Source organism: Erinaceus europaeus, chromosome X (genome assembly GCF_950295315.1).
Source record: "Erinaceus europaeus chromosome X, mEriEur2.1, whole genome shotgun sequence".
In the NCBI taxonomy this organism is placed as follows: Eukaryota; Metazoa; Chordata; class Mammalia; order Eulipotyphla; family Erinaceidae; genus Erinaceus; species Erinaceus europaeus.
In genome coordinates, this window is record NC_080185.1 from 61376489 (window position 1) to 61448577 (window position 72089).

The 72089-nt window shown below is 42.0% G+C and overlaps 1 long non-coding RNA gene across 2 annotated transcripts; it reads left to right on the plus strand.

Annotated features, from left to right (window-relative positions):
- The first annotated feature begins 1673 nt into the window (after positions 1-1673).
- LOC132535860 (uncharacterized) lies at positions 1674-49948 on the plus strand. Of its 2 annotated transcripts, none has more exons than XR_009547606.1 (6): positions 1674-1797; positions 1905-2038; positions 20634-20707; positions 22294-22443; positions 25417-25475; positions 49514-49948. It is a non-coding gene; the product is annotated as an uncharacterized LOC132535860 (long non-coding RNA). The 2 variants fall into 2 exon arrangements; XR_009547607.1 differs by lacking the exon at positions 49514-49948 and adding an exon at positions 26337-26417.
- The last annotated feature ends 22141 nt before the right edge of the window (positions 49949-72089 follow it).

Consider the following 72089-nt stretch of genomic DNA (forward strand, 5'->3'; position numbering starts at 1 on the left):
CTCCCTAATATGGGAAAGGGGTATAAATATTTATGTGATGACCTTAGACTTTCTCCTAGCTGTTTGAGCATTGAGTATTGTGATGCCTGGAGTTGTCCCAAACTGGAGTTTGGGACAATTAGCATACGAATGATGGCAGGCTGAGGCAGAGTACACTGAATAGGGAATGCATATAAGCAAGGACTTGCAACAGCTTGCTCTTTTGATTGGATTGCCTTTATCACAGCACTCTGCTGTTGGTTTGGTTCTGGAAAATTTATCTATTCACATAGTGGTCTTGGGTAGCTTGGTTGCAGACTTTGGACTTTTTCCTACTTTCTTTTTTTAAAGATATATTTATTTATTTATTTATTTATTCCTTTTTGTCGCCCTTATTATTTTATTGTTGTAGTTATTATTATTGTTGTCATCATTGTTGGATAGGACAGAGAGAAATGGTGAGAGGAGGGGAAGACAGAGAGGGGGAGAGAAAGATAGACACCTGCAGACCTGCTTCACCGCCAGTGAAGTGACTCCCCTGCAGGTGGGGAGCCGGGGGCTCGAACCGGGATCCTTATGCCAGTCCTTGCACTTTGCACTTTGCCTACTTTCTTAACTAAACTTCTTTCCTCACGTTTACAGTGATTTTTATGAATGAACCTCTCATTTGAGTTAACCCTCAATGGAGCCATTTGTTCACTATAATTGAGTATCATTTGTTGACCCCAACCAGAATTGGGTTTTTGGGATCTGTCTTCTTTGGGCCTTTCTGCTAAATTGCCAAGCTAATTTGGTCTAATTGACTCAACTCTTCAGTTGAATAAGACATGTACCTTTATTCTTCTGCTACTCAGCTCTTAAGTCTTTCAAAAAAATTAGTGACTTAGTAACGATTGACCAGATTATGGGACAAGAGGGGTACAATTCCATACAATTCCCACCACCTGAGTTCCTTATCCCATCCCTTCCACTGGAAGGTCCCCTATTATCTCTCTGTGATTATGGTCCACAGATATATTTTTTGTTTATTTATTTTTTTAAAATTTCTTTATTGGGGAATTAATATTTTACATTCGACAGTAAATACAATAGTTTGTACATGCATAACATTTCCCAGTTTTCCATATAACAGTACAACCCCCAAGAGGACCAGATATACTTATGAGGTGCAGAAGGTGGAAGGTCTAGCTTCTGTAACTGCTTCTCCATGATAAGGTGTATAGTTAACAGTATTTATATACTTTTCCCATACTTGGGAGCTACTTTCTGCTGTGATCTAGCTTTCTATTCCTATTCTCAATCTGTAACACTCTACCCAGACAATACTTTAAGCCCACTTCCATGTTAGTTGTCAGGTTTGGGCAAAAAATTAATAAAGTCATGGGCCTCTTGGAAAATACCTAAATTAAGCTTCCTAGCTTCTTCCAACATGAAGACCCCAAATCTTGTCTGCTATATCCTTACCTTTAAGTTCCTGATTATTAAACAATTTGCTCTTTTTAAAATTTTTTAAAGAATTTATTTATTTATTAATGAGAAAGATAGGACGAGAGAGAAAGAACCAGACATCACTCTGGTACGTGTGCTGCTGGGGATTGAACTTGGGACCTCATGCTTGAGAATCCAATGCTTTACCACTGCGCCACCTCCTGGACCACTAAACAATTTGTTCTTCTTTATATCTTAATGCTTTTCGGCTACCAAGTTGCAGATGCTACCATGATGCCAACCTGACTTCCCTGGGCAGGTGACCTCACCAATGTGTCCTGGAACTTCACCTCTCCAGGGCCCTACTCCACTAGGGAAAGACAGAAAGAGGTAGGGGGTATGGATCAACCTGTCTATACATTTGATTTTTAGTGAGTAGAGGGCTGGATAATTCTGTGTTAAGAAATACTAGTAATTCTTGGATTTTTGCCTCTCAGGGTTGTAGTGGATGTCTGCGATCATGGTGTGACATGATTGGATGCTGCATGATTTGAGGACCCTTTGTTGGATGCCTCCTTCAATTTTCAAATAAACTTACGAATATATGGAAATTTCCAAGAACATCAAGCTGGTAGGTAAACAGTACACCTTGCTGCCCTGGTGTGATCTACCTCTGAGTTCATCCAAGTATCAAAGACAAGCCTATCTTCTCAGTGTGGGGACCCGGACTAGGGTCTGTTCGCATCCATGGTGGGGAACAGTTCTATGAGCTTCTCAGTCACCCAACAAAGAAGTTCCCTTCTGTCTCCTGAATTTTGAACTGAAGCCACATCGGAGTGACATTTGCTTCCTTCCTAAAGATGTTTGTATTCTTATTAGAAGGAGCAATGGGACATGAATTGTCTGATTTGGCCCCAGTGATCAGCCAGACCCTATTGCTCTTGTGTCATTTGAAGTACAAGGTAGCCCAAACACCTGCCCTGTATCCTGTGCAGATTTTGTCTAGGTTAGCGGAAGAATGGAATTAAGTTTCCATTTCTTGCTTATCACCGTACCTCAGGATATGGGGCAAATTCCCTGTTAGAAAAAAAGAACTTGTGAGGCTGGAGAAGTGGTCCAGTGAGGGCCACAGAGAGAGTGAAATGACTTTCTTTTTATTGGGGGATTAATGGTTTATACTGCAATTGTTGAAACATTGGTATAGTTTCTCATCTCTGAAAGTTCTTTGCAGAACATTCTCACCCACAACTCAGGTCCTTCTATATCATCATGCAACAGGATGTTAAGGTTCTCTTCACATCTTCCCCTATCCCAGAGTCCTTTGCTTTGGTACAATACAACCAGTCCCAGTTTTACTCTGTGTTTTCTTTTTTTTAAATCTAATTAATGTATTCATTTCCCCTTTTATTGCCCTTGATTTTTATTGTTGTTGTTGTTGATGTCGTTGTTGTTAGATAGGACAGAGAGAAGTGGAAAGAGGAGGGGAAGACAGAGGGGGAGAGAAAGATACCTGCAGACCTGCTTTGCTGCCTGTGAAGCGACACCCCTGCAAGTGGGGAGCCAGGGGCTCGAACTGGGATCCTTATGCCAGTCCTTGCATTTCATGCCACGTGCACTTAACCTGCTGCGCTACCGCCTAACTCTCTTACTCTGTTTTCTTTATCTGTCCTTATTTCTTAATTTTGACCTATAAGTGAGATTATACTCTTTTTAGCTTATTTCACCTAATGTGATGTCTCCAAGGTATCTTTGGAACACAAGTACCCACAAATTAGGTCTTTTTCCACAACTGTGCACTGTCACCCAACACTTTATACATCCTTTCTCATTCCTTTTGTCCCCAGAGTCTTTTACTTTGGATTTTCCCTTTTTTGTCCTTGTTTCTTAAGCTCTGCCTATAAGTGAAATCATCTGATATTTGTCCTTTACTTTTTGACTTACATTACTTAACATGATGCCTTCAAGTTCTATCTAATATGAGGCAAAGAAGATGACTTTACTGTTTTTAACAACTGATTATTACTCCATTGTGTATATATATACCACTATTTTTTAAATCACTCATCTGTTGTAAGAGGGCATCTGGATTTCTTCCAAGTTTTGGCTATTATGAATTGTGCTACTATAAATGTAAGTATATAGAGATCTCTTCTGAAAGGTATTTTTGTTTCTTTTGGGTAAATCCCCAGGATAGAAATTGCTAGATCATAGGATAAGTTCATTTGTAGTGTTAGGTGAAATCTCCAGAAGAGTTGGACCATCTTACATTCCCAACAGCAGAGCAGACGTGTCCCCTTTTCTCTGCATCCTCTCCAACATTTATGGATGTACTGACTATCATGCCTGAGGCCTCTGAGTTCCACTTTAATCCCCCTATATCCCTATATGCCAGACCTCTGATCTCTTTCATTAAAATAATACATCTTAAAAAAATCTTTATCTGCAGGTGTCTATCTTTGTATACTCCTCTTTATCTTCCTCCTCCCCTCTCAATTTCTTTTTGTCTTAAAAATACAGAAAGAAAAGAAAAAATGACCACCAGGAGCAGTTTATTTGTAGTGTCAGCACTGAGCCCCAGCAACAGCCCTGGAGGATATATATATCTGGGGGGGGGGGGCTTGCAGCACTACTTCACCACTCGCAAAGCTTTCCCCTTGAAGGTGGGGGCAAGGCCTCAAACCCAGGCCCTTGTGCACTGTACCATGTGTAGTCAACCAGGTGCACCACAACCGGAACCCTAATACATCTTTTTTTTTAAAGTGGTTTAGCAGATAGGGTAATACTGCAGCTGATAGGGCTCCTGAGCACTTGCATGCTAGAGGCTCCTGGTTCAGTCCTCAACATCACATCCTAGAGTAATGTTCTGACTTCTCTCTCTCTCATAAAGTTATCTTAAATGAAATAAGTATATCTTTTTAAAAATACTTTATTTATTTTATTTTAATGAGGGAGATACAGAGAGAATGACAGAGAGAAACATCAGAGAACTGCTCAGCTTTGGCTTGTGGTGGTGCTGGAGATCGAAAATGGGAGCTTGGAGCCTTTGGTATGAAAGTCTTTTGCATAACCATTATGCTGTTACCACAACACCAAAATAAGTATATTTTTTACAGTGGTCCAATCATATTCCTCTGCTAGTGTGATTTAGGGGGATACTTAATAACCTCTTTGATGGTAAAGATGCTAGATGTGAAGTTGACCCATTGTGCCAACAGATCTAGGTACCACGCGGCATAAGTTGGCTAATCCTTGAAGGAGTGTGAAGCTCTTGCTCTCACTGACTTGCCTATTGTCAGCCATCAAGGTAAAAAAGTCATGCCTTATGTTCCATTATAAGCAGGTCCCACAATGTATTTTTAATCTTTCACACCTAACAGTTTTTTTTTTCTCCAGACAGAAGTGGAATTTATAGGCTAACCATTTTTAAGGATGTGTGCTGTGTGTTTTTCTTTCTTATAGAAACATTTATTTATTTATTTGTTTATTGATTGATTTTTTTATAGACACTTCTTTAGCATATGGGTGTCTACCTTGTGACAAAAAGTCTCAACTGCAGTTTGGATATCTTAGATCAGGAAGATGAGAAGAGAAGCCCAAACCTACTAGATAGATTTTTCTGTAAGTCTGGAAGAAAGGAGGTGGGGGAGATTCCCAGTGCATAGGGATGGAGACAGATTCTTTCTACATTGACCCAAAAACTGTCAGGATGATAGATAAAAAAGACCATTTTTTTTTTACATTTTTACACTTTGAGCTCCCTGGGTAAATAGTTATAGATGTTTATGAGCACAAATGATCAAAGCCACTTATGATCTTTTTATTATTTATTTTTATTATTATTTTAGTGCCACCAAGGTTATCGCTCGGGCACTAAGTGGGGACCAAGGGGGGATGGGGGCTCAAATCCTTGTCTTTGTGTATGGTAACGTGTATTCAACCAGGTATGCCACTGTCCAGCCCCTGCCAAGTAGGTTTTCTTCTTTATTTAAAAAATTTTTTTTTATATTTTATTTTCCCTTTTGTTGCCCTTGTTGTTTTTTAATTGTTGTAGTTATTATTGTTGTTGTTATTGATGTCGTGGTTGTTGGATAGGACAGAGAGAAATGGAGAGAGGAGGGGAAGACAGAGAGGGGGAGAGAAAGATAGACACTTGCAGATCTGCTTCACCGCTTGTGAAGCAACTCCTCTACAGGTGGGGAGCTGAGGGCTCGAACTGGGATCCTTAACGGCAGTCATTGCGCTTTGCGCTATGTGCGCTTAACCAGCTGCACCACCACCCGACTTCCATCTAGTAGGGTTTTTTAACTAGCATTTGTACTCATTAGCACCATCTTTTTATTTGATATATTTCCCTGATCACACTTTACTTTTTTTTTGTCAAATTTTATATTGCTTTGGAACTTCATTATATAAAGTTCTAGAGTATTTCACCAGATCCCAGTGGTGAAAATTTATTGTACCATTTTTTATACACTGAGTGTATTTGTTCAGGTTATGTGTATATTTTCAATGATTAGTTAAATTTGAAAGCCTTCTTTAGATACCAGGAAAAGTATAATATTTTATAGTAGCATAACTTTGTAAATACTATTAATAATTTATACCATTACTATAAGAAGCAAAGCTAGTATAATGAATCTGGTAAAGGGCTTAGGTTTGATTTCCAACCACGCATAGAGTGATTCTCTCTCTCCCTCTCTTGTTTTGCTTCCCCCCTCTTTATCATTAAATAAATAAGCCTTTACAAAAATAATACCTTACCAGTAGGTGTCAAATGATTTCTCACTGTGGTTTTTACTTGCATTTCTTTACTGACTAGTGATGTTGAACATCTTTTCATGTGTATATTGTTCAGTTGCGTATCTTCTTTGATGTAATATGTGTCTAAATCCTCTTCCCATTTGTGAATTGTCTGTATGTGTCTGTATGTGTGTGTTCTTGAGTTGTAGGAAATTTTTGTTTTTACATGCCTGGGCATTAATCTCTTATTGCATATACATTTTTTGTGTTATCTTTCCACTCTCTTGGTGCTGTACTTTGATTCACAGAAGGTTTTACTTTAAATTAGTTTGTCTATTTTTTTCTTTTCGTGTTATTGCCAAGAATTGATTTCCACATTCGATGTGCTGAAAATTTAATTCTTGGGTTTTATCTAAGAGTTTTATAGACTTGGCTCTTAATTAACTTTGTTTTAACATTTCTTTTATTTCTTTATCTCTATTGGATTGGGACAGCCAGCAATTGAGAGAGTAGGGGGAAATAGAGAGGGAAAGAGACACCTGCAGCACTGCTTCATTACTCACAAAGTTTTCCCCCTGCAGGTGGGGATTGGGGACTCAAACCTGGGTCCTTGTGCATTGTATGTAGCATGTTGCTTAACTATGTGCCCCTTGAATTAATTTTTATGTTGTATGAAGTAAGGACGTTTCTTCATTATCCTAACAGAATATATGGATATTCTGTTCACGGGGTACCATTTATTAAGAGATTGATCATTTTCCCATTGAAAGATAGCTGTGCTTCCTACTGTGCCACCAATGCTTCCTGCAATTCAGCCTTTAATGGCATTAGCGTTGACCATGCACATCAGTTGTCCTCACCCAGTGAGGTTTGCTTTATTTATTTATTAAAAATCGTTTTGTTTTCTTTTTTCTTTTCTTAATGTTTTTTAAAAATTTATTTATTTGTTCCCTTTTGTTGCCCTTGTTGTTTTATTGTTGTTGTTGTTGATGTCATTGTTGTTGGATAGGACAGAGGGAAATGCAGAGAGAAGGGGAAGACAAAGGGGGAAGAGAAAGACACCTGCAGACCTGCTTTACCTTTTGTGAAGCCACTGATTTGCAGGTGGGGAGCCGGAGGCTGGAACCGGGATCCTTATGTCAGTCCTTGAGCTTTGCGCCATGTGCGCTTAACCCGCTGCGCTACCGCCCAACTCCCTAAAAATTGTTTTATTTTCTTTTAGCTTTATTTTTATTTGATGGAAGAGAGAAATTGAGAGGGAGATGAGAAGTGGAGAGATCCATAGCACTGCTTCACTGCTACTAAAGCTTCCCTCTTTTTTAATTTTTTTTATATTTATTTATTTATTTTCCCTTTTATTGCCCTTGTTTTTATTGTAGTTATTATTGTTGTTGCTATTGATGTCATCGTTGTTAGGACAGAGAGAAATGGAGAGAGAAGGGGAAGAGAGAGTAGGGGAGAGAAAGATAGACACCTGCAGACCTGCTTTACCACTTGTGAAGTGACTTTCCTGCAGGTGGGGAGCCAGGGGCTCGAACCAGGGGCTTGAACTGGGATCCTTATGCTGGTCCTTGCACTTCACGCCACATGTGCTTAGCCCGCTGTGCTACTGCCTGACTCCCTAAAGCTTCCCTCTTGTAGGTGGGGACTGGGGGCTTGGACTTGGGTCCATATCTATGATAATACAATTCAATTAACCAGATGCATCACCACCTGGCCTTTTATTTATTCATTTTATTTATTTATTTATTTATTTATTTATTTATTATCAGAGCACTGCTCAGCTCTGATTTATGGTGGTCTAAACTTGGAACTTTGGTGAATCAGTATGAGAGTCTCTTTGCATAACCGTTATGTTATCTATCCTTACCTTCTCCTTCCCCTTCCCCTTTCCCTCCCCCTTCTTCTTTTGCAGTTTTCTTTCTTTTTAAAAATTATTATATTTATTTGTTTTCCTTTTTGTTGTCCTTGTTTTTTATTGTTGTTTTAGTTATTATTATTGTTATTGATGTCATTGTTGTTGGATAGGACAGAATGAAATAGAGATGAGAAGACAGAGAGGGGGCGAGAAAGGTAGACACCTGAAGACCTGCTTCACAGCCTGTGAAGCGACTCCTCTGTAGGTGGGGAGCCGGGGACTCGAACAGGGATCCTTAGGCCAGTCCTTGCACTTTGCTTAACCTGCTGTGCTACTGCCCAACTCCCTCCAGTTTTATTTCTAGGCTTGATATTGTAGTCCATGGTTTCACATGATGTTCTATATGCCAGTATCATACTACTTTGATTATTGTAGCTTTGTAGACAGTTTTGAAATAAGCAAGGGTGAGACCTCCCACTACGTTTTCTTTTTTGTTCAACTTTCCTTGAGATCTCATATACATTTTAGGATGAATGTGTCTATTTCTGAAGAAAATGTTATTGGGGTTTTGACAGTATTTCTAAATAATCTGTGCTTCTTCTAGCGTTTGCCTTTCTTCCGTAGCCAGTCAACAGCGTCAGGTTGAGCCTGATGTAAAGTTTCGATACCTCCTTTGAATCTGGAGAGGTGGCAGTCGTTGACTATGTGGGTCATAGTCTGTCTGTAGCTGCAGGGGCAGTTCGGGTCGTCTCTGGATCCTCAGCGATGGAACATAGCGGCGCACCGGCCATGGCCTGTTCAATAACGATTGAGGAGGGCCCAATCATAACGTGCTAGGTCAAATCTGGGTTGACGCTTGCAGGGGTCTGTGATGAGGTGTTTGTTCTTTACCTCAGCTGACTGCCAACTCTGTTTCCAAGAGTCTGGAACAGAGAAGTTCAGTGTAGGCGTAGGGGACCAGATTGGATGACGAGACGTCAAGCGTTGGACAGGGTGGGTGAAGATATCCGCGTATATTGGCAGGTCCGGTCGAGCGTAGACGTGGGAAATGAACTTAGATGATGCCGCATCCTGAGGAATATCTGGAGGGGCGATGTTGCTAAGAACTGGCAGCCATGGAAGCGGGGTGGAACGGATGGTTCCAGAAATTATCCTCATGGAGGAATATAATTTGGAATCGACCAAGTGGACATGGGGGCTACGGAACCATACTGGGGCACAGTATTCTGCAGTGGAATAGCATAATGCCAGAGATGGTGATCGTAGTGTGGAAGCGCTCGCGCCCCATGAGGAGCTGGCCAGTCTTGCAATGATGTTATTCCTTGCGCCCACCTTTGCTGCAGTTTTTATGAGATGTTCGTGAAATGACAGGGTGCGATTGAGAGTAACGCCAAGATAGACTGGCTGGGCTTCATGCCGGATTCTCTTATCGTCAAGCTGCACATTTAGCTCACGCGAGGCTGAGGCATGGTGTAGATGGAAAACAGATGATACCGTTTTTGCAGTGCTAGGGATTAGTCGCCAGATATCAGATATCAGAGACATGTAATCAGATATCAGAGACATGTCTTTCGTGAGTGTTTCCTCGAGGATGTCAAACTTGGATGCCTGAGTTGCACAGCAGATGTCATCTGTGTAGATGAACTTCCTTGAAGAAGTTTCTGGAAGGTCATTGATGTAAATATTAAATAGCGTAGGAGCCAGAACAGAGGCCTGGGGGAGGCCACTTGAGACAAGTCTCCATCTGCTAGACTTGTCACCCAGATGCACCCGGAATCTTCTGTTGGCCACCCATGGAGGCAGGCATCTTGAGATCTTGACTAGGAGACCACGGTGCCAGACCATGTCATAGGCTGCTGTGAGATCAACAAAGACAGCACCCGTCTTTAAATTCTTCTGGAATCCATTTTCAATGTAAGTTGAGAGGGCCAGGGCTTGTTCGCAGGTAGATCTTCCTGGGCGGAAACCAGCTTGGGCAGGTGATAGGAATTTCTCTGTAAGAGGAGAAATAGGTGACAGAAGCAGCCTCTCAAGGAGTTTGTAACACACAGAGAGGAGAGAAATTGGTCTATAGCTGGCGGCCAGTGTTGGGTCTTTCTTTGGTTTCAAAACTGCTATTATCTTCGCACGACGCCAAATTTTGGGCATAGATTCGGATTCCAAGATGTGGGACAGGAATGAAGTGAGCCACTTCTTTGCCGTGGGGCCCAAGTTAAGAATAAGTTCTGGGGTGATGTTATCATAGCCAGCAGCCGTTCCCAGTTTAACCCTCTTCAAAGTGTCTTCCAGTTCAGACAGTGTAAAGGGAGACAGTTTTGGAGATGGACAAGATAAACGGAAGTGGGATGACCACTTATGAGAAATTTCTCTTTTCCAGACTGGGTCGATCTTAGCTCGTCCAACTTGAGTTAGGTGACTGGCCACTGAGTTTGGAGATACGGGAGAATGTGTGCTGATTCTATATTTCACTTTGATCAGTATTTCCATTTAAAAAATATTTACTTTACTAATTCATGAACATAGTCTGTCTTTCCATTAATTTGTTTTTTTCTTTAATTTATTTTCAGCTCTGTTTTGTAACTGTAGTGTAGAAATATTTCACTTCCTTGGTTGAACTTATTCCTATATGGTTTCATATTGCTTTATACTAGTAGAAATGTAACTATTTTCTTTTTGTTTGTTATGGTTTCTTATTGAGGATTGAATCTAATACCTCATCCTTACTAAGCATATGATCGATCAATCACTGAATTATTCCTTGTCCTGGAAATGGTTTCTTAATTGTCTTGTTGAATTGCTCATTTTAGTTGGTATAAAAATTGGTTTTTGCACATTAATTTTGTATTCTAAATTTTTGATTATTCTGTTTATTCTACTTTATGAAATATTGAATTTTTTATATAAAAGATCACTTACAAATAGAGAATTTTATTTCTTTTTCAATTTGAATTAAATAATTGTTTATTTAGCTAATTGCTCTGACTAGGACTTGTAATATTAAATTGACTAGATATGGTAAAAGATGACTTCCTTGTCCTTTGTTTGATGGGTTTAGCTTTGATGCTTGAGTGTTCATTCAGCTTCCTGAATATTTATGGTTTTTTAAAAATTCTTTTTGTATATTTATATCCCTTTGTTGTTTTTTATTGTTGTAGTTATTGTTGTTGTTATATATTTTTCCAAATCTTCGTAAGTTTCAACAGTTGATTTTTTTTTTTACCATGTTTTGGCCAAGTGTGGTTTCTATTGATCAACCCGCAGATAATGCTTAGGCTATGTTATTTATATGTTGTGGGGTGGGAGAGGGGAGAGTCTTCCATTATAACCTTAGATCGGTTTATAATACATTCTTTTAAAAAATATTTTATCTTTATTTTCTCTTTTGTTGCCCTTGTTTTCCATTTTCATTGTAGTTATTATTGTTGTTGTTATTGATGTCATTGTTGTTAGGACAGAGAGAAAAGGAGAGAGGAAGGGAAGACGGGGGGGGGGGGGGGGGGGAGGGGAGGAGAAAGATAGACACCTGAAAACCTGCTTCACTACCTGTGAAGCTACTCCCCTGCAAGTGGGGACCCGGGGGCTTGAAACAGGATCCTATGTCGGTCCTTGCGCTTTGCACTTTGTGCCATGCGTGCTTAACTTGCTGTGCTACCACCTGACTCCCTAGAATACATTCTTACTATCCTTTATTCAGACTATACTCTGGCCTCTGGCAGTTCTCTGCTGCAGTCTGAACAGGTTGTACGGTTTTAGTTTCTAAGCATGTTTTTCCCCTGCCTATGTTCTTTTTTTTTTTAAAGTTATTTTTATTTATTGGCTAGAGACAGCTAGAAATCGTGAGGAGAGGAAGAGACAGAAACACCTGCAGACCTGCTTTACCACTTGTAAAACTTCCCCCCTGCAGGTGGGGACTGGGGTCTTGAACCCAGGTCCTTGTGCGCTGTAATATGTACGTTAACCAGGTGCGCCACCACTCACCCCCACCCCCAACCTGTCTTCTGCTGTGTCTAAAAAAATGGTACCCACTGCTGACTCCCCAGCTCAAACCATTTTTGTCTTGAAAGTTTGTCCCATGACTTTCCCCACATATACCTGCACGTACTTGTGGCTTAGTGAATTCCTTCAAATGTTGTGTGATTCTGGGTGTTATTATTATTTTTTGTTCTTTATCTAGTTGTTTGTGGTCAAGACTTGAGTTAATATGTGAAAACCCTTAGAATACTGTACATACAGTACACATCAAATAGCTCAATGAATGTTAGATATTTTTGCAAATATATTTAAGTTCAGATTCTTACAGTCTTGTTAGTTTTATAGTTTGTATATGTCCTTAATATAGCTTAATATTCTTACAACAAAAGCCCACTCACTACTGATGTCAGTTTTAATCTGTCCATCACACAGCCTCTTCTTGCTTACATCATTTACACTATATGTTTTGTGGAGAGTAAACAAAAGTATTGGAATGGTTTGTTTATTATAATATCAGTTGAGTCTGGAAAATTCATATGTATATTAAACATTTGGATCTACTGCTGACTCCAAATCTATATTGCATTCTTTAGTTTATCTCCTTACTGTCATTATAAACTCACATGTCCACACCTGTAGGGAGGTTGTGGGGATGTGGTGGAGCCTGGCAGGGCTTGACCTGAGAGATGAGTTCGTCCTGGTAAGTATCTCTCTCTATGGAGGGGTTGAGCAAAAGGGGGGGACACAGGAACCTCAAAAGGTCACTGGCCATATAAGTCTTCCCTGCCTCACAAAACATCCTGCATCTCCAGGAGCTGGCATTCCTTAAAACATTAAGCATGCCCCACCCTGCATTCCTTTTATTATCTACATATCAATCTTCTGTTTTGTCTTACAAATGACTAAAGGTCTTCTTCCTAACTCCCCTGCAGGGTATTGCTAATCCTACCAGTTGAACCCCTAGCAACAGTTGCTGGGGAGATCCATACCATTCCTGGCCCCCTTTGCCTTTTCTCTGCCCCTTTCCTAACCATGTATGATATTGTCAAGCCACTTCCGTTTCTGTCTTGTCTCTTCTATGTCCTGACCTGGAGGAGGGCGGGGGAGGGCGGGGGTGCAGAGCGGAGGCTGACGCTGGCCATTGCGGTTTACGCCACGTGGCTTAACCAGGTGTGCTATATCCGGGTCATCTCGCTCTCTTGGGACGCTAGCGCTAGCCCGACACACACCAAAGAAAATGTTCCTCCTAGATAAGTGGGAACTCCCCGTCCACCACCCACCTAGAAGACTTCTTCGTTCTCCTTTGTCCATGGTCTGTCATTACCTAAGTGTGAGATTGGACACTGGCCGGGCTCTAGCATTCCATCTCTGTGTAAGCCCTTGCTTATGCTTTTTCAGTCTCCTTTACATTTATCATTTTTTTCAAGAATCATTCTTGATAAGCTTTTAAAGACTAGATTTTACGTGAGTATATATATATATATATTCAGTTGCTAGCTGACTGCTGTGGATAAGTTTGATGATGGTGGTATGTTGGTGCCACCTAGTGACGAAAATCTGAACTGCCCCCTCTGAATAGGAATGTAGATGGGAGGGGTTGACAGAGGGTGGGGGCCGGGGGCACACAGAGCTTTCTGGAAATATCAGTACAATGGTTCTTTCCTAGTGAATAAGGATGCTGATGGGCTTTAGACAGTTTGGTTTCCTTCTGTAATGAAGAGAAAGCTCTGTATGTGTGAAAGTTTTACTGGGCTGGGCTTGAGCCTGGGAATGCATCATTCTAGTGATCTGTTTTGTGAACTCTCATTTTTCTATATTAAAGAAGGTAAAATTCCAAATGATTCTAAATCAAATGTAAGAAAAAATCATACAAGTATGACAGGATAATATAGGTGAGCAATTCTATAGTCTATAAGTAGAGGAATGTTTCTTTAATGATCTAGGAACATTAAAGAGCAAGATTCATAGTAGAAAAAAAGTATTGAGGGTCAAAACACAGAGGAAGAAAGAGACAGAGAGACACATATATTCAAGAGCCAAGGCAGGTTTATTTACATAAAGCCTGAGAGGAACTGGCAGACGAAGGAGTCAGATTGGTATCATCTCTTACAGACTAGGAAGCTCTATACCTGGGTAAAATGGGGGAGGGAATAAGGGGAAGGGGTTTGTATGCAGGAAGGGTGGGTGATTAGGTGTTATAATATGGGTGGGAGCAGACGTATGCCTTAGCTGGGTCCATTACATCTTGTATTGTCCTGGACACTAGGTGTGATAAAGTCACATTGCTCCTAACTACATCATGTTTGTCTTTTGAGACCCCAGAGTCAGAATGGTTATCTTGCCCTGGTTACATCTAATTTTTATGGCAGTCAGTTCCTCATTTATGGAGGTCTGTCAATGCATATATTTGATGACATAAAATAGCAATAACAGTGGACCAATTAGTGGTGCACCAGTCAGAACACACACATTGCCATGCACAAGAACCCAAGTTCAAGTTCCTAATCCCCACCATTAGGGAGAAACTTCACAAGAGATGAAGCAGTGCTGCAGGTCTCTCTCTTTCTCTGTCCCTCTCTATCTACCCCTCCCCTCTCGATTTTACTCTGGATCTATAAAAAAAAGGAAGGTAGGTAAGTAGGTAATGGGGTAGTGGGCCTGCTGGGAGCAATGGATTCATCTTGTAGGCACAGAGCTCCAGTGATGACAATGAAGTTGCTGGCAACAAAAGCAAAATATAGCAATAATAGCTCTATAAGGCAAAAGTATTGTAGCTAGTCATAGATACTAAGGAGTATATTTGAAGTTAATATTAAAAATGTTGATACCTCTTCTTTATAGGCATATATTAATACAAAGGCATTAAAATGGTGAAGTCATCTCGTTTGCCTTATCTTTGATAAGGGGCATGAAGGAGTTAAGTGAGATACACCAAAAATTAGAAGGATGAATACCAGATGATCTTACTCATAGGTGGAATTTAAGAAATCAGGACAGAGGGGCCAGGTGGTGGTATACTGGGTTAAGGGCACATTACCATGCACAGTGATCTGGATTTGAGCATTTAGTCTCCATCACCAGGGGGAAGCTTCATGAGGGATGAAGCAATGCTGTTTCTCTTTTTTTCTGCTTCTCTACCTCCCGCTTCCCTTTCAACTTCTCTCTGTCTTGTCAAAAAAGTAAAATAAACAAGTTTACAGTATAAATAGGAACATAAAGGGAAACTCAAGGTAAAACTTGGACTGGGTTTAGTGTATTGCACCAAAGCAATGGGCTCTGTCTTCAAGTTTATAGATCATTTAATCTTTCCTTTTCATTCAGTTGTTGCATCTATCCATTGAATTTTAAAATTTTAGATTATTGTTTATTTCTGGTCTGAAGTGTCAATATCATCTATTTATTTTGTGAGAGTTTATATTATTATTATTACTACTACTATTACTACTACCAGAACACTACTTAGTTCTGGCTTATGGTAGTGCTAAGGATTGCACTTGGGACTTTTGGTGCCTCAGGCATGAAAATATTTTTGTTAAAACCATCATGCTATCTCCCCAGCCCAGAATTTATATTCTTCAGTTTACTTTAAGCACTGTTGTACCCATTGCAGTATTTTTATGATGGCTACATTAAAATCTTTGTGGCTATGCAAAAAGACATTTATGTCTGAGGCACCAGAGTTCTTAGGTTCAGTCGTCAGTACCACAGTAAACCAGAGCTGAGCAGTGTTCTGATGAAAACAGCTAAGTAAATAAATTTTTTAAAAAATGAAAAAAAAAAGATGGTAAAGTTCAGGTGTTATAATTCATAAGGACCTTGATTCAAGACCCCAGTCCTCACTTGCAGGGGGAAACTTTGAGTGGTGAAGCAATGCTGCAGGTGTCTCTATTTTTCTCCCCTTCCCTATCAATTTTTCTCTGACTGTATCTGACTATAATAAACAAATAAATAAATAATTTTTTAAAAAAATATTTGTGCAATGATTCCAAAATCTGTGACATCTTGCTGTTGGTGTACACTGATTGTCATTTCTCATTCAACTGAAAATTTCATGGTTTTTAAAATATTGAGATCCATTCTGTTTTCATTATATGATGTATTGGGTTTGACACCATGTTTTCTAAGATAAGATACTCACCTTTTTAAAAAAATTTCTTTATTGTGGAATTAATGTTTTACATTCAACAGTCAATACAATAGTTTGTACATGAATAACATTTCCCAGATTTCCATGTAACAATACAACCCCCACTAGGTCCTCTGCCATCCTTCTTGGATCTGTATTCTCCCCATCCACCCACCCCAGAGTCTTTTACTTTGGTGCAATATGCCAATTCCAGTCCAGGTTCTACTTGTGTTTTCTTTTCTGATCTTGTTTTTCAACTTCTGCCTGAGAGTGAGATCATCTCATATTCATCTTTCTGTTTCTGACTTATTTCACTTAACATGAATTTTTCAAGGTCCATCCAAGATCAGCTGAAAATGGTGAAGTCACCATTTTTTATAGCTGAGCAAGTTGTGGTATGTATATATATATATATATACCACAACTTGCTCAGCCATTCATCTTTTGTTGGACACCAGGGTTGCTTCCATGTTTTGGCTATTACAAATTGTGCTGCCAAGAACATATGTGTACACAGATCTTTTTGGATGGGTGTGTTGGGTTCCTTAGGATATATCTCCAGGAGAGGAATTGCCATATCATAGGATAGGTCCATTTCTAGCCTTCTGAGAGTTCTCCAGACTGTTCTCCACAGAAGTTGGACCAATTTACATTCTCACCAGCAGTGTAGGAGGGCTCCTTTGACCCTGAAACCTCTCCAGCATTTGCTGCTGTTACCTTTTCTGATGTATGACATTCTCACAGGAGTCAAGTGGTATCTCACTGTTGTCTTTATTTGCATTTCTCTGACAGTGAGAGACTTAGAGCATCCTTTTCATGTGTTTCTTGGCCTTTTGGATCTCTTCTGTGGTGAATATTCTGTCCAAGTCCTCCCCCCATTTTTGGATGGGGTTATTTGTTGTCTTGTTGTTGAGTTTGGCAAGCTCTTTATATATTCTGGTTATTAGCCTCTTGTCTGATGTATGGCATGTAAAGATCTTCTTCCATTCTGTGAGGGGTCTCTTGGTTTGGGTAGTGGTTTCTTTAGATGTGCAGAAGCTTTTTAATTTGATGTAGTCCCATAGGTTTATGCTTGTCTTAGTCTTCTTTGTAATTGGATTCGTTTAATTGAAGATGTCTTTAAAATTTATGTGGAAAAGAGTTCTGCCAATATTTTCCTTTAAGTATCTGATAGTTTCTGGTCTATCATCCAAGTCCTTGATTCACTTGGAATTTACTTTTGTATTTGGTGAAACACAGTGGTTCAGTTTCATTCTTCTGCATGTTTCAACCCATTGTTTCCAACACCATTTGTTGAAGAGACTCTGCTTTCCCTCATTTAATAGTCTGGGCCCCTTTGTCCAAGATTAGATGTCCATAGGTGTGGGGGCTTATTTCTGGGATCTCAATTCTATTCCACTGGTCAGTATGTCTATTCATGTTCCAGTACCACGCAGTTTTGATGACAATGGCCCTATAATACAATTTGAGGTCTGGGAGTGTGATGCCTCCGGTTCTGTTCTTTTTTCTCAAGATAGTTTTGGCAATTCTAGGTCTTTTCTGGTTCCAGAGGTACTTACCTTTAACCTTATGTATGATGTCCTTTCTGATCTTTTCACCTTATATTTAGCAGTAGAAAAGCAATGTTCCTTTGAGCCACAGAATAGAAAAAGTAGAGTATAAGGTTCAGTTTATTGCACAACAGATTGAAAACAGGAGAGTTTATTCCAAATACTAGATTTTCCCTTGTCTATAGTACCATGAGTATCCTTGTGCTGGCCTCAATTCTAAGAGAAAGAAAAAGATAGTATGTTCTCATGAATAGTGACATGAACTTTGTGGTTAAAGATGATATGAGCTTGAGTACATTTTATTTCTGGCTTCATGGTCTTTAGGAAATTATGAATCTTCAGGTATATGAAATCTGTATGTGGTGTGTGTATGTGTTTGTGTGAATGAAGGTAATTCTAAAATGTGACAATCTGAAAATATTAATGTGTAGTGTTTTTGTTGATTAATTGTATATATTTATCACTTATCACTGTCCTTGACTGTTTCCCTAAACAGATACCTGCAGACCTGCTCTACCACTTTTTTTTTTTGACTCCAGGGTTAACGCTAGGGCTTGATATCTGCACTAAGAATCTACTGCTTATGCAAAACACATTGATTGATGCCTGAGTCTCCCAGCTTCCAGGTTCAATCTTCAACAGCACCATAAGTCAGAGCTGAGCAGTGCTCTGGTAGAAATAAAATAAATAAATAAATAAATAAGTTTACTAATTCTTTGACAAGTTTATACCCTAATTCCCCTGGCTTGAAGAGTTACCCCATTCTAACCTTCAACTACTGTCCTGTGGGAAGGTTTACTTTTTTTTCACTTCCAAAATCAAAACACTTCTATTGTAGATGTAAATGGAAAATGCAGAAGAGGAGATGAGTCATTAGAAACTCTTAAAAGTTGGGAGTCGGGCAGTAGTGCATCAGGTTAAGCGCACGTGGCGCAAAGCACAAGGACCGGCATAAGGATCCCGGTTCGAGCCCCTGGCTCCCCGCCTGCCGGGGAGTCGTTTCACAGGCAGCGAAGCAGTTCTGCAGATGTCTTTCTCTCCTCCTCTCTGTCTTCCCTTCCTCTCTCCATTTCTCTCTGTCCTATCCAACAATGACAAGATCAACAACAACAATAATAGCTACAAAAACAATAAACAACAACAAGGACAACAAAAAGGAAAAAAAAAGTTGATGTGGTCAGGGAATTAGTGTGTGGTAGCATACTGGACTTACATTATAGAGGTCCCAGGTTTATTCCCTGGCATCACCAGTAGCCAGAATTGAACAGTATACTGGAAAATAATACTCTATTATTCACGAATAGCTACTATTATCTTTTAAATATTTTTTCAGGAATTCTATGATATAAATGTAACCGTAGTTAAGAATAGAGTATAACATCATATCCTAGTTACAGTTTATAAACTACATTTTCATAACAAACATTGAGTTGTGAAGGTCAACCCACCCGCCTACATTGGTTTGTGTAGTAACAAAAAGATGCCAGTAGAAACATTAACAGTTCATTCTGTTATGGGGCTAATGATAAGAGTGGTTAACTTTATTGCTGACGCCCTCAGTGCCCTGAAGTGTTGTTAAGTGCTGACTCTATAGCTATTTTCTTGCTCACCACAATTGATGGGAGGAGCTACTGGTACCTGACTTTAACCCTAAGGGAATGGAAGCATGATGAGGGGAATGCTAGCAAGTTACAGAACTGAGATTTGCACAGGCGCTATGTGATTGCTAGGCTGACATCTAAACTTTCTATATGCACTACTGCTTCTCAGATTATAAAAACCCTTAATCTTACTTTTAGTTTAGGGAAAACAGAATGAAACAAATTAATGTACTTGGTTTTTCACTCTTAACTAATAGCTACTAAAATTTTTGAAGATCCTCATGGTTTGGAATTTGGTGAATGATGCCCTATTTTTCCATGGAAAGAACTTCCTACTGTTCCTCTCCCTTCCTATGCCTCAGGAATACTCTCATTCTGAATAAAGTTGAGTAACTTTCCTGCATATGTGGTAAAATTATTGTATTTGTCTCTTACTATATTGTATAATTGAACATGTTTACTATAGTAAAATTAAATGACAAAAGTTTTTTTTTTGTACAAAGTACAGTTAACATAAAATTAAAGAAAATAACTCCACAAAATACCATGGCAAGACAGAACCCTGCTGAGATTTTTGTATCATATATTCTTTTCTCTTTCTTTATTATTTTATTTTATTTTTATTATTGCAGACCTGGGACCTTGTACATGCACATCACTCCTTGGCCACCATTCATTCAGATAAGAGACAGTAAATTTGGAAGAAATACCACAGTACCTGAGTTTTCCCTGGTACAGTGGGTACTTTCATGTAGGGCTGGGATGCAAACCTAGGTTGCACAGATAGCAAGGCACATGCTCTATACAGTGAGTTCTATCTTGCTTCCCAGAATTCTCTTCCCCCTTTCCTTTCCTCCTTTCCTTCCTCTCCTTTTTTAAAAAAAAAAAATATTTTTCCCTTTTGTTGCCCTTGTTGTTTTTTATTGTTGTAGTTATTGATGTTGTGGTTATTGGATAGGACAGAGAGAAATGAAGAGAGGAGGGGAAGACAGATACCTGCAGACCTGCTTCCCCGCCTATGAAGTGACTTCCCTGCAGGTGGGGAGTTGGGAGCTCTAACCGGGATCCTTACACTGGTCCTTGTGCTTTGTGCCACGTGTGCTTAACCCGCTGCTGCACTACTGCCCGACCCTCCTTTTTTTTTAATCATTGGAAAGAATGGATGAGAGAATCTGTAACACTTGGAGGACACTCCCCTCCCCTGTGCCATGGTATCTTCTATGTGATACTAGGACTTTAATCTGAATCATGTATTTGGTAAGGCATGTGTCCTACCCAGTATGCTGTCTTTTTAGCCCTGGATTTTTTTTCTCTTATTTCTGATATTTACACAATTTTACATGTAATTATGTGCACACTCACTTTTTTTTTTGCACCAGGGTTATTGCTGTGGATTGGTGATTCCATGACTGCACAGTTCCTGGCAACCATTCTTCTTTCTTGTAGATAGAAGGTAAGAGATATAAGAAGATAGACAGAGAGAAGGTGAGGTACTGAAGCACCACTCCACTACTTGTAGTTTCCCCTGTTCAAGCATTGCCATGTGATGGTGGCTTAGGGCTCAGACTCAAGTCCTCAGATGGTACATATATGGATAAAAAATAAGGTCATATTCAATATTTTATTTGTGACCTGTTCATCTTCTAACAACATATTAAAGATCATTCATTGTGAGTAGAAACCAGTCAATGCCAACTTTGATGAAACCAAGGAGTGATTTAAAAATCTTAATTCCTTTAAACTTGAGTAGGTTTCAAAGTCAATACAAATGAGCCATCTCTTAATTTTGTTTAATTTTTTAAATATTTATTTATGTGTTCCCTTTTGGTGCCCTTATTATAGTTATTATTGTTGTTATTGATTTCGTCATTGTTGGATAGGACAGAGAGAAATGGAGAGAGGATGGGAAGACAGAGAGGGGGAGAGAAAGACAGACACCGCCTGTGAAGTGACTCCCCTGCAGATTGGGAGCCGGGGGCTAGAACCGGGGTGATTTTTATTTATAAAATGGAAACACTGACAAAACCATAGGATAAGAGAGGTACAGTTCCACACAATTCCCACCACCAGAACTGCATATCCTATTCCCTTCTCTGATAGGCTTCACATTCTTTAACCCTCTGGGAGCATGGACACAGGGTCACCATGGGGTGCAGAAGGTGGAAGGTCTGGCTTCTGTAATTGCTTCCCCACTGAGCATGGGAGTTGACAGGTTGATCCAAACTCCCAGCCTCTCTTCCTCTTTCCCTATTGGGGCCCTCTGCCCTGGGAAGACTGGCTGGCATCATGTTAGCATCTGTAACTTGGTGGCTGAAAGACGTTAAGATAGAAAGCAGAGCAAATTGTCGACTAATCATCAACCTAAAGGCTGGAACACTGCGGATGAAAACCTGGGGTCTCTGTTTTGGACCAGTAGGTCTATTTTAGGTATATTCCAAGGGGCCCATGACCCAGATAGTTTTTGCCTGAGCCTGAAATCTAATATGCAGGTGACCTAAGTTATTGTCTAGGGGGATGGTCTCATAGTTGGAAAAAGGACCAGAAAGCTGGATCAAGGAAGAGAGTAGCTTCCAAATATGGTAAAAGTATATAAATATTGTTAACTGTAAACCCCATAGATTTGATATGGGGCCTATAGTCAGCACAGGAGCATCTGTAACCTTGCATCCTTGTAGGCCTGAGCTCACATTCCCTGGTCACAGCTAGGAACATTCCAGTCTATGCCAATTTCAGGACCCATCATCCTCAGGTCAACTCCCTTCAAAGAATAGAACACTCTATACCATTGCCGGTCCACATTGAGGGCCAGGTCTGAGAGGGGCCCACAGAGGGGTCTATCATTTTGTCGTCTCTTAATTTTTAACCCCTGAATTTGTTGGTGAATTCACTGCCTTTCTTATTCTCATTTCCACTGTAGGGTTAATGAGACCATTTCAAAAGAATAAATGTGCTTTAAGCTTTATATCTAGTTGCTAGTAAATGACAGAGGGGACAATTATGTGTCAAATGAAATTTAGACACTTCAATTCTTGCATATAGGGAGGCAACAGATGTCTGAAACCATGATGTGACATAACTGGATTCTGTGTGATCTGAGGATTTTCCCCACACACTGGTGACTGCTGGATGCAACTTTGAAATTTTCAGTAAACTTATGAACATATAGACGTTTCCATGAGCAACAAACAAGTAAGCAAACAGCACAGCCTGCTGCCTGTGTGATCTATCTCTGAGTTCACCTATATGTCAAAGATAAGCCTGTCCTCTGGGAGTATGGATCGACCTGCCAACGCCCATGTTCAGCAGTGAAGCAACAACAGAAGTCAGACCTTCCACCTTCTGTACCTCATAGTGACCCTGGGTCCATATTCCCAGAGGGATAAAGAAGAGGAAAGCTTTTAAGGGAAAGGAAGGAATACGGATTTGTGGTGGTGGGAATTGTGTGGATGTGTACCCCTCTTACCCTATGGTCTTCTTCAGTATTTCCATTTTTTGTTTGTTTCCAGAGTTATCACTGGGGCTCAGTGCATGCACTACGAATCCACTGCTCCTGGAAGCTATTTTTTCTCTTTTGTTGCCCTTGTTATTTATCATTGTTATTATTACTGTTGTTATTGCTGTCATTGTTGTTGGATAGGACAGAGAGAAATGGAGAGAGGAAGAGAAGACAGAGAGGGAGAGAGAAAGACAAGACACCTGCAGACCTGCTTCACCACTTGTGAAGCCACTCCTCTGTAGATGGGGAGCCGGGAGCTCGAACTGGGAGCCTTATGCAAGTCCTTGCCCTCCTCGCCATATGCACTTACCCGATGCACTATGGCCCAGTCCCTTCAATATTTCCATTTTATAAATAAAATTTAAAAAAGATAAGCTTGTCCTCCCAATGTGGGCTCCTGGACTGAAGTCTCACAAGCATGATGGGGAGAGTCCTATGAGCTTCACAATCACCAGAGAAAGAAAGATTCTTCTATCTCCAAAATTTTGAATTGAAGCCACGTTAGAGTGGTGTTTACCTCCTTCCTAAGAGATATGACTTTTCATATTGTCTTGGCCTTGACCCCAATGGTCAGCTAGACCCTACTGCTCTGTCTCAACATTTAAATAGAAGCGCTACTACATACTATATACTCTGGGCAAATTTTTTTTTTTCCTCTCGTCAGCTCTGACAGAAAGATATGTTGATTCGTCCTTGACAGTGACCAAGTTTACACTCACAAAGCCTAAGTAACCTCTCTAGATAAGGGGCAGGATGGGAACAAGTTTCCATTCCTTGCTTCTATTGGAGGATACAGAGTGGCTTTCCTGTTGGAAGATGGGCTTTCAGGGTTAACTCTCCACTGTTATTGTGTTCCTGTGACTGAAACTCAACAGCCCCTCTGGGTAAGATGAAATCATGTCCCTTTTGTCAAGGGACCTCACAATCTTTGATACTTCAAGGAATGACTGAGGTATAGGCAGAAGCTTAGGTACAGCCTAAGGACAGGTGATCAGTCCAGAGGGAAGAAAAGATATATTTGTGGTGCAGTTTTAAGAAACTGCAGTATTGATGGCTGGGAAGTGACTCTGTGGTTAGAATGTAACACTTGCATGTGTCAAGCCCCGGGATTTGATTCCCAGCACGACATATACAGGAACAGTGCTCAGATCTCTCTCTCTCTCTTTCTCTTTCTCTCTGTCCTTTCTTTCTCTCCTCCTCCCCTTTTTCTCTCTCACACAAATAAATATTTTTTTAAAGTACCAGTACCCATAGCTGTTGCACTTTGTCTTGAAAGCAGCTAGATTTGGAGTTATTCTGTAGATCCATTTTTGAATTTTGATTTTAAACCCAGAGAGAAATGTTTTTTTTCTTATTTATTTAAGAAAGGATTAATTAACAAAACCATAGGGTAGGAGGGGTACAACTCCACACAATTCCCACCACCCAATCTCCATATCCCACCCCCTCCCCTGATAGCTTTCCCATTCTCTATCCCTCTGGGAGCATGGACCCAGGGTCATTGTGGGTTGCAGAAGGTAGAAGGTCTGGCTTCTGTAATTGCTTCCCCGCTGAACATGGGCGTTGACTGGTCGGTCCATACTCCCAGTCTGCCTCTCTCTTTCCCTAGTAGGGTGGGTCTCTGGGGAAGCTGAGCTCCAGGACACATTGGTGGGGTCTTCAATCCAGGGAAGCCTGGCCAGCATCCTGATGGCATCTGGAACCTGGTGACTGAAAAGAGAGTTAACATATGAAGCCAAACAAATTGTTGAGCAATCATGGACCCAAAGCTTGGGATAGTGGAGAGGAAGTGTTAGGGAGATACTCACTGCAAACTCTAGTGTACTTCTGCTTTCAGGTATATATTTTGCAGTAGTTTATGGATATGTGTGAACATATGGTCTCTCTCACAGAAACTGGTGTATATCTAGGTTTGGGGACTTTGTTAGAAAGTGAACCACCTGAGATGGAATTAGAGTATACTATGAAAGGAAAGGTCTCACCCGAGTAATGAAGCTGAAGGGTTGTCATTCCACACGTGAAGTCTCTGGACACAGTCTGAAGTGAAGCATGTTGAAGTGACAATCGTTGCGTTGGTTAGGTTGTGATCGGAGGATGCAATATTATTTGATATGGATTGGGAGATGCATACGGGAAAGTGGGCCCTATCCAAGGGTTCCAGGACTGGGGGAAGTAGGGGCTCTATCGTGGAGATGTGAGGTTCCTGCTGTCTTAGGGTTCAAAAAGACAATCGATAGTTAATGTTATCATCACATTATTTGGTAATTGGGTTAACTTTGAAAAGTCCTTTTGTTAGGGTTTCCTGTACAGTACCCAGTATCTTGTATATAGCTGTGCTAGAGAAATGGTTTTTTCAACCTTTATTTACATACTTGCTTCTTTACTGATACACATTTAGAGTGTTTCCTGATTTTTCCCATTTTTTTTCTATTTCAGTCAATGCTGCACTAGATGTCAATTTATCAACCTTCTTTTGTACATGTAGAAAAAAGAAAACTTTTACATGCTTAAAAATCTTTCATGGAATTTAATTTCAAAGGTTTAGACACTATCAAAAATGTTTATGCATTCCCTTTTATGTACCCACCTCCACATCTGTTCTCATAATATTTCAATTTTATTTCAATTTTACTTCTGATAGGTGTTTTTTGTTTGTTTTTTACCAGAGCACTGTTCTCAGCTCATGTGTTGGTGGTGCCAGAGACTGAACTTGAGACTGCCTCTGGTATGAAAATCTTTTGCATCACTCTTACATTATCTCTCCAGCCCAATAGATGTGTTTCTGTTTCCTTGTCTTCTAGGGAATTTGAGTCTCAGTCATTCTCTCTTCCACATGCACATATATACACACACAATGACCAAAATTTTATGTATGGTCATTTGTTCTTTTTTTATAGTATTTGTTTATTTACTGGAAAGAGATAGAAACTGAGACAGGAGCAGTAGATAGAGAGGGAAAAAGAAAGATAGACACCGGGGGTCAGGCAGTAGCACAGCGGGTTCAGCGCACATGGCGCAAAACAAGGCACAAGGACCAGTGTAAGGATCCTGGTTCCAGCCCCCAGCTCCCCACCTGCAGGGGATCACCTCACAAGTGGTGAAGCAGGTCTGCAGGTGCTTATCTTTCTCTCCCCCTCTCTGTCTTCCCCTCCTCTCTCCATTTCTCTCAGTCCTGTCCAACAACAATGGCATTAATAACAACAATAATAATAACCACAACGATAAAACAACAAGGGCAACAAAAGGGAAAAAAATGGCCTCCAGCATATCAAATCGATGGGGTTTACAGTCAACAATATTTATACCCTTTTCACATATTAGGGAGTTACTCTCTTCCCTGATCCAGCTTTCTGTTCCTTTTCCAGCCATGGCATCATCTCCCCAGACAAAAACCTGCATATCAGATTTCAGGCTCAGGAAAAAAAAAACTAGTATAGCCACAGGCCCTTTGGAATATAACTAAAATATGTCTACTAGCTATCTACAAAATGCAGGGCACCCCAACACTTCATATGTACTATTCCAGCCTTAAGGTTCATGATTGGTCAACAATTTGTTTGGCTTTGTATGTTAACTCCCTTTTCAGCCACCAGGTTCCAGATGCTAGCATGATGCTGACCAGACTCCCTGAACAGACAACCCCACCAATGTGTCCTGGAGCTTGGCTTCCCCAGAGCCCCACCGTACTAGGGAAAGAGAGAGGTAGGCTGGGAGTATGGATTGACCTGTCAAAGCCCATATTCAGTGGGGAAGCAATTACAGAAGCCACACCTTCCACCTTCTGCATTCCACAATGACCTTGGGTCCATACTCCCAGAGGGCTAAAGAATAGGAAAGCTATCAGGGGAGCGGATGGGATATGGAGATCTGGTGGTGGGAACTGTGTGGAGTTGTACTCCTCTTATCCTATGGTTTTGTCATTGCTTCCCATTTATAAATTAAAAAAATGGCCTCCAGGAGCAGTGGATTCATGGTTCAGGGACCGAGCCCCAGCAATAAACTTGGAGGGGAAAAAAAGAAGAAGAAAGAGACACCTGTAGTCCTGCTTTACCACTTGGGAAGCTTGGGAAGCTTCCTCCTTGCAGCTGGAGACTAAGGTCTTGAATATATTTCATCTGTGAACCATTTATGCACTTTTGCTATTTGCCTAGTTTGCCTGCAGTTATACATGTATTAAGGCTAAGACCCTTTACTGACCTCTAGATTCATAAGTCAGCAAAATATTTATTGATTGAACATTATTTGACAGACTTTTCAACCACAATCCATGTTCCAGATATAATGTCTGAGATTTAAATGCTTATATTTACTGGAAATACTACTTGAAATATAGAAAAATGTTAGTACTCATTAATACAGGCCTCATTTAACAAGAAAGCATAAAGTATAGTTAAAAATCACTTAACTCTATGTTTTATGTGGCCACAAAGTAAAAATGTTGCAGTGTGTTATTAAAGGAGGACACTGGCTTAGGAGTAGGAATTTTATTATGTTTTATTTATAGGTATATCAGACAATTATTCTGGAGAACAAAGTAACAAAATATTGTGAGCCTTATTCATAGTATATAGTAGATATTTTGTGCAACATATTTTAAGCTCCTTCTTACAACTCTCCAGCCTTTGGAGCATGAGTGCATGATCTAAACCTAAGTTGTCCTGGTCTCTAACTGTGCATTCCTGGGTCAAATCCTTATTCCTTATGCCCCTCTTTGCTTTTCTTCCATCCTTCCTTCCTTCCTTCCTTCCTTCCTTCCTTCCTTCCTTCCTTCCTTTCTTTCTTTCTTTCTTTCTTTCTTTCTTTCTTTCTTTCTTTCTTTCTTTCTTTCTTTCTTTTTTCCTCCAGGGTTATCCTTGGACTTGATTCTTCACTACGAATCTACTGCTCCTGGAAGCCATTTTCCCATTTTGTTGCCCTTGTTTTTGCCCTTGCTGTTATTGTTGTCGGATAAAACAGAGAGAAATTGAGAGAAGAGGGGAAGACAGAGGGGGAGAGAATGATAGACACCTACAGACCCGCTTTACTGCTTGTGAAGTGATCCCCCCCTGCAGATGGGGAGCTGGGGGCTTGAACCGGGGTCCTTATACCAGTCCTTGCGCTTTGCGCCCTGTGCGCTTAACCCACTGCACCACCGCCTGGCTCCCTCTGCTTTTCTTTTGTAGCAGCATGTCTAGATCATAGGATGTTGTGAGAAATGAATGACTCAGTACATAAAAAATACATGTTTGGGTTCAAACCCTAGTCTTCACATGCAGAGGGGAGATTCACAATAAGTGGAGTATTACTGTAGGTATTTCTGTTTCTCCCTCTCAACTTCTCTTTTTCTCTCTTAGAAAAAGAAAAAGGAAAAATAAATGCCACCCAGAGTGGTAAAATCCTTCTGTGGGTAGTGAGCCCTAGCAATAACCCTGGTGGCAAAAAGGGGAGAGAGAGATATATTATAAAATTTAGCTATATATACCTTTATTGATATTACTATTCCTGCAGCTAGGAAGAAATAGATTGCACTATATGAGTGTGGACTAAAGTTCTTTATGTCAGAAGCTAACTTGAAGGTGCTCTCACTGGCCAAACTATATGATGTCAACTAAAATAATGACTTCAATATATCAAAGCACATCAAATATAGGAAAATTTAGAACTTGTGATATCTTGCTAAAAGTAATAGCAAACAAAACCAACTGACTTTATCTCTGTTAGATCTAGGGTAGCATATTATGAAAAGCAGGAATACTACAAAAGAATTAGGTATTAGTTTTTCCCTTTTGTATGTACTAAAAGAAAATTATTCAAAATATAGGCACCTCCTACCTTAACTTCCTGTTTGAGAAATAGCAGATACACAATAGACCATGTGCCTGCTATTATAAAAAGTTCTCTCATGATTCTGTTGAGATAGTCCAGTCCACGTACTAGGCTTAGAAGTACTCTGACTGGGATGGGGAGGCAGCATAATGGTTATGCAAAAGCCTTTCAGACCTGAAGCTCTGAGGTCCCAGGTTCAATCCCCAGCGCCACCATAAGCCTGAACTGATCTGTGTTCTGGTCTAGAAAACAAAACAAAACAACAACAACAAGAAGATGATGAAAAAATTACACCTACAGAACTAAGCCAAAAAATAAATAAATAAATAAGCTTTTTTTAAAAAAAATTAAGTATTTTGATCAAAACATCTCAGATTTGTGTGTAACATTAATTTAATTCCTACCGTTGCAGTTTTATAATATCTTGGATGCCTCTTTTCCTCTCCTCTCCTCTCCTCTCCTCTCCTCTCCTCTCCTCTCCTCTCCTCTCCTCTCCTCCCCTCCCTTCCCCTCCCCTCCCCTCCCTTCCTCTCCCTTCCTCTCCCTTCCCTTCCCTCCCCTCCCCTTCCCCTTCCCTTCCCTCCCCTCCCCTTCCCCTCCCCTTCCCCTCCCCTTCCCCTCCCCTTTTCTTTTTTCTCTTCCTTTTGAGAGAGGGAGAAGGAAAGGGAGATGGAAGGAGAAAGAGAGACTACAGCACTGAAACTTCTTTCAATACAGTGGTAGTCATTCTTGAACCTGGGTCATGCACATGGCAAAGCAACACACTGTCCAAGTGACCTATTTCATTGGCTCAACATCTCAGATGTCTGTGCCTATGTAATTATTGGAATATGCACTGGTACTATACTCCCACCACCAACAAGAGGTGGCTTTCCTACATGGATCACATTTACATTTCAGATTGGGACCAAAAAAGTTAGTTCTCTTGGGTAAGCAGGCCTGCTAAAGTGCTTGCTTTTCCATGTTGCAACCCAGGTGCCAACTCAGCCCACACAGCACTGGGGTAAACTTCAGTGCTACAGTGTCTTTCCTTCTCTGCCCCTCTGTTTTTATTTGAAAAAAAAGAGTCAGCCTGGAGCCTTGAGTAGTGAAGCCCCAATGATGACAAAAAATAAAAGTAAGTATTCGGTTGTCGAAGAAAGTCATTTTCTCAGACATTTTTATCACTGGTTTAAGTAAATTCCCAGTCCCATTTAAAAGTGGTATTTGGCTGGTAAAATAGCTCACTTGAATGGTGTGCTGCTTTGCCATGCACAGAACCCAGGTTCTAGTGCAGTCCCTACCACAAAGAAGAAACCTTCAGTGTCATGGCCTCTTTCATTGTTTGTCTCTGTCTTTCTCTTAAAAGAAATAAAAGGGGGATATGGAAATTTGGCAAATGAATATTATGGTGGTGAATGTGGCATGGCCACAGTGCCCAGATACTTGATTGATCATTCATTACTTTGGATGTTTCTATAGAGTGTTTTAAGATGAGATTCTAGGTTTGGGCTCAGGTCCTTGAGCATTGTAACATCTGCACTCTACCAAGTCTGCCACTGCCTGGTTCCAAGCATACATTTTTTAAAAAAATTTATTTATAAAAAAGAAACACTGACAAAAAAACATAGGATGAGAGGGGTACAACTCCACTCATTTCCTACCACCAGAACTCAGTATCCCATCCACCCCCCTGATAGTTTTCCTATTCTTTAGCCCTCTGGGAGTATGGACCCAGGGTCATTGTGGGATGTAGAAGGTGGAAGGTCTGGCTTCTGTAATTGCTTCCCTGCTGAACATGGACGTTGATAGGTCGATCCATACTCCCAGCCTCTCTCTCTCTTTCTCTAGTGGGGCAGGGCTCTGGGGAAGCAGGGCTCCACTGAAATTCTCTGTTCCAGACTCTTGGAAACAGAGTTGGCAGTCAGCTGAGGTAAAGAACAAACACCTCATCACAGACCCCTGCAAGCGTCAACCCGGCTTTGACCTAGCACGTTATGATTGGGCTCTCCTCAATCGCTATCGAACAGGCCATGGCCGGTGTGCCGCTATGTTCCATCGCTGGGGAGCCAGAGATGACCTGAACTGTTCCTGCGGCTACAGACAGACTATGACCCACATAGTCAACGACTGCCACCTCTCCAGATTCAAAGGAGGTCTCGAAACTTGACATCAGGCTCAACCTGACGCTGTTGACTGGCTACAGAAGAAGGGCAAATGCTAGAAGAAGAAGAAGAAGAAGAAGAAGGGCTCCAGGACACATTAGTGGGGTTGTCTGCCCAGGGAAGTCAGGTTGGCATCATCTTAGCATCTGGAACCTGGTGGCTGAAAAAAGAGTCAACATATAAAGGCAAACAAATTGTTGATTAATCATGAACCTAAAGGCTGAAATAATTCAGATGATGCATGGGGGGGTCCTCCATTTTGTAGATAGTAGGCCTATTTTAGTTATATTCCAAAGTGCCCATGACTATTTTTTTTTCTGAGCCTAATATCTGATATGCAGGTCAATCCAAGTTATTGTCTGGGGAGATGATGCCATGGCTGGAAAAAGAACCAGAAACTTGGATCAGGGAAGAGAGTAGCTCCCAAATATGGGAAAGGTGTATAAATATTGTTGACGGCAAACCCCATCGATTTGATGTGATATGGGACCATATTCAGCCAAGCATACATTTTTTAAAGAGTTTAAAAGACTTATTCAAAAGTCATGTGGAAATGTAAAGCATTTACCAACAAATTTGAAGGATCAGGATATCTTCATTCAAGACGCAGTATAATTCTATAACAATCAAGACAGTATGGTTTTGCAATGAAAGCATAAATGTACTTCAAAAGAATAAAGTTAATAGAAATTGACCCACAGATACATGGACACCGATTTCTTAAAATATTTATTTGAGAGAGAACCAGGGTATTGGTTTGCACATGCTACACTGTGGATCAAATTCTGAACTTCCAAAAGAGGTGTTATATCCAGAAAATTTAAAAAATTTTTGCTGCCAGTGTTTTTGCTGGGACTTTGTGCCTGTGCCCCTTCTGGTGAACTTTTCCCTTCCCTTTTCTTTTCTCCCTCTCTTTTTCCTATTTTCCCAAGATAGGCATCAGTACTCTACCTCTGAGACAACTTCCTGGCAGCAAAATGTCAGCCTTATAAAGGTCATATGACTTGGTTATTGTACTAAACCTCCAGAAAAGAAGATATATGTTTAAGCAGACACTTATAAATCAATGTTTACAGCTACTAATTTACAAGAGCCCTTCTCTTTTCAAAAATATTTTATTTATTTATGAGAAAGATAGGAAGAGAGAGAGAAAGAACCAGATATCACTCTCATATATGTCCTGCCGGGGATTGGACTCAGGATCTCATGCTTGAGAGTCCAATGTCTTCTCCACTATGCCACCTCCTGGACCATGAACCCTTCTTTTCTTTCTAAGAAATGAATGTGCCATTTTAGATTTATTTATTTATTTATTTATTTATTTATTTATTTATTTATTTATTTTTGTCTTCACCACTCCAGGCAGACTCCCTCCTCCCCATAAGAAGACAGAGAAAGAGAGAATGGGAAAGACACTACAGCACTGAAATTTCCTCCAGTGCAGCATCAGCTGGACTTAACCTGGTTCACATGCATGGCAAAGCAAATCTACTATCCTGTTAAGCTATTATATCAGCCCTAGAGATTTACGTTGATTTTATCAATGAGAGAGAGAGAGAGAGAGAGAGAGAGAGAGAGAGGAAGAAAGAGAAAACCATTCAGCTCTGTTAGTACTGCTCACATGTAAGTTCTATATGTTATTATTCTGCTATTTCCACAACCATTATAAGAGCTTGAAGTGTGTGTGTGTGTGTGTGTGTGTGTGTGTGTGTGTGTGTGTGTGTGTGTGTGTGACTGTGGCCCTCACATTTGGTGCTGGGACTTGAACTGAACTGCATGAACGGCAAAGCATTTGCCCTACTTGGTGAGTTATTCCTCCTGTTCCAAGAACTCTATTTTTTTTACCTTATTGTAAACATCTTAGGTAACTTTTTTTTTTTTTTTTGGTGGGCTTAGTGCCTGCACTAGGAACCCACTGCTCCTGGAAGCCATTTTTCCCATTTTGTTGCCCTTGTTGGTATTGTTGCCATTGCTGTTGTTGTTGGATAGGACAGAGAGAAATCAAAAGACATGGGTAAGACAGAGAGGGGGAGAGAAAGATAGATACCTGCAGACCTGCTTCACTGCATGTGAAGTGAGCTTCCTGCAGGTGGGGAGCCGGGGGCTCAAACTGAGGATTCTTTTTTTTAAAAAATTTTTTATTATCTTTATTTATTTATTGGATAGAGACCATCTGAAATTGAGAGGAAGGGGGAGACAGAGAGGGAAAGAGACAGAAAGACACCTACACCCCTGCTTCACTACTTGCAAAGCTTTCTCCCTGCAGGTGGGGACCGGGTTCTTGTGCATTGCAACATAAGTGCTCAACCAGGTGTGCCACCACCTAGCCCTTTGAACTGGGATTCTTATGCTGGTCGTTGCACTTCATGTCATGTGTGCTCAACCCACTGTGCTACCACCCAGGCCCGGTAACACTTTTTAAAAAACATTTATTTATTTATTTATTTACTCCCTTTTGTTGCCTTTGTTGTTTTATTATTGTAGTTATTATTGATGTCGTCGTTGTTGGATAGGACAGAGATAAATGGAGATAGGAGGGGAAGACAGAGGGGGAGAGAAAGATAGACACCTGCAGACCTGCTTCACTGCCTGTGAAGTGACTCCCTGGCAGGTGGGGAGCTGGGGGTTGGAACCAGGATCCTGATGCCAGTCCATGGGCTTTGTGTCACCTGCGCTTAACCTGCTGCACCACCACCCAACTCCCAACACTTATTTTTATAAACAAAATTTAAATTTCTGTGGTTGACTAGAGTTTAGAATTACAAATAAAAATGATTTATCACTTTATTAGGAAGTTAGTGGCTTGCAGTTCAGTTGACACAGTTCAAATAGCCTTTACCAGGAGAATAGGTAGAATAGTTGTGTTATATCCACACATTGTAATGAATCAATAAAAAGATACTATTCTTACATGCAATGAATGTCTTAATCTAGAAATAACTAAGTTGAAGAAAAGAAGACAGGCAAAATAGAAAACACATGCTATGATTCCATTCACATAAAATCATAGGGAAGAAGGGCTGGGGAGACAGTATAATGGTTAGATAAAATGTCTTTCATGCCTGAGGCTCTTGACTTCCCAGGTTCAATCTCCAGCACTACTAGAAGCCAGAGTTAAGCAGTGGTACAAAAAAATACAATCTGGGATATGGTTGGCGCACTTGTTTAAGCATACATGTTAACATGTGAAGGACTAGGGTTCTCCAGTCACCTATAGGAGGAGAGCTTTATGAGGGGGTAAAGCAGTGTTGCAAGTATCTCTCTTCCTCTCTCCTATCTATCTCAGTTTATATCTCTATTCAACATATATGTATTTTTAAATTAAATTAATTTTTTTTGCTTACAGTCACTAAGGGTTGGTGCCACCACTCCTGGCAGCCATTTTTTTCCTTTTTTTTTCTCCATCTTATTTGATAGGACAGAGAGAAATTGAGAGTGGATGGAGAGGAAGAAAGATAGATAGACGACTGCAGACCTGCTTCACCACTTGTGAAGTGCCCCCCATACACCCCACAGGTGGAGAATGGGGGCTCAAACTCTAGTCCTTGCACAGGTCCTTGCACTTAGTACTATGTTTATCCAGGTGTACCACAGCCTGGTCCCCAAATATTTTTAAAAATAACTGGAAAGGGAAACTAATGTGTAATGATACAAGACCAGTGGTTTAGGGTTTCTGAAGAGACAGGTGAAAAATTACAAAAAGGCATGTTGAAATTTTTTGAAGTGACAGATATGTTTGTTATCTTAGTTGTATTATTGAATTCACGGGTGCATATGCATATAAACCCTTACTAGAGCATATTATTTAAATAATGTTGTTTATTGTATATTAATCATATCTTCAGAAAGTTTTGAAATATATATCATATTTATTTATTTTCCCTTTTGTTGCCCTTGTTTTTTATTATTGTTGTTGTTATTGATGTCATGGTTGTTAGGACAGAGAGAAATGAAGAGAGGAGGGAATGTAGAGTGGGGAGAGAAAGACACCTGCAGACCTGCTTTACTGCCTGTGAAGTGACACCCCTGCAGGTGGGGAGCCAGGGGCTCAAACCAGGATTCTTAAGCCAGTCCTTGTGCTTTGTGCCACGTGCGCTTAACCTGCTGCACTACTGCCCGACTCCCTGAAATATATTTAATCACTGATTCTTCAATGCAATTAATGAGGTGAGAGAGTCCTACAACAGTGCCCTTATTAACAAATCCAAACTATGTCATGTTAGTTTGATCCACACTATACATAAACAAAATAGAAATAATCATTTGCAATGAATATATCCAAATATTTATAAAAAGTTGTTATTGTTACACATCTGAATATATAAATAAAGAAAAAATAAATTATAATGATACAATTTTTCGTGGAATGCAGCTGTGGGTCATAACGGCAATCTTTAGGGTAATTAATCTTTATATATTATTATTATTTTAAGAAAGGAGACATTAACAAAACCATAGAATAAGTGGGGTACAATTCCGCACAATTCCCATAACCCGATCTCCATATCCCATCCCCTCCCGTGATAGCTTTCCCATTCTCTATCTTTCTGGGAGTATGGATCCAGGGTCGTTGTGGGTTGCAGCGGGTAGAAGGTCTGGCTTCTGTAATTGCTTCCCTGCTGAACATGGGCGTTGACTGGTCGATCCCTACTCCCAGTCTGCCTCTCTCTTTCCCTAGTAGGGTGGGGCTCTGAGGAAGTGGAGCTCCAGTACACATTGATGGGGTCGTCTGTCCAGGGAAGTCTGGTCAGCATCTTGCTGGCATTCAGAACCTGGTGGCTGAAAAGAGAGTTAATATACAAAGCCAAACAAATTGTTGAACAATCATGGACCTAAAGACTGGAATAGTGCAGATGAAGTGTTGGGGGGTATTCCCTGCCTGCTCTTGTGTACTTCTGCTTTCAGGTATATATTTTCCCCTAGTATGGGCACGTGTGAACCTATGCTCTATCTCAGGGGACCTGGACTATATCTAGGTTTGGGGACTTTATTGGGGTGTGGAACACCTGGAATGGAATTAGAGAATACTATGAAAGGAAAGGTCTCACCCGAGTGATGAAGCTCAAGGGTTGTCATTCCACACCTGAAGTCTCTGGTCACAGTCTGAAGTGAAGCATGCTGGGGTCGCACTCATTGCGTTGATTAGGTTGCGATCCGCGGATGCAATGTTATTTGATTTGAATTGAGAGCAGCATGCAGAAAAGTGGGCCCCACCCTAAGGTTCCTATAGGCTCTATAGTGGAAATGTGAGGTTCCTGTTGTCTTAGGGTTCAAGAAGACAATGGATAGTTATTGTTATCGTCACATTATTTGGTGATAGGGTTAACTTTGGAAAGTCCCTTTGTTAGGGTTTGGGGTATAATACCCAGCATCTTGTATGTAGCTGTGCTACCGGTTGCTTCTGTTCTCCCTGGTCTAGGCTTTTGGGAGAGACAACATATCAAAGACAGCCTATGTATTAAAAAGACTCAGTCTGTGTTTTAAGAAGTTCTAGACACATGATCAATTTTTCACCTCTCATACTAATTAAATAGTGGTTTATATGTTTACACTTTAATAGGATTGCACATAAACAACACTCCCACCACTAAAAGACTGTGTCCCATCCCCCCCACCCCCGTCCCCCCTTCCCCCGCTGTGCTGGGAAGCCCAATGGCCACCCACCCCTTCATCATAGTGTTTTTACATTGGTGCCCTACTCTTGATTTAATCAGATCCTGCTTTTAGTTTACCTTTCTGTTCTTCTTTCTCAGCTTCTGTTGATGAGTGGGGACATCCCATAATCATCTTTATCTTTCTGACTTAGCTGACTTAACATAATTCCTTCTAGCTCTGTCCAAGATGAGTCAGATAAGGTGGGCTCATTGTTCTTAATAGCTGCACAGTATTCCATTGTGTATATGTACCACAGCTTTCTCAGTCACTCATCTACTGTTGGGCACCTGGGTTGCTTCCAGGTTTTAGCTATTATGAATTGTGCTGCTATGAACATAGATGTACAAACATCTTTTTGGTTGAGCATTATGGAATCCTTGGGGTATATCCTCAGGAGAGGAATTACTGGGTCATATGGAAGGTCTATGTCTAGCCTTGTGAGAGTTCTCCAGACTGCTCTCCAGAGAGGCTGGACCAATTTACATTCCCACCAGCAGTGTAGAAGGGTTCCTCTGTCCCCATAGCCTCTCCAACATTTGTTGCAGCTGTCCTTGTTGATGTATGCCATTCTCATAGGAGTGAGGTGGTATCTCAATGTTGTCTTTATTTGCATTTCTCTGACAATCAGCGACCTGGAACAGTTTTTCATATGTTTGTTAGCCTTTTGGATCTCCTCTGAAGTGAATGTTTTGTTCATATCCTCTGCCCATTTTTGGATGGGGTCATTTGCTTTTTTTGGTGCTAAGTTTGCTGAGTTCTTTGTATATTTTGGTGATTAGCCTCTTGTCTGATGTTTGGCATGTGAAGATCTTCTCCCATTCTGTGAGGGGTCTCTTTGTGTGATAGTTTCTTTGGCTGTGCAGAAGCTTTTCAATTTGATGTAGTCCCATTAGTTTGTTTCTGCTTTAGTCTTCCTTGCAATTGTGTTTGTTTCATCAAAGATGCCCTTGAGGTTTAGGTGGGAAAGTGTTTCACCAATGTTTTCCTCTAACTATTTGATAGTTTCTGGTCTGACATCCAGGTCTTTGATCCATTTGGAGTTGATTTTTGTTTCTGGTGAGCTAAGGTGGTTCAATTTCATTCTTCTTCATGTTATAACCCAGTTTTCTCAGCACCATTTATTGAAGAGAGCCTCCTTCTTCCATTTAATACTTTGGGCCCCCTTATCAAATATTAGATGTCCATAGTTGTGGTGGTTTAGATCTGGGCTTTCAATTCTGTTCCACTGGTCTGTGTGCCTATTTTGGTTCCAGTACCAGGCTGTTTTGATGATGATGGCATTATAGTATAGTTTGAGATCTGGGAGTGTGATGCCTCCGTTTCTGTTTCTTTTCCTCAAGATGGTTTTGGCAATTCTAGGTGTTTTCTTATATATTATTTATTTATTGTTACTTACTCAATCAGCTGACATTTAAATTAACATAGAAAATTTTGAATCTAAAAATTTTTATTATTGCTAAAACATTCCTATTTAGTAAAATGTGATATTATAGCATAGAAAAAAATGTGTTCATCAGGGAAGAATCTATCTTGCAATGTTAACTTTTCTAGGAATACTGAGCTACCACATATTTCCACACCCAGCTGAGTGATACATGATGACTACTTGTTTATTTGTTTATTTATTTATAGAGACAGAGATAAATCAATAAGGAAGGGGGAAGTAGACAAGGAGAGAAAGACACCTGTAGCACTGCTTAACTGCTTGTGTAGTTTTCTCCCTACAGGTGCGGACCAGGGCCTTGTACCCAGGTCCTTGCACAACTTGAAAATTATTTATTATTATTTATATGGTGATTTCAATTTAGATGCATTTGCTCTAGGAGCATGTCAGTGACCAACTTCTTTCAACTGAACAGTGTATTGCTTTTAGGCAAAACATGGTATCTGAGATGGGTACATGTGGGTCGCTCTCAGTCCTCCGCCTCCCTCCCTGGTCACTGGTGACGGAGGTCGAGGCAGCCCCTGGAAGGTCCAAGGAGAAGACCCGAGGGACGGGGGTGATCACACGAAGGAAGAGAGACCACACCTTTGGGAGATGTTTCAGGGAACATTTCGTTTTATTTGGGGGTACAAGCAGGTAGATATACTCAAGGGTTAGGAAAAGGTTAAGATAATCATCAAACCACATACACAAGACAGGGTTCAGTCTTGACCTATCAGGTGAAGTTGACATATAAGGTCTGGTCATGAACTCACCATGCATAGGTAGGCTTCTCTCTAAAGGTAAATCATGAGCAACTCAGGGCAGAGGGAAAGGGGGCAGTTGAGCAATACCAGGATATTTGTGGTGGGTTTCAGCTGGCCATATATGGTAATTCATGGCCTTTGTTCAGAAGGGAATGAGGAAGCATGTGCAAGAAAGCCCCCGGCCTGGAAAATTCCATCAGCAGCCATGGTTGTTGAATGGGGACCTGTCTACCATCTCTCTTGTGAGGAGAGGGTTTGGGGGTCAACCTCTCATACTCTCATGGAGATAATGGCCTGGATTTCCCAGGCAGTCGGCCTTTCCCCATAGGTACAAGGAGTACTAGAAGAATGCAGGCACTGATGCAATAAAGTTCTTTCTGCTAACCTCTTCTCCTTGATTAGATCAAAGTATCTTCTCTATTTTTAGACAAGTTTGTGAACCTAACAGAAACTGCTTCAACATGCTTTTTGTACAGGTCTGTGTGCTCACTTGAACAATGCATCAAATTCTACTTGGGATGTAGTGTGTTAGGGTCTTTTGAGAATTGCTGCCCTTGAATCTGCAGTAGAACTTTGGCAACCACCAGACACAAATCCTCACAACTTACCTCCTTCAAACATCTGGGATAAGCCTAATCACCAAAGTGAAGAGATACACAAAGACAAAGATTGTGCAGACATGATTTTCCTAGAGAAACCATATGCTAAGCACTGTGTTATTGACAATGACAATTGTGACAATGAAATCCCAAATTTGCACTCTATGGGATATAATAAGGTCATGATCCTAACAACTGAACTGTTAGAATGGGCTTCTCACCAGAGTTTTTTCTTGTCATTTCCTCTTTGACCCCATGAAAACCAAGTACTAAAAAAGTAAAAAATGGCTTAAATTCACATAGACATTCATGATCCTGCAATAAATAAGCAGAACCCCAAGGCTGCTTGGAGATAGCCTGGCAGCCCTAACTATTTAATAATATTTATATTTAAAATATTTAAGAATATTTCATAATGTATTAATCTAGGAGCTTTAATTCTTATTTAAACAAATATTCATACTATTTTAGTTATTGTGAAATTTATAGTTAATCAGAAATGAAATACATAATTAATCTGCAAACCTACCACTTACTAATTTTAAAAAGAAGTAAGTTATCATTTTGTGTATTTCTTTCCATTGCATTCTCTATGTGTGTATATATAATGTGTACTTACTACATGTGAGTTTCACACATCTAGATACTCAGTCATTCTTTTAAAAAAAATTTATTTATTTATGAGAAAGGTAGGAAAGAGAGAAAGAACCACACATCACTCTGGTACACGTGCTGCTGCCGGGGATTGAACTTAGAACCACATGCTTGAGAGTCCAATACTTTATCCACTGCGCCACCTCCTAGACCATGAGACTCAGTCATTCTTAATTAAACTAAAATAAAATGTAAATTGAAATGCCTCTAAATTAAAATATGATTTTCCTAAGACAAAAGATTATAGAATGAAAATAAAAGGTATTGTGTGGATAGAAACAGTGCAAATTAGAGATCTGATAAAGGAGCTATATCTAGAATAAAGAAGAAACTGTCAAAACTCATTCAGAAAATCTTTATACACTACAACAAATAATTCCCCAATAAAGAAATAAATTTAAAAAAAATCAATATATTTTAACTAAAATTGTTCTGAAAATCCTGTGCACACCTAGGGTGTGTCTCCATCTTAAATGGAATCATATTTAGATATCAGACGAGTTATACAATGTAATAATGTAGTCTAAGAACTCACTATGCAAAGGACTACACATGTTACCGTAAGTTTATAGATATATTTTGATTAAACATAAATTAATGTATTACATACAGAGAAAATCTGGACAATAGGCACTAATAAATTAACTTTGCCTGGTAAGAATGTAGCCTTAAAGTTACATTTTTTTTCTTTCCTTCTTTCGTCTTTCTTCTTTCTTTCTTTTTTTTTTATTTAAGAAAGGATTAATTAACAAAACCATAGGGTAGGAGGGGTACAACTCCACACAATTCCCACCACCCAATCTCCATAACCCACCCCTCCCCTGATAGCTTTCCCATTCTCTATCTCTCTGGGAGCATGGACCCAGGGTCATTGTGGGTTGCAGAAGGTAGAAGGTCTGGCTTCTGTAATTGCTTCCCCGCTGAACATGGGCGTTGACTGGTCGGTCCATACTCCCAGTCTGCCTCTCTCTTTCCCTAGTAGGGTGTGTCTCTGGGGAAGCTGAGCTCCAGGACACATTGGTGGGGTCTTCAATCCAGGGAAGCCTGGCTAGCATCCTGATGGCATCTGGAACCTGGTGACTGAAAAGAGAGTTAACATATGAAGCCAAACAAATTGTTGAGCAATCATGGACCCAAAGCTTGGGATAGTGGAGAGGAAGTGTTAGGGAGATACTCACTGCAAACTCTAGTGTACTTCTGCTTTCAGGTATATATTTTGCAGTAGTTTATGGATATGTGTGAACATAAGCTCTCTCTCACAGAAACTGGTGTATATCTAGGTTATGGGATTTTTTTAGAAAGTGAACTACCTGAGATGAAATTAGAGTGTACTATAAAAGGAAAGGTCTCACCTGAGTAATGAAGCTGAAGGGTTGTCATTCCACACGTGAAGTCTCTGGACACAGTCTGAGGTGAAGCATGTTGAGGTGGCAATCGTTGTTTTGATTAGGTTGTGATCGGCGGATGCAATATTATTTGATATGGATTGGGAGAGGCATACAGGAAAGTGGACCCTATCCAAGGGTTCCAGGACTGGGGGAAGTAGGGGCTCTATCGTGGAGATGTGAGGTTCCTGCTGTCTTAGGGTTCAAAAAGACAATCGATAGTTAATGTTATCATCACATTATTTGGTAATTGGGTTAACTTTGAAAAGTCCTTTTGTTAGGGTTTGCTGTACAGTATGCAGTATCTTGTATATAGCTGTGCTATTGGATGCTTCTAATCTACTTGGTCTAGGCTTTTGAGAGAGTCCGCATATCAAATACACAGCCTATATATTAAAAAGATTCAGTTTGTGTTTTGAAAAACTTTGAGACATACAATTGATTTTTCCCCTCTCATATTAATTAACTACTGATTTATATAAAGTTACATTTTTTAACCTTAAAGTTAATGTTTACCAAACTTTAAACACACACATAAACATGGTCTTTAATAAACAAGGAGAAAAACTTTTGTTATGAAGACATGTCATTTTAAACACAAATTTAGATCCGTACTGTCTTAGTTGAACCATTTTTACTCACACGGTTTAAGAATACTGAAAGCAGAGAAGTAAGACAGCAAGCAGGCTTAAGATATTTAGAGAGTGAGGGGGGAAGAGAGAAATGGTAGGGAAGTTTTGTTTTTGGGCTCTGTGAACTAATTTTTCAGATTCTGCCATTTTGTATTATGAGTCCTGGAGGGCATCCTGCCTCCAGGAAAAGTGGCAGGGGGAGGGGCTGCAGAAGCTGTGGAGGCAGCCGAAGACATGTCTGCCAAAATAGGATCCTCTGGGCGACAGCCTCATGGTCGGTTAGATTAGGGCTGTTTTTCAGGTTAGAGTCAGTGCTCTCCGCAGGAGACATGGGAGGGGACCCCACACATCTCCCAAGTACTGTGATCACGGTCAAGAGAATCCACAGTGTGGCCCCAAGTAAAACGTCTCCGAGATAGAAAGCCTGTCCCATGAGAAAAGAGTAGAGGGTTTGGGAAGCTTCTTCGTAAAATGGAATGAATCCCATGGTGGAGAGGAATACGGGGCCGCAGAGAGTCAAGCGGCTGTATACTTACCTGCATCTGGGCGGGTCTGTCCCTGTTTGGGCGCCAGGTGTCATGCTGCGCTGAGGAGAAGGGGGGATCAGAAGAAGAAAGGCTTTATAGGGCAACAACCAGGAGTGACATGTCGGGACAGCATTGGTTGAAAAAGGCACTGCGAGAATATTGCGAGAAATGGCAAAGCCTGAGGGCAAAGACTGCATCTGCATAATTCCCCAGCAAGCTGGCATGTACCCCTCTTTCCTCACTCCTGTGACAAATGCTTCAATTAATGTTTGGATCTTGTTCTCATTCCTGTGTGCTTTGACCTTTGGGGGAGGTTTATCTGGGCTTTTGTTCTGGTTCATTTCTTCAGTGTTTCTTCTTGGTTTCACCATTGTATATGGTGTGTTATGAGGTCCCTCTCATAGTACTATTCAATCCACTAATCACACTTGCCTGGATTAACTTGTGTCTATGTAAGGTACTTAAAGAGTTCACAGTTATGGAAATTAACAGTTGTTTCAATATTGTCAAAATCCTTGAAGTGAAGTACAGTAACATTTTTTCTCTTTTGTTGCCCTTGTTGTTTATCTTTGTTGTTATTATTATTGTTGTTATTGGTGTTGTTGTTGGATAGGACAGAGAAAAATTGAGAGAAGGTGGGAAGACAGAGGGGGAGAGAAAGATAGATACCTGCAGACCTGCTTCAATACCTTTGACCCCCTGCAGGTGGGGAGCCAGGGGCTCAAACTGGGATCCTTATGCAGGTCCATGCGCTTTGAGCCGTGTGCACTTAACTCACTGTGCTACAGCCTAGCTCCCCCTCTTTTGTTCTTTATCTCCCCTGTAGGCTACAGGAGCCTTTGGGCTTTTTAAATGTATGTAGATTTTTTAGTTTAATTACTCACTCCTAACCTAGAGATAAAGCAGGATGGAGAAGAGATAGCACAATGGTTATGCAAAGAGCCTTCCATGCTCCCAAGAGTCCAAAGTCCCAGGCCCAATTTGGCTTCTCTTACAGCAGCCAGGGCTAAGCTGGGCTGCAGCCCTTGGCCCTATGAGTTTCTAAACAAATCCTGTTTGTACTCTGTGGGTTCTGAGGCAATTATTCCATGTGTCTCTGAATTCATTAGGAGAACAATGTGGAAAGGTTGCCACTATACAGCCCAACTTCCAGACCACTGGAGGTGTATGTCTTCTCTTGAGTTGCCTGATCAGGTCTCTGTCAGCACAGGGCCTCCCTGCTGCTGTTCCAGTCTCGAAGGGACAATAGCAATGGAGATTTACAGTTGCATTTGGTGAGCCTTAGGAGATCCTTTCCTCCCCTCAGCAGTTTATTTGTTGATAAAACTCAGATTGGAAGTGATGCCTCAACTGGCAAACTTCTGGACTGTTACCAGTTGCTCCTGAGTAGATATGGGCTTTCAGCCCCAGGAATCTTTCTTTAGGCCCCTCTCTGTCCAAAAGCCACACATGTTTGCACTCACCCATGACTTGGTGGGTTCTTAAAGTATTCTAAGTCTTGTCTTGTTGTGTTTACAAGTGATTTTCTTTGTTATTCTTCCCCTCTTAATTCCTGATTGTCTCATGAAACCATGTGAATATGAGTTGATTTTCTATGCACTTCTGTATCGTGGGAAGAATTTTCTGATCCAAGGAATTTTGAGACTTCTATGATGATCCTCTTAGGAGAAAGTAGTTCCTGGGAAGGAGCTTCCTGAAGCCCTTCCCCTCTTGTGTCCCCCTTGTGCTGCTCTCACCCCTCTTGTTTAACATGTACAGTAGAATCCTGACCACTCCATCATGGAGACTAAAGTACTGTAAAGTGGGAGCATGTTTGAGAAGCACTGAAAGAAACTATTAAGAAAAATAAAGGAGTACTCACTGAATCTGAAACAGAAAAATATTCTGACATAAAATGACGAGCCTGGCAGAGGCTCTGAGGGCTCTTTATCACTTGATAAGGATGTGTTCCAGGGCCAAGGTCCATGTATACATCTCTTAGCAGAAGTTAAAAGAGTTTACATATTTATGCTTCTTTTTTCTGCTTGTCCCAGCATCTATAACTCATTAAGCTATGAAAATGTATTGAGTATTTAATCTGTGTTATACATTATGAATGAAACTCCTTATCTATATCTCACAACTTGTCTAATTTGATCTCTTGACTTGCATTAGTGGAAATGGCATGAGATAGATGTTAAGACCCCACCTTGGGAGTCCGGCGGTAGCACAACAGGTTAAGCACACATGGTGCAAAGCACAAGGACCGGCATAAGGATCCCGGTTCAAGCCCCCACCTCCCCACCTGCAGGGGAGTCGCTTCAGAAGCGGTGAAGCAGGTCTGCAGATATCTATCTTTCTCTCCCCCCTCTGTCTTCCCCTCCTCTCTCCATTTCTCTCTGTCCTATCCAACAATGACATCAATAACAACTACAATAACAATTATAATAACAATAAAAGCAAGGGGAAAAAAGGAAATAAATAAATATTTTTAAAAAGACCCCACCTCATGGTACCTTAAATGGAATCCATTCCAATGTTACCCTCACTCCTAATAATTTAATATCTTAACAATAAATCATGCAGTTGATAGGGGAGAAGTTGGACCTTGGGAAGCTGATGTATTTTTAAGTGTAATTTTTATGTTTATTTACTGGACAGTGACAGAAATTGAGAGGAAAAGGAGAGATAGAGAGGGAGACACCTGAAGCACTGTTTCTCTGCTTGTGAAGCTACCCCCAACAGCAGTCCAAGTTTTGCTCTGTGTTTCCCCTTTCTGTTCTTATTTCTCAACTTCTGTCCATGGGTGAGTGCATCCCATACTGATTATTCTCTTTCTGGCTTATCTCACTTAACATGATTCCTTTGAGCTCTATCAGTTATGAGGTGAGGAAGGTGAATTCCTCTTTCTTAATAGCTAAGTAGTATTGTATTGTGTGTATATATATATCACAACTTTTTTTTTCCAGGTTTATTGCTGGGCTCGGTGCCTGCACCATGAATCCACCGCTCCTGGAGGCCATTTTTTCCCCCTTTTGTTGCCCTTGTTGTAGCTTCGTTGTGGTTATTATTATTGCCCTTGTTGACGCAATTCGTTGTTGGATAGGACAGAGAGAAATGGAGAGAGGAGGGGAAGACAGAGAAGGGGAGAGAAAGATAGACACCTGCAGACCTGCTTCACCGCCTGTGAAGCGACTCCCCTGCAGGTGGGGAGCCGGGGGCTCAAACCGGGATCCTTACGCCGGTTCCTGCACTTTGCACCACATGCGCTTAACCCACTGCGCCACCGCCCGACCCCCATATCACAACTTTCTTAGCCACTCACCTGTTTTTGACCACCTAGGTATGACACAATTTGTAATGTTTTTTTTTTTTAAATATGTATTTATTTATTGTCTTTAGTTGCCCTTGTAATAGTTTTTTATTTTGGTAGATTCCTTTCCTGCTTTGGGGAGAAGACTGATATTGACTTAATATAAAATGTTTGGAATTGTTCCACCTCAAATGTTTAGAACTGTTTGTGTAGACTAGGTGTTCTTTGAAAGTCTTGTAGAATTCACTAGAGAAGTCATCAAGACATTATTGTTATCGTTGTTGTTCTTGGGGAAGCTTTTGCTTACTGCTTTGATTTTTGTTATTTTTCTTAGAGCTTTTAGAATATTTTTATTAGTAATTTACAATATTATAAGATAATAGGGATATACAGTCCACACCAATCCTACGTGTCCCTCTGAGCCCCCAAATGATAATCACCATAAGGTCTTAGATATGATTTGAATATATATTCAAGTTGCTATCTTTTAATTCTATTTTTTAAAAGTTTTTTAAATCTTTGTTTATTGGATAGGGACAGCCAGAATTCTAGAGGAAAGCGGTGATAGAGAGGGAGAGAGATAGACAGACAACTGAAGCCCTGCTTCTTGCAAAGCTTTCCCCTTACAGGGGGGGTCCAGATGCTTGAACCTTGGTCCTTGTACATTGTAATGTGTGCTCTCAACCAGGTGAGCCACTACCCTGCCCCTCATTTAATTCTCTATATTCCACATCTGGTAGCTGACATTCACTTCCTTATTTATTTCACTAAACAATCACCTCCAGTTTCATTCACACAATACAGTCTTTTTATTTTTATTTATTTACATTTTTTGTTGATGTCAGGGCTATCTCTGGGGCTTGGTGCTTATATGACAATTCCACTACTCTCAGTGGCAATTTTTAAAATTTTTTATTTGATGGGGCAGAGAGAAGTTGAGAGATGGAGAGGAATGGGGGGGAAGAGAGAGATCTGTAATATTTGCATAAATACTTGTGAAGCTTCCCCCTGTAGATGTTGAGCTAGGACTCAAACCTAGGTCCTTGTGCATGTTAACATGTGTACTTTACCAAGTGCAACCACTGCCTGGTCCCCACCCTTAAAAAATTTTTTAAAAAAAATTTCTTTATTGGGGAATTAATGTTTTACATTTGACAGTAAATACAATAGTTTGTACATGCATACCATTTCCCAATTTTCCACATAACAATACAACCCCCACTAGGTCCTCTGTCATCCTTCCTGGATCTGTATTCTCCCCACCCACCTACTCCAGTCTTTTTCTTTGGTGCAATGTGCCAATTCCAGTTCAGGTTCTACTTGTGTTTTCTTTTCTGATCTTGTTTGTCGGGAAATTGTGCGGATGTGGTTGAGCTTGGCAGGGCTCACAAAGCACCCTGCATTCCTGATACTATGGCATATCTATATAATCACTGTTTTGAAAGATCCCCACCCATTCCATTCTTTGATATATCTTCTTTCTATCCTCAAGACCCTCCCTGCCTGCAGGGTATTATTAATTTTACCTTCCCAGCCCCTTTTGCCTTTCTCTGCCCCTTTCCTAGCGATTTCTGTTTCTGACTTTCCACTTCCGGGTCTGCCCTTTAAAAGCCTGGGCTCTCTGATCAATAAAATTTTGCATTGCCTTGAGCTACATGTGTGGTTCCTGAGTCATCTCCCTCACGCCGCTGAGTGAGTTGCAGCCCAGGCTGGCTCCAGTCACGTTCTCCCGAACCCAGAGAGTATGCGCCCAAAAGAGGCACCCCCACGCTAGCCCAGCACTTGTTTTTCAACTTCTGCATGAGACTGATATCATCCCATATTCATCCTTCTGTTTCTGACTTATTTCACTTAACATGAAATTTTCAAGGTCCATCCAAGATTGGCTGAAGACGGTGAAGTCACCATTTTTTATAGCTGAATAGTATTCCATTGTGTATATATACTACAACTTGCTCAGCCACTCATCTCTTGTTGTTTCCCTATTTCTGATATCTTTTCCCTCAATAGTTTCCCTCATTTCTGTAGTTAGTAGTTCCATTATTGTGTGGCTAGTTCTCTTATCTATAATTTTAAAATTAATTTTATTTTATTTTAATTTTTATTATCTTTATTTATTGGATCGAGACAGTCAGAAATTGAGAGGGTAGGGGGAGATAGAGAGGGAAAGAGAAAGACACCTGCATCCCTGCTTCACCACTCACAAAGCTTGCCACCTGCAGGTGGGGAGCAAGGCTTCGAACCTGGGTCCTTGTACATTGTGATTCCCATTTGGAAAGTATTTTGAGTGGTAGAATTCACTAAACCAGTCCAGGGAATTATTAACAACCAACTTGTCTGATGCACGGCAACTATACCTTTATTTGTTTTTATGATCATTACCCTTGACAAAGATACTGTCCTTGACAAAACTCTAATCAGACTCCTTTTATCCCTCTTCTTGACTAGGCATCAACCCTAGCCAATAAAAAAAGACTTGAACAAGAGACTAAGATAGTTTCTAATGTTTTAAAGCTGTATCCTTAGGTTGATCCAAAATCCCAGCAAATACTTTTCAGTGAAAACTCAAGGCTACCAGAACAATTTTCTATTTGTTCCAGAGAATATTTGAATATAGAGCCTTTGTCTTCCAGCAATTTCACTGTTTCAACTAGCAAACTCAGGTGGTTTTCACATAGATAGACAACCTATTCTTGCTTTGTGTATTTTTTCACCTCACTGACTCTGCTTAGCTCCTGGTCACTCATATATTCCCTCGAACTCCATTTAAAATCCCCACTCATGGGGCTGGTGGTGATGCACCAGGTTAAGCACACATAGTAGGAAGCACAGGGCCTGCACAAGGATCCCAGTTTGAGCCTCCAACTCCCCACTGCAGGATGGTTGCTTCAGAAGTGGTGAAGCAGGTCTGAAGGTGTCTATCTTTCTCTCTCCCTCTCTATATTTTCCATGCTCTCTCAATTTCTCATTATCCTATCAAAAATATATCAAAAAATTCCCACTCACCTCTGTAGAAACTGATGTTGACATCAATTCATGCTATGCTATACTGTGTGACAGTAATACAATACTGACTAAAATCTACCAACACCCTTATTGCTTTAACTAATGTCTGGGTTTGTTTATCTTTTGACACTATTTTGTTTTCAGATTTGCTGCTTTTTTGTTGTTGTTTTTCTTAATTGTCAGTTGTTGTATTGCAAAACTCATACTGAAAACACAGTCTATACCTAGCGATGAGATAACATTGTTCAATAAATGCCTTTGTCTTCCCCATGAGTGTACTGGTTAGAAATTAAAGTGTTGGGAGTCAGGCTGTAGCGCAGTGGGTTAAGCGCAGGTGGCGCAAAGCACAAGGACCGGCATAAGGATCCCGGTTCGAACCCCGGCTCCCCACCTGCAGGGGAGCTTCACAGGTGGTGAAGCAGGTCTGCAGGTGTCTATCTTTCTCTCCTCCTCTCTGTCTTCCCCTCCTCTCTCCATTTCTCTCTGTCCTATCCAACAACGACAACAACAATAATAACTACAACAATAAAACAACAAGGGCAACAAAAGGGAATAAATAAATAAAAAATAAATATAAAAAAAGAAAGAAATTAAAGTGTTGGTATTTGGAAGCTACTCTATGCCCTGATCCAGCTTTCTAGTCCTATTCTCAACTCTGACACAATCGTTCCAGACAATACTTTTAGCACACCTGCATGTCAGCTGTTGGGCTCAGTCAAAAATTAGTAAACTCATGGCCCCCTTGGAATAAACCTAAAATGGACTTCCTAGCTTCTTCCAGTGTGAAGACCCCAAATCTCATCTGATATATTCTTACCTTTTGGTTCATGATTATTAAACAATTTGTTCTGCTTTATATCTTAATGTTTTTCAGCACTAAGTCGTAGATGCTACCATGATGCCAACCAGACTTCCCTGGGAAGATGGCCTCACCAATGTGTCCTGGAACCCTACCTCCCCAGAACTCTACCCCACTGGGGAAAGATAGAAACAGGCTGGGGGTATGGATCAACTGGTCAACACCCATGTCCATTGGAGAAGCATTTACAGAAGCCAGACTTTCCACCTTCCACAACTCAAAAGATCTTTGGTCCATACTCCCAGAGGACTAAAGGATAGGGAAAATTCCAGTAGAGAGGAGATATGGAACTCTGGTGGTAGGAATTATATGGAATTGTACTCCTCTTATCTCACAATCTTGTGGATCATTATTAAATCATCAAAAATAATTTTAAAAATAAGGAAGAAATGCGTCACTCTCTTACCACTTAGAATTTTTAAAGAAAAGTTTTAATGTCCAGGGGAAAAAAAGAAAGAAAGGGGAAATGGCCACCAGGAGCATTGATCTGTAGTTCTGGCAATAGCCCTGGTGGAAAAAAAAGTAAAATAAATGTAAGACACTGTAGAGGTAGAGGAGTGAGATTCAGAGCAAACTCATACCACTGGTTAGTGTTTATTAGTACATCAGAAAGAGCCATTCCTCTTATCTCATCCAGTGGGGTACACTAGCATCTGAAGGAGATCCATTTCACAAATGAGGAACCTGAGGTTTAGAGAAGTTAAGGAAGATCAAGATCATGTGCCAGCAAGCCACGGAGATGCCATTTGAGCTCATCTCAGTCTAACTTCAGTGTCTGAATCTACTCAGCACCCCTCTGCCTCCCGCCAGCATGAGAGAGTAGACCACTGCCCAGGAATGAGCACAAATATTACAGAAGACATCTTCAGAAACTATGTCCTTGATAGTGTGACCTTCAGAGTGACAGACATCTGTGGATCTGTGCTCCATGAGTGGGGACTTCCAGTTACTGGAAATATGAAAATACACACACACACACACACACACACACACACACACACACACATTATATAATGGAACAATTTTTTTTGAAAGATAAAAGAAGTTAAGTGGGGTTAGGCAGTAGCGCAGTGGGTTAAGTGCACATGGCACAATGTGCAAGGACCGGCATAAGGATCTCTGTTTCAGCCGCCGGCTCCCCACCTGCAGAGGAGTCTCTTCACACGCGGTGAAGTAGGCCTGCAGGTGTCTATCTATCTCTCCCCCTCTCTGTCTTCCCCTCCTCTCTCCATTTCTCTGTGTCCTATCTGGCAATAATGACATCAATAACAACAATAATAATCACCACAACGATAAAAACAACAAGGTCATCAAAAGGTAAATAAATAAATAAAATATAAAAAAGAAAAGAACTGATGTGATCACGTTAAATAGTATCATGTATTCTTTACCATAAATAATCCTGGCAGGTTCAACAATATACACATATTTATATACATATATACATGCTCACTCATATGTAGAGAAGGTCCTTGAGTAATGTAAGTTCATTACATTTTGGTTTGTCATAATGCTGATAAGGAAAAAAATCTGCTAATGTTAAACATTTGATATTTATTTATTTATTTATTCTAACCAGAGTTCTGGCTCAAGGTGGTGCTAGGGATTGAACCTGTAACCTCAGAGCCTAAGGCATGAAAGTCATATATATAACCATCATGCTGTCTCCCTATTCCTTGAGTATTTGTTATTAATTGAGGGCTATTTCACTTAAGGTTGTAGTTCCCAATAACCTATAGGTGGTGTTAAGTGAAAATTTCCTGTACATGCAGTCTTTCTGCCTGTCTCACCATCCAAGAGCCCAGAAACCAGGTGGATTGACTGGGAGACAAAAAAAAAGAATGAAAAAAAATATCACACACTTAATCTGGTTCAATTCTAATGACACATATAAAATGGAAATTATTAAAATAAAATTTAGTGACTGATTTTTCAGGAAATGACTCGATGAATGGTTGGGTATCATCACAAGACTCAAATTATTTTTGCAAATATAAATTCTTACAACTGACATTTCAAATTTACACTTTGGAAATTTTATTACTTAGAAGCTTTGATTATAGAATGGATAAAGCATGGATAGCAGGGAAGAAACTATTACAACCTTAATTTTCTATCTGAGAGAAACATAGGAATCACTGTATGATATTGACACAGTGAGAACAATTTAGGCTTGTTTATTCTAAATGCAGGTTAAAGATCATTCTGTACTCAGGTTGGACCTCCTATTGCTTTCTAACAAAAAAGAAAAGACATTTCTATGTTGGGCCCCATGACTATTATAAAGTATAAAGCTGCTGATGGAATGAAATTCTACCTATTAGACTTCTCCTGTGTGTATATGACAGTAGCTTCTCTACTTTTAGGCTAGTTTGTGACTCTGATAGGAGCTATTTCAAACATGCTTCAGATCTATGAATTTATTTGAGCCACCAGGAGTGTGAAATGTTGGGGTTTCCTGGAGACTGCTAGATTTGGTGGAACCAAGCATGTCCCTGTCTTAGAGGGTTTTGCCTTTTTAAAAATGAAGTTGTGGAGGTGTATAATCAGTACAGACAGAGACCTAGGGAGATATCTTAGTGCTAGAGATAAGCTAGCCCTCAGAAAGTGAATCTGGAATAAAATGTCAGCAGTCACTAGGATCCTCAGAACTTACTTCCTTTAAACACCTGATATTAGCCCGGCCACCAACATGAAGAGCTACACAGGGAGGACGGATCCAGAGTCACTATGAGTTACTAGGGAAACTATGTTCTAGGTGCTGGGTTAGTGGCAATGTCACTGACAATGGAGTCATGATTCCAACAGCCACATTGTACAGTATGCTTCTCCCTAGGGCCCTTTTTTTCAACTTTGCTTCTTTATGTTCTAAGAGAGTAGAAAATGCATAAGGGAAGACTTGAATTCACATTCATGATTTTGAGATAAGCACAGGGGAATGGGGTGAATGTTTACCATAATCCTACAGACTAAGAATTCTCGTCTTTAATGGCAGCCCTCCAGCTTCAATACTTGGGTGAGAACCTTCCTAGCTCATAGGACTCATAAGTTCCATTTCAGGTGGCACACCTCCTAATAAAGTTATAAAACCTATATATAGACCGGGCCCCATGAGATAGGGCACATGTGCACATGTATCCATACGTTAAGGGAAAAGAGCAAAACAGAAGGTATACAGCTAACAAATACATTCAGATAATAAAAAAAAGGGGTCCAAACATTATATAGAAGGAAGCAAAGGAGTGGATAAGTAAAGTGGAAGATAAAGCAATAGAACTCACCTAGACCACACAGGAAAATGAAAAAGGAAGATAAATATGACACCTTCAGGGACCTTTAAGGCAACATCAAGAGGACTAATATTCACATTATTGGAGCTATAGAAGGAAAAGAGAAAGCTCTAGAACAATTACTTGAGGAAATCATAACCCCAAATTTCTCCTATCTGACTAGGAAAATAGATAATCTAGTTACAGGAAACCCAGGGAGTTCCACATAAGAGGAGGGTTATAAACACACACACACACACACACACACACACAATATTGTAAACCAATATTAACTCAAGTAAAATTTTTGAAGGAATTTTTTTCTGAATGGAAATAGCCATATTCTTGGGAGCATAACTAGCTGGCTACACTAAAGGGAATGTACTTAAAAAAAAAGGTGAAACTACATGGAATGAGATAGGTGATTTAATGAGGTCATTCAATTATGGTAGAAGGTCTGCACCTGAACTGAAGGAGCTAACCTAAATCAAAGTGCAGATTCGTTTCAAAATAAGGGTCTTTGAGGTAACACAGTACATAAAATATCAGGTACTGAGTTCAATCCCCAGGAGTATATGTACCAGACTAATTAATGTCTGGTTCTCTATCTCTCTCATGCATTAATAAACTATTTTTAAAATGAATACTTTGTGAAAAAAATATTTATTTATTTGTGTACATGAGAACTTGCCTTCATCACTTTAAAGGAAGCATCAGGGTTGTGGGCTTTTTCAACCTCTCTCTCTGTCTCTCTCTCTTTGCCTCTTTATCTATATCCATCTGTTATATCTATCTATCTATATGAAAAAAAGCCATTCTGGAGCAGTGAAGCCACAGCAACGACAAAAATAAAATATTTACATAAAATATATTGAAAGAGATAGAGACTATAACATTGCTAAGCTCTGGCAGATTGTGAAACTTGGGAGTGAATCTGGGGCCTTATTTGGCCCCAGGCATGAAAGTCCTGTACTTTAAACCTGAACTATCTCTCTGTCCCCAGAACCTTTTTAATATGAACTTTATTTTTTAAATATTTATTTATTCCCTTTTGTTGTCTTTGTTGTTTTACTGTTGTAGTTATTGATGTCATCGTTGTTGGAACAGGACAGAGAGAAATGGAGAGAGGAGGAGAAGACAGAGTGGGGGAGAGAAAGACACCTGCAGACCTGCTTCACCGCTTCTGAAGCGACACTTCTGCAGGTAGGGAGCAGGGTGCTTGAACAGGGATCCTTAAGACAATCCTTGCTCTTTGTGCCACGTGCGCATAACCCACTGCGTTACTGCCCAACTCACAGAACTTTTATTTATTTATTTATTCCCTTTTGTTGCCCTTGTTGTTTTATTGTTGTAGTTATTATTGTTGTCATTGTTATTGGATAGGACAGAGAGAAATGAAGAGAGGAGGGGGAAGACAGAGAGGAGGAGAGAAAGATAGACACCTGCAAACCTGCTTCATAGATTGTGACGTGACTCCCCTGCAGGTGGGGAGACAGGCCTCAAACCGGGATCCTTAAGGATCCTTAAGCCGGTCCTTGCGCTTTGCATCACCTGCGCTTAACCCTCTGCACTACAGCCCGACTCCCCAAATTTTTTAACCCTATGTAGCACTTCACTTTTTATTATTATTTATTCCCTTTTGTTGCTCTTGTTCTTTTATCATTGTAGTTATTGTTGTTGTTATTGATGTCGTCGCTGTTGGATAGGAAAGAGAGAAATGGAGAGAGGAGGGGAAGACAGAGAGGGAGAGAAAGACAGACAGCTACAGACCTGCTTCACCGCTTGTGAAGCGACCCCCTGCAGCTGCGGAGCCAGGGGCTCAAATGGGGATCCTTAAACCAGTCCTTGCACTTTGTGCCACATGTGCTTAACCAGATGTGCTACCACCTAACTCCCAGCACTCACTTTTCAAGGAGTCAAAACACAATTGCTTCTCCATAGCTACCTACTAGAAGACATAAGGGAACCTGACTTTGAAACAGTAGAACAATGATTTTTCTTCCCCCTCCCCAGGAGAGGAAAGCAGAAAATAGCAGGTCTCCAAGGGGTGTCTCCAACTCTTAATCTTTGGTCCCCTTTCTATCCCTTTACTTCTTCCTTATATGACCACAGAGGAATATGAACAGAAGTTAAGAATCGGCACCAAAGTAAAAACCCTGTGGTGAGGGGTAGTCATGCAGCTTCCTGGGCCAGTGGGGGGTGGGAGTGGGTGGGAGGGATGGGTCACAGTCTTTTTTTGGTGGGAATGGTGTTTATGTACACTCCTAGTAAAATGTAGTCATATAAATCACTAGTTAATTAATATGAGAGGGGGAAAATTAATTGTATGTCTCGAAGTTTTTCAAACCACAAACTGAATCTTTTTAATATATAGGCTGTGTAATTGATATGCAGACTCTCTCAAAAGCCTAGACCAAGTAGATCAGAAGCAACCAATATATACAAGATATATAGCACAGCTATATACAAGATACTGGGTACTGTACAGGAAACCCTAACAAAAGAACTTTTCAAAGTTAACCCAATTACCAAATAATGTGATGATAACATTAACTATCAAATGTCTTTTTGAACCCTAAGATAGCAGGAACCTCACATCTCCACTATAGAGCCTCTATTTCCCCAGTCCTGGAACCATTGGATAGGGCCCACTTTCCCATATGCGTCTCCCAATCCAAACCAAATAATATTGCATCTGCCGATCACAACCTAACCAACACAACGATTGCCACCTCAACATGCTTCACTTCAGACTGTGTCCAGAGACTTCACGTGTGGAATGACAGCCCTTCAGCTTCATTACTCGGGTGAGACCTTTCCTTTCATAGTATACTCTAATTCCATCTCAGGTAGTTCACTTTCTTACAAAGTCCCAAAACCTTGATATACACCAGTTTCTGTGAGAGACCATATGTCCACACATATCCATAAACTACTGCAAAATATATACCGGAAAGCAGAAGTACACTAGAGTTTGCAGTGAGTACCCCCCTAACACTTCCTCTCCACTATTCCAAGCTTTGGGTCCATGATTGCTCAACAATTTGTTTGGCTTTGTATGTTAACTCTCTTTTCAGTCACCAGGTTCCAAATGCCATCAGGATGCTGGCCAGGCTTCCCTGGATTGAAGACCCCACCAATGTGTCCTGGAGCTCAGCTTCCCCAGAGACACACCCTACTAGGGAAAGAGAGAGGCAGACTGGGAGTATGGACTGACCAGTCAACATCCATGTTCAGCGGGGAAGCAATTACAGAAGCCAGACCTTCTACCTTCTGCAACCCACAATGACCCTGGGTCCATGTTCCCAGAGGGATAGAGAATGGGAAAGCTATCAGGGGAGGGGGTGGGATATGGAGATTGGGTGGTGGGAATTGTGTGGAATTGTACCCCTCCTACCCTATGGTTTTGTTAATTAATCCTTTCTTAAATAAAAAAGAAAAAAAGAAGTTAAAAATCTGGATGGAATTAAAAAGATAGAACAAGTGGTTGACGATCAGAATGGTTTGTCAGGTAACAGGTATTGGAGTCTTTGTCCTGGGAATTGGCTTTTGATCTAGCCCTGTTTTTTTTTTTTTTTTTTTTTTTGCTTTGCCATCACTTTATAGTGATACATACACTTTACAGTGAAACTCAACATCTAACACAAATATGGTATTTTTGTGTGGCTAAGAGGTGTGAAATGACTTACCTGTGGGATGTAAACATCACAGTTACTGCCTGAGGTCTGACATCAGGACCCATAGAGAACTCTCATCTCTTTTACCAGTGTCTTGTCTTCCATTAATCTCTCTCGAGGATCTCAAACGAAACACTCTTACCTTCCATAAGGGGGTAGAATAAAGAACGAAAAGCTGTAAGAAACATGGTACATGTGGTGGGTGGTAACTTAATCCCATTTCTCTAAACCCCATTTAAGAAGTATAGTGAGAATTGTATTGAAATGGTGTAGTAGTCTTACTCTTTTCCCTGGAACCATAAAGATGCTCATTCTACCACATAAAATAGCACTGACTCTCAAAATAGAAATGTGCCTGTTTTTTCCTTCTCTCATGTTCTCCAAATAATGCTGGCCCTCAAGTATTCACATCAGTAGCTTACTCTCTCCTGTTTCCTCCACCTCTAGGGGGGCAAAACTGTCAGACTCAACACACATAGCCTCAGAAAATGGGAATCCCTCTTTCTAGTCCCTTCAAATACACCAGTCAGCTGCTGCCTTCATAGGGCCATTGAGACTGGAGGAAAAAGATCCCAAGACTCCAAATCAAAGTCACCCATACAGTACCCACATTCTCAAGACACTGAATGCCTCCTGATAAACTTTTTTTTTTTTTTTGCCTCCAGGGTTATTGCTGGGGCTTGGTGCTAGCACTAAAATTCCAGTTCTCCTAGAGAGCATTTTCCCCCATTTTTATTGGATAGGACAGTGAGAAATTGAGAAGGGGAAAGATAGACCTGCTTCATGGCCTGTGAAACGAGCTCCAAGCCCCACCCACCCCCTCGCCCGCAGGGTGAGGGTGAGCCTGGGGCTCAATCTGGGATCCTTGAGCAGGTCCTTGTGCTTTGTACTGTGTGAGCTTAACCCATTGTGACATCACCCTGCTCTCTTAAGCACCTCTCTAAAACCAGTGGATTATTTGAGCAGGTAGGTGGCTCACCCAGTAGAGGGCACTCATTACCCAGTGCGTCATTTCAGAAGGATAAGGTAGTGACAGGATTCTCCTTTAGGAGAGGGCTGTTGCTGGGCCAGGCTAGGAACACACAGGTTCTGTTCAGGCCAATCACCCTAGCAATGGGAAGATTCAGTCATAGTGAAAGGCACTTCATAAAGTCATTTTATTCTTTTTACAGACATCTAAAAATTCTTTGTAAGAGTGAGAAAGATGGGAGTCGGGGCAGTAACGCTGCGGGTTAAGCGCACGTGGTGCAAAGTGCAAGGACCAGCGTAAGGATCCCAGTTCGAATCCCTGGCTCCCCACCTGCAGGGGAGAAGCTTCGCAAGTGGTGAAGCAGGTCTGCTGGTGTCTAGCTTTCTCTACCTCCTCTCTCCATTTCTCTCTGTCCTACCTAACAATGATGACAACAATAACAGAAACAATAAAAACTATAACAGCAATAGAAAAACAAGGGCAACAAAAGGGAAAATAAATAAATATAAACATTTTTTAAAGAGAGAGAGAGAGAGGGAGGGAGAGAGAGAGATAGGAGTGAGAATCAGAGCATCACTCTGGCTCATGTCCTGGAGTGGAAATCAAGACCACTTGCTTTAGAGTCCAGTGCCTTATCCAGAAACTTCCTATATTTACTTATTTATTTTCTCTTTTGTTGCCCTTGTTTTTTTATTGTTGTTGTAGTTATTACTGTTGTTGTTATTGATGTTGTCATTGTTAGATAGGACAGAGAGAAATAGAGAGAGGAGGGGAAGACAGAGAGGGGGAAAGAAAGCTAGATACCTGCAGACCTGCTTCTCCACCTGTGAAGCGACACCCCTGCAGGTGGGGAGTCAGGGGGCTCGAACCGGGATTCTTATACTGGTCCTCGTGCTTCGTGCCACTTGCACTTACCCCGCTGCACTACCACCCAACTCCTGCAGGTTGATATATATTTTTAAAATTTTTATATCTATTTATTTATTTTCCTGGTTGTCGCCCTTATTGGTTTTTATTATTATTGTTGTTGTTGTTATTTATGTTGTTGTTAGATAGGACAGAGAGAAATGGAGAGAGGAGGGGAAGACAGAGAGTGGTAGAGAAAGATAGACACCTGCAAACCTGCTTCACCACCTGTGAAGGTGACTCCTCTTCAGGTGGTTGTTAGCGAGCATAAATCAAACCACCATCCACTGTAAGGAAGCAAAGATGTTTATTGACGAATTGCAATCCGGGCCAAGATGGTGACTGGTGTTAGTCTACCAAGCTCGGCCCCGAACAGGGCTCAAACCATACAATTTATAGGAATTCAGACTACACTCAGGGAGGGGGAGCACATCACCTTATCAATCTACATCCAATAACAGGCTATAGCAAACACAAGATCCAATCATTTCAAACTTAGCAAAAGCATGATCCATTCAAAGCAAAGCGCGGGCTAGTTTCAAATATAGTAAGATCACACAACCAATAGAATTCAACCAGGCAGGGTCGCCACATCCCCCTGCCATCTGCTATGACCACCCATCCGGTGGGCTGCATACCACAAAGTCAGTTCAAAGGTCCTGATAAGGCTTATCCCCATGTAGGGTCCTTTGAACTATGGGTGGCCTTCACTGATCAGATCCTGTTTATTCAAGGGGGAAGGGGCAAGGAATTTCCTACTTCACTCAGCAAGACAGCTCAACTCTAAAGAGAGAGATAGGAATTTAACACTAAAACCTAAAAAAAGGAACTTAACCATAAAAAATATTAATAAATCATTGGTACTGAAGGGAAGTAACAGCATATTGTTGTCTGTCACATTCCCCACTAGTCTTGGCCGCAAATCAAATCCTTGATTCTTCTTCACCTTTCTTTTCCTCTTCTGAGTCATAGTCTGAGTCATAGTAAATATGACCTCCATTGGCTTCTAGATAGGTTTCTAAGCTCATAACTTTTCCAGTCCGTTGCTGGATCATAGACACCAAGGTTCTCCACAGGCAGGGACCCAAGGTGACTATAAGCAGTAAAGTAATCAGGGGCCCAGCTATGGTGGCAACTAGGGTTTTAAGCCAAGACGGCCAGCCGGAGAAAATATTTGAAAACCAGTTAGAAAACCAATCGCCTTTAAACCAGCTGCTCTCTCTCAGCTCCTTCCACTTCTGAGCCCTATCTCCTATTCTCCTCTTGACTTCATTTAGGCTTTTTTTTACCAATCCAGAATGGTTGGCATAAAAACAGCAAGCTTCATTAAGGGCAACACATAATCCTCCCTGTCTTAAAAAGAGCAAGTCAAGTCCTCTCCGGTTCTGGAGGACCACCTCAGCCAGGGAGGACAGTGACCCTTCAAGAGCCTCCATTGAGTCCTCTAATGTCCTTAAGTCCTGGTCCACCTGTTGGTCTAATTCAACTATGGTTTCTTCCTTGGCCAGTGCCGTTGCCCCTACAGCAATGGATCCGGCAATTACTACTCCTGTCAGTAGGGGAACTAGTACCGGAGCACGCTTCTGTCTCTCGGACCGGAGGGGGCTACTCTCTTGGCCTTCCAGGTGCGCCCACCCAGCCTCCCCGTGTGCATAGTATAAGTGGGGAAGGACATGAGTCAGGATACAAAGTCCCTCTTTCTCCATTCCCCAGAAAGTAACACAAGGGGCCATGCCCATGCCTGAAGTGCAGACCCACCAGGTTCCCTCTGGGGCTCTTAAGAGGACTGCCCATTCCTGAGTTTTATTAGCCTCTATAATCTGGGAGCAATGGCCCCGATATGGGGACATTTCTAGCTGATAATTAGCCGTAACAAAACAAGTTCCTTTCCCTTGAATCTCCCCCAGGGTTACTTGGTGAAGCTGCGTTCCCCATTTGCATTCTGGGCTATTTGAGTTCCTTGATGACAAGGTTAACATCTTGATGTTTCCCTTACTTGTGCCTGTCTTAGCTATGGCTGCTACTCCAATGTAATGAGGGGGTTCAGGATGCAGGCATAGCCAACAGTCACGGGTTACATTTGGGGTAGAGCTATTTAAAAGAGCATACACCAATTCCACAGACCTCACCAGCGTCTTTACTCTGGGATGTACATCGGGCAGGTGGTTGGTACCTAGTTCTGTTCTCCCTGCAGAACTCATACCAATTTGGTCTTTTCCAATCCCTGTGTCATTTGGGGGGTTTCCAGGGTCCTGGTCCAAGGGAATGGGTCTCAGGGGACCTGCGGGGTTCGGGAACCAGGGTTGCACCTTCAATTGGATGGTGAAAAGGGCTCCCGGATCCTTCCCAGCGAACACTATCCGAATGCCCCACATCCGGCCTCCTGTCCAAGTCTCAGTCTCATGCCATGTCTTGACCTTAACTTCCACAGGGTTACAGTCTCCGAGATTGCAGGTGCCTTGTTTAGTTGGGGCACCCAACCGGGTCACTCTTGTAAATTCCAGGTGCTTATCACTGTCCTTCACCGGAGATGCCGTCAAACATTCCCCCCAAAGGCCACAGAAAAAGTAGTTTTCTCCTCTGCAGTCATTGGAACGTCCTTCCCTGGGGCAGACATAGTAGGGTCTGTCCCACAGGCGACTTTCTCTGTTGATGGAGCCGCACCCTCCATCCTTAGTAATTGAGCTGGACCAGTTCGCGCCGTTCCAATTTTCCCCAAATAAGTCACAGAGGTCAAAGGAGAATATCGGCTGGCCAGTGGTTGGCAAGCTGTTAATTACTTTCCCTTCTGCATTTCTCAGTTCCCATACATGTATTGGGGCCACCTGAGGGTGTTCATCCTGGGAGGCCCAGCTGAAACAAAGCAAAAATATCAGAGTTAGGAAGAAACTAGCCGGACTTTCATGGGGTCCGAGGTGGGCACAGCACGCCATCTCTTCGGCTCTTCCGCTTCCGTGGAATCAGTGGGATCCGGAACAAATTTCTTCAAGCGAGTGTGGTGGATCCAATGCCGCTTCCCGGCGACTTTCGCCGCTGTCGGTGTGCTTAGGATGACGGTAAATGGTCCTTCCCACCGGGTCTCCAGGTGATCAGGGTGCAGTTTCTTCACTAGCACAGAGTCCCCAGGCTCGAACAGGGGTGCAATCCGGCCTCGGGCTTCCTCCTTCCGGGTCCCTGGTTTAGCAGTCCGGACAGCGAGTCTGGCCTTTCCCCGCACCGCCTGAAGGGCCTGCAGAGATTCTAATAGGTTACCTCGGGCTATTTCAGCCAACTTCTCAGCCCCTATCCGGGGCACCAGGGTGGGCAACTTGCCGTACACAATTTCAAATGGGGTGAATCCAGAAACATAAGGGGTATTTCTACTTTTTAACAAAGCAAAAGGTAAAAGAGTAACCCAGTTCCCGCCAGTCTCTATCCTTAACTTAGTCAAAGTCTCCTTAAGTGTCCTATTCATCCTTTCTACCTGCCCTGAACTCTGAGGGCGATAAATGCAGTGCAGCTTCCATTTAATTTGCAAAGTCTCAGCCAATTGTTGGGTGACCTTGGCAATAAATGCCGGACCATTATCCGACCCCAGGGAATATGGGAGACCAAACCTTGGAATAATTTCAGATACCAATTGTTTCACCACTACTGGGGAAGTCTCTTTCCTAGTAGGGAAGGCTTCGGCCCAACCCGAGAAGGTGTCTATCATCACTAGGAGATACTTGTAACCTCCCGGAGCTGTGGGCATCTCAGTGAAATCCACTTCCCAATGTTCACCAGGCTCTTCTCCTCTCCATCGGGTTCCAGGCCGCTTGGCCTGGATGGGGTTGGCGTTTACTCTGGCACATGTGACGCAGCGGCTTACCACACTCCTGGAAATCCTGTATAAACCTGTTATTAGATAGAATTTGTTTATTAGTTCAGCCAACTTTTCTCCCCCCAGGTGAGTACTTCCATGAGCCAGGGTCACAACTTGTCTCCCCAACTGTTGGGGCAGCAGTATCCTTTGGTCTGGGAGGATAATCCACCCGTCTTCACTTTGTCTTCTCCCCAATTCTTCCTCTTGTTTTGAATAACTTGGTCGTCTGTCTGGTGATATTTCCGTAGGTGAGGCTACTACTAACTGAGCCTGAGTCCCCACTAGTCTTTTGGCAGCCTTCCGGGCGATGTCGTCAGCAAACTGGTTACCCTGTGCTACATCTGAATTGTCCCTCTGGTGGCCCTTGCAGTGTATTACAGCTACCTTCTCAGGCTCCCATATAGCTGCCAGCAAGGCTAGGATTTCTGGTGCATGCTTGATGGCCTGACCTCCTGCAGTTAGCAGTCCTCTCTCTTGGTACAATGCCCCGTGAACGTGGACAGTGGCAAAAGCGTATCTGCTGTCAGTGTACACGTTTATCTTCTTCCCTGCTCCCCACTTGAGTGCTTGAGTCAGTGCTATCAACTCTGCCTTCTGAGCTGAAGTCCCTTGAGGTAGCGAAGCTGCCCATAGGACCTCTTGGTTAGTGACCACGGCTGCCCCTGCATACCTCACACCGTCCTCCACAAAGCTGCTTCCATCAGTGTAGAGAGTTACCAGTGCATCAGGCAGGGGGACGTCTGTCAGGTCAGCTCTCAGTGAGGTCAGGGCTTCCAGGATTTCTCCGCAGTCATGGGTGGCTTCGTCCTCCGGGTTGGGGAGCAGGGTGGCGGGATTTAATACGGCTGTCTGCTTGAAAGTAACACGGGGCGGGTCTAGCAATAGTACCTGGTAATGCGTGATCCGGGCGTTGGTCATCCACCGGTCTGGAGGAGAGTAGAGCAAGCTAGCCAGATTGTGGGACGTAACAATTTCTAGAGTCTGTCCAAATGTCAGTTTCGTAGCCTCCTTTACCAGCAAAGCGGCGGCAGCCACTGTTCTCAGGCACCCCGGCCACCCAGCTGCCACAGGATCCAGGCGCTTAGACAGATAGGCTACTGGTTTCTTCCAGGGTCCCAGAGTCTGGGTGAGAACCCCTTTGGCCACCCCCACACTTTCTGCGACAAACAGCTGAAAAGGTTTATTGAGGTCAGGGAGGCTCAGGGCCGGGGCACTTACCAAGGCTGTTTTCAGTGCCTGGAAGGCCTTCTCCTCTGTCTCTGTCCATTTTAATGACGTATCGCCTCCTCCAGTGGCGACGTAGAGGGGTTTGGCCAGTTCTGCAAATCCTGGGATCCATAACCTACAGTAGCCCACCGCCCCCAGGAATTCCCTGACCTGTCTCTTTGTGGACGGGGTCGGGATCTTCAAGACAGTCTGGATCCTTGCCTGGGACAGCGCCCGCTGGCCTTCCTTTATTTGGTAGCCCAGGTAGGTCACTTCTTGGGCACACAGTTGGGCCTTTTTGGCAGACACTCTATACCCCAGAGCCCCCAATACCTTCAATAGGTCACGAGTAGCCTCTTCGCAATCTTTCCTGGAGGGGGCAGCAATTAAAAGATCATCCACGTACTGTAGGAGGCTGCACCATGGGTGTTCACCTCGAAAACTGGACAAGTCCTTACTCAAGGCTTCATCGAACAGGGTTGGGGAATTCTTGAACCCTTGTGGCAGGCGGGTCCAAGTTAACTGACCAGTCTCTCCTTCTTCAGGGTCCGTCCATTCAAAGGCGAATATGGGCTGGCTCTGAGGGGCCAGAGGAATGCTGAAGAAAGCATCCTTCAAGTCCAGGACGCTATACCAAGTCCGTTCTGGTGGCAGGAGGCTGAGAAGAGTATAAGGGTTAGGAACTGTGGGGTGGACAGTTTCCACTCTCTTATTTACCTCTCGCAGATCCTGTACTGGCCTGTAGTCGTTCGTTCCTGGTTTCCGAACTGGGAGGAGAGGTGTGTTCCACGCTGATTTGCAGGGTACCAAAATGCCGGCCTTCTTCAGGCGTTGGATATGGATCCTGATGCCTTGCTGGGCCTCTCGGCTCATGGGATACTGGCGCACACGGGCTGGAGTGGCAGAACTGGTTAATTGCACCACTACGGGGGTCACATGTTTAGCTAGCCCGGGGGGGTTTGTTTCAGCCCAAACATTAGGGATTTCCTGCTTCCATATTTCCAACAGGCCCAAGTCATTTTCCTGCCTCATATCCTCATATAGTCGGTATTCTTCACTGGCTGGCATAGTGAGCAAGATGCGCCCACCAAAATGTACCGTGGGTCCCTTGTCTACTTCGAATGAAACAGTTGCCTGTAGTTTTTGGAGGAGATCTCTTCCAAGGAGTGGTTCCGGGCATTCAGGAATTACCAAGAAGGAGTGGGTGATAGTCTGCAGGCCAGGGCCCGCAACCCTTCCAGTGGATTTCGGATAACTTTTTACTTCCCCCGTAGCTCCCATAATTTTAACTTTCTCCTTTCCAGTGGGTCCTACTGGTTGCTGGATTACTGAATGTGTGGCCCCGGTATCCACTAGAAAATTAACTAACTTTCCCCCTACCGAGAGTTTTACCCTGGGCTCCCGGGGGCTAGGGGAGCCCTGACCTCTCTAATCAAAGGTTAATAGGGGTGCTTCCTCTTCAGGCTTCCTCTTCTCCTTCTCCGGGCATTCTCTTTTCCAGTGCCCTTCCTTCTTGCAGAATGCACACTGATTCTTCCCTAAAGGCTTAGCTCTTTTCTGGCTTCTTCCTTCCTTAGCATTTCTCCTAAAACTCCTTCTCCCCTCTCTACCTTCTGTCTCTCTCATCATAAGAACTTGGGTCATCTTCTTACTGAGCTCCACTGTAGCCTTAGCTGGATCTTCCCTATTCTCAAAAACCTTCTGGGCTATGGCCACTAACTCAGAAAGAGACTTCCCCTGGAAACCTTCCAGCTTCTGCAATTTCTTTCTAATATCTGGGGCGGATTGGGCTACGAACTGGAGAACAATGGCCTGCAAGTTCTCGGGGGCTTTAGGGTCTATAGGGGTCCAGGTCCGATAGACCTGATAAAGCCTCTCTAAGAAAGCCGTCGGGCTCTCGCTCGCACCCTGGATGCACTCGGTCACCTTAGATAAATTAGTGGGCTTTCGGCCAGCCGCCCGAATGCCCCTTAATAGAGTCTGGCGGTACCTGGAAAGGGCTTCAAGTCCGGCGTGTGTGTTCGGGTCCCATTTCGGTCTACTACGTGGGAACACCTCTTCCATCTCGGCATCCGTAAATGCCTCCCCCTTTCCAACTTGAGCCTGCTTCCTCCCTTCCAGTCTAATCCTCTCCCTCTCCTCGGCCGTGAACAAAGTATTTAACAGTTGCTGACAATCATCCCACGTAGGTTGGTGAGTGTAAAAAACCGACTCAAGCAAGGTTGCCACACCTTCAGGGTCTACAGAGAAGGGAGGGTTTTGATTTTTCCAATTGTACAAATCTGAGGTAGTGAAGGGAACATGTATCCTAAGTGGCCTCCCTCCCGCCTCTCGCTCCCCGGCTTCCCTTAAGGGAAAAACTCCAGCCGGCACCGCCTCCTCGTGGGTCCTCCCGGAGCCGAAAGCTGTCCCCGCTCTGGTGTGGGGTGGACTAAAGGGCCCAGGAGGAGTCTCTGAGGTGGAATCAGGCTCGGGAGCAGTGGGCCTACGGGAGCTGGAGTAAGGGGGAGGATTATTACTTTTCTTTCTACCCGGTCCCGGTGGGGACTCAGGGGGGCTCGGGAGCACAGGACGGCTGGGGCGTTTAGGTGTTCCCGCTCTCCTGCCTCCCCGTACCACATATATTCCAGATTTTTCTTTTGACTCTCCCTTCTCCCTGGAACCTTTCTGACATTTTAGCAAATATTTGGGTTTGTCATAAATGATACCAGCCCAGATTTCAATGTATGGCATCTGATCAGGGTGCCCTGGTTCGCCAAAAATTACGTCCTGTACTGCTGCACAGGTGCCAGGGTCCAGGCTCCCTTCCTCCGGCCAGCCCACACCAAACGTGGGCCATTCTCTAACACAGAACTTTCGTAGGGTGAAGGCGTCTACCTGGACTCCGAATCCGGCTGCCCTGCGAGAGAAATCTGAGAAATTCTTAATTAAGCATTCCAGGGGGGAGAGTGGGGTGGGTTTTGATGAGGCCTGTCCCATCTTCCTGTCAAAATGAAATAACAAGGAAACAAACAAGGCAACAATTGTCACTGCAGTCGCACCTAGGATTACCTTCCTTCTTCCACTCACTCGCTGGCCAGCACACAGAAGGCTTTCATACGCTCTCTCACTCACACACCTTTGTTCTACTTCCAATAGCCCAAAAGGTGTCCACTTGGGACCTTCTCCTACATCAGGGCTATGGTCTTCCTTTATTAGTGATGACTCCAGTTTTCCTAATTTGTTAACTTCTTTGTGGTACCGTAACACAACACAAGGGGGAGACAAACGAATAGACAACCAACAAGACAGTTAGTGGGGAAATAGAACTGGCATCCGAAGGACGCCAGGCACTCAACTGTGCCCGCCTGGCCGGGCCCCTCGCGGGACCTTAAGGAGTCTTAGCTTAAGGGTAGCCGTATGATCCCCGGCCCTGGTCTCAACTAAGTTGAGAATCCCCGTTTAGCTGAAACGACTCCACGGACACGCAGGTTAGGGCCCACTCAGGCCCCGTAGCCCTGAGGCCGTGAGGCACGCGGTATTCACACACACACACACACACACACACGCATGCAGCAGACCACTTACTCAGTCAAGATTGGGCAATTACCATTCCGGCCGCCGCTACTAAGGAATGTTGCTAATTAGGCCTTCAGGAGTCACCGGAGAGTAGCTCCGGCCAGACCCCCTCAGTTGCACTAATAGGCTCAGCCTTTTCGCGAATTGCCAAAGAGAGGAGAGTAAAAGAGACAAACACAGAGTGGCCACGAGAGACAGTTCGGAAGAGGACCCTTTTCCAGATCCTTACGTGGACCCTGTTTCAGGTCCCGGGTGAACCCTGTTTCAGGTTCCGGGGCGAACCCTGTTCCAGATCCTTACCCCAGCAGCCTGGGAGTCGTCACTCCCCAGTGCTGCGGTCTGGGATTTTAACGCGGCGTCCCGCAATCCACAGACCCCCAGGCCCCGCGGGGACTTACACAAAAATCAAGCTTGACTCACTGGTCCTCCGGAGGCACAGAGCTAGAAAAGAAATGGTACCATACAAAATTCAGGCCTGACTTACCGGCGCCGGGCAGGACTTCCAAGGCCTCCGAGGGTCCGGACCCAGGATGGGGTGTCCTCAGGAATACCCGTCTGAGGGATCTCGCTGGAGCCTCCAAATGTTAGCGAGCATAAATCAAACCACCATCCACTGTAAGGAAGCAAAGATGTTTATTGACGAATTGCAATCCGGGCCAAGATGGTGACTGGTGTTAGTCTACCAAGCTCGGCCCCGAACAGGGCTCAAACCATACAATTTATAGGAATTCAGACTACACTCAGGGAGGGGGAGCACATCACCTTATCAATCTACATCCAATAACAGGCTATAGCAAACACAAGATCCAATCATTTCAAACTTAGCAAAAGCATGATCCATTCAAAGCAAAGCGCGGGCTAGTTTCAAATATAGTAAGATCACACAACCAATAGAATTCAACCAGGCAGGGTCGCCACATCCCCCTGCCATCTGCTATGACCACCCATCCGGTGGGCTGCATACCACAAAGTCAGTTCAAAGGTCCTGATAAGGCTTATCCCCATGTAGGGTCCTTTGAACTATGGGTGGCCTTCACTGATCAGATCCTGTTTATTCAAGGGGGAAGGGGCAAGGAATTTCCTACTTCACTCAGCAAGACAGCTCAACTCTAAAGAGAGAGATAGGAATTTAACACTAAAACCTAAAAAAAGGAACTTAACCATAAAAAATATTAATAAATCATTGGTACTGAAGGGAAGTAACAGCATATTGTTGTCTGTCACAGTGGTGAGCTGGGGGCTTGAACAGGGATCCTTGGGCTCGTCCTTGCACTTTGCACCACTTGCACTTAACCTGCTCTGCTACCGCCCAACTCCCAGGTTGATATTTTTATAGACTCCTTTTAAAATATTTACTTATTTATGAGAGAGAGGAGGAAGAGAGACAGAGAACCAGAGCACCACTCTGACATATGTGATATCAGGGAATGAACTCAGGATCTCATGCTTGAGAGCCCAAAATTTTTTTCTCTTTATTTCTTTAAATTTTTATTTATAAAAAGGAAACACCAACAAAACCATAGAATAAGAGGTGGAAGGTCTGGCTTCTGCAATTGCTTCCCCGTTGAATATGGGCATTGGCAGGTTGATCCATACTCCCAGTCTGTCTCTCTCCCTAGTGGGGCAGGGGTCTGGGGAAGCAAGGCTTCAGGACACATTGGTGGGGTCATCTGCCCAGGGAAGTCAGGTTGGCATCATCTTAGCATCTGGAACCTGGTGACTGAAAAAAGAGTTAACATCTAAAGCCGAACAAATTGTTGACCAATCATGAACCTAAAGGCTGGAATATTGCAGATGAAGATTTGGGGTCTCCGTTTTGGAGATAACTAGTAGGTCTATTTTAGTTACATTCCAAAGGGCCTATGACTTCACTAGTTTTTGCCTGAGCCTGACATCTGATATGCAGGTGGACCCAGGTTATTGTCTGTGGAGATGGTGTCGTAGTTGGAAAAAGGACTAGAAAGCTGGACTAGGGAAGAGAGTAGTTCCCAAATATGGGAAAGGTGTATAAATGTTGACTGTAAACCCTATCGATTTGATCTGATCTGGGGCCCCTATGCAGCTTAGGAGCCTATGAGACCTCTGCATCCCTGTAGGTCTGAGCTTGCATTCTGTGGTCATGAGTAGGAATGTTCCAAGCTGTCACAATTTCAGGACCCATCTTCCTCAGGTGGTAGAGTATGTTATCCAGCCTCCTTTTGGAGGATGGAGCATTCTCTACCATTGTCCATCCACATTGAGGGCAAGGTCCTATGGGAACCCACAAAGGGGTCCATTGTGTTGTTCCTGATGGAAATGACCAGTGAGAATGGAGAGAGGGATCTATTCGAGGTCTAGGCCCATCATGTCTGTGTGGGAATCTCACGACTCCCCCAGTAGGGCCCCAGATGTTGGGGTGGCCTGATAGTGACTAGAGAGTCAACATTAAAGTATGCCAGTCTCTTGCTCTTATTCAAGAGAGCCCAATATTTTATCTACTGTGTCATACCTTGCGCTTATATAATCTCTTTTCCACTAATATTTGTTAACATGACAGAGAGGAGAGGAGAGGGAGAGAGTGAGGAGAGGGCGAGAGAGAGGGACCGAATACTAGAGGAACACTCTGGCATATGCAAAGCTTGCGACCCATATAAGGACCTGATGCTATTGAATTCAAAGTTCTAGTTTCTGTGCCACCTTCTGGGCTGAAACTAGATTATTTTAAAGGAATTGATTTAGACCTTCTAGTAAAATGAAGATAACTGCCTTTGTAAAGGACCAGTAAAGGACTTTTGAGAAATGATCCCCTCACGCACACTCCTTATGTAATTGAGAATGGTGGAAGGCAGGCCTTTAGATATCAGTCAAAGTAACTCTGTGTTTGGCGTTATCCACCCAAAGTAGAAGTAAATGTGTTGGAATTTAGAAGGTGATATGGTATATATGGTAAAATAGCGACTGAATATTTTTGACGAGTGCTGAAACATTTCTCTTCTCTCTAGATATGCCAGCAGAAAAGACCCTCAAGTTATTTATTCAGTAAAATATGAGGAACACCAAGTAAACCAACCAGTGAATAAAGTTCCTAGGAAAACCATCAGTAAGCCTTTCACTTAACCCTACATCTCAGTTAAGAGCCTGAGGTGTGGTTCTCAGTGCTAAGTTGAAAATTCAGGTTTGAGCATTAACACCACAGATAGGTAATAATGAGGCTGTGGTTGCCATGTCAACAGCCATTGTGCTGCTAGGGGCAAACTGTCCTTTAAGTCTTGGGCCCGACTCACTCACCACAGTGAACTCTGAGTGAAAAAGGAATCAAACCTGGAGTAACTACTCTTCCAGAACCTCAAGATGAACTAGCCTCTGCTGGCACAGTGAAGAGGGACTTCTTTAAGTGGACAATTTCACCACCACAATGAGTTCATCAAATATGATTCCTTACTACTGCTTCATAGTACAGCTTATCCTCTCACTTCTTTTTATCATCACACTAATAGTAGGCTTGGCCTTTCAAGTTTGGAAACTACTGAACAACTTAACTTTGGAGATGTATCCTCTTTAAGATAAAAACTTCTCAAACTCAACTGACACCTGCAACTTCAGAAGAAACATGGGGAAAGAGGAGCATTTCTGTAGTTCACTACCATCTTTTGACCTTAACTGGCTAGCTTTACTTGTAGAACCAACATCTCCACATCAGCTGACATAGAAGCAGACAATACAAGACACAGCAAATTTCCTTGTCTCTGTTTCTATATTTTCGCCATTATATACCTAAAAACGTCTCACTTTGTACAAATTTTGTAAGTAACTCATGATAGAAATATATTTTATTATGTGGTAGGGGCTGTGTTACATGGCAAGCCTGGGATTCTAACTCTGACCATATGACCCAGAAAGGTTCTCTCTCTTTGTAGGGTGTTCCCTGGTGGAAAGAGAATGTGACATTTATTTTGTAATCCTAGGTGTGCTACAGGGAGAGATGGTATACTTTCTCCTGGTGGCCTCAATTTTTTATTTCTTTAACATGATCTCCTTTGTGGTTGTAGCCTAGTGCTGAGACAAGAAAACCAAGCTTAATATCTCACAAATAGCATGATGATACAATTGTATAGTAGAATTCTTTACACTTCAGCAAATAATGCTCTTGACTATTTCCTTTTATAGTCTTCTTCTGTAATTGCTTCCCCGCTGAACATGGGCGTTGACTGGTCAGTCCATACTCCCAGTCTGCTTCTCTCTTTCCCTATTAGGGTGGGTCTCTGGGGAAGCGGAGCTCTAGGACACATTGGTGGGGTATTCAGTCCAGGGAAGCCTGGCCGGCATCCTGATGGCATCTGGAACCTGTGGTCTTCTTTGACTCCACTTTTTACACCACCACCAGATCACAATCAATCTCTCTCTCTCTCTCTCTTTCTCTCACTCTCTCCCTCTCTCTGTGTGTGTGTTTGTGTGTGTATGAGAGAGAGATAAAGTGAGAGAGGAGAGTAAATCGTTACTTTACCATCCATTAAATGTTCTTTGTTGCTCTCATTTCTCATGTACTGCCAGAGATCAATTGCAAAGCAGATATTCTACTACTGAGAAACCTTACCAGTCCAAAGATGTTCTTTGGAGCATATTGTTTTTGCTGGTTTATGTGGAAGTTATTTAAAATATAAATAAGGGTTATTTAAAATGGAGATTTTCTATATAAATAATGATGTTGTTTGCAAATAAGTTTTATTCTATTCCAGTGGGTATGCTTTTTTCATGTTCCTGTTTTACTTCAATGGTTAGAACATTTCACACTGTATTGAACAATAAGGAAGACAGCAAGACATTCTCATTTTGATCCCTACTTTACTTCAATGGTTAGAACATTAGGCACTGTACAGATTAAGAGGGAAGGCAGCAGGACATTCTCATCTTGATACCTATCTTAAGGAAAAAATATTTAATTTTTGACCCTTTAGTATAGAGTTATCTATAGATTATTTGCACTCACCATTATAATAGTATATAGAAAGTTTTATAGTTCTGGGGAGTTGGGCGGTAGCGTAGCGGGTTAAGCGCACATGGCGCAAAGTGCAAGGGCCTGGCTTAAGGATCCCAGTTTGAGCCCCCGGCTCCCCACCTATAGAGGAGTCACTTCACAAGAGGTGAAGCAGGTCTGCAGGTGTCTATCTTTCTCTGACCTTCT